General features: G+C 37.2%; 2 protein-coding genes across 2 annotated transcripts; both read left to right on the top strand.

The window, feature by feature from the left end:
* Positions 1 to 45,929: 45,929 nt before the first annotated feature.
* On the top strand, positions 45,930 to 57,729 carry LOC114476900 (serine/threonine-protein kinase pim-3-like). Its single transcript, XM_028468901.1, has 10 exons — positions 45,930 to 46,079; positions 46,124 to 46,193; positions 46,397 to 46,639; positions 46,933 to 47,027; positions 48,042 to 48,092; positions 48,182 to 48,397; positions 48,995 to 49,172; positions 49,279 to 49,448; positions 56,951 to 57,192; positions 57,696 to 57,729. Exons 1-10 carry the CDS (start codon positions 45,930 to 45,932, stop codon positions 57,727 to 57,729), a joined length of 1,449 nt encoding a protein of 482 aa, XP_028324702.1.
* A 3,733-nt stretch (positions 57,730 to 61,462) lies between these two features.
* LOC114476899 (serine/threonine-protein kinase pim-1-like) lies at positions 61,463 to 66,969 on the top strand. Its single transcript, XM_028468900.1, has 9 exons — positions 61,463 to 61,511; positions 62,310 to 62,552; positions 62,756 to 62,998; positions 63,292 to 63,386; positions 64,402 to 64,452; positions 64,542 to 64,757; positions 65,356 to 65,533; positions 65,640 to 65,810; positions 66,875 to 66,969. The coding sequence occupies exons 1-9, from the start codon at positions 61,463 to 61,465 to the stop codon at positions 66,967 to 66,969; spliced, it is 1,341 nt and encodes a 446-aa protein (XP_028324701.1).
* Positions 66,970 to 72,089: the final 5,120 nt, after the last annotated feature.

The raw sequence follows: 72,089 nt of genomic DNA, 5'->3' as shown, positions 1-72,089 counted from the left end.
TGCAATCTTTTTTTTGTTTTTTAAAAAAGAAACCAGGACGTTGTTTTCTAGGGTAAACACGTCCAAATATAGCACAACATGCAGACAAATATCTTGATGATGTTCTGCTTAAATTTAGCCTTGAATGTGTCAACGTGTTACCTAAACAGAGTGCTTACCATGACCGTCCTTTAATGAACGACTTTATTAAGTGATAACGCCCCAAGTCACAAATCTCACACCATCTCAACCTCGTTTATTAATCATAAGGGTGTGTGAATTGGATGCTAATGTTCTCCACAGCTACAGTAGATCCATGTTTTTTATCTACTGTCCAATGTGAGAAATCAAGGTTGATCTGAAGACGTGAGAATTTCATAATTTTTCTGCAATATTCTGATGTAGAAAGATGTCAAACCTTAAAGGGATCCTTCTCTGAGAAAATTGGACACGCCTCCAACAGGGGCAGTCGCTGACAGAGCAAGAAATTGTGCCGTTAACTCATTATTGTTTGTCATTTTGTCAAACAAAGGAAGTTTCACAGAAATACTTTAATATGAATTTTTCGTAATCAGAATGACATGTGTTTGACACACTGTGACGTCGTGATTTCTCAACATTAACGTAACTCACACTGGTTTGATGAATATAAAGGCCTCCGATGGTTGCCATGGTAGCGTAGACTTCCTGTGTCAAGTATTTACTGTAACTGTTATCCCAATTATCCCAGTGGCTATGTTTACATTAAAATGTCTAATTCAGAATAAAAAATGTGATCCTGAATAAAAAGATTAAAACTGACCTTGTAAACACAGAATTCTGAATGAAAACGGCCATTCATGGTTTATTTTTATTTTAAATCTGAATGAAATAATTCCTCGATCTTGTATACATTATGGGCATTCTCGTCCTGTTGCGATGACGCACATATTCTGCGCTGGTGAGCACATCACACTTCCCAACCCGCAAACCTAATGCAGAATTTAATAAAGGCGATTAAATGTGTTTTCCATGTAAACCTCAATTCGGAATTACTTTTTCATGTAAACGTGAAGCGAAATACTTTAATTCCAAATAGTTTTTTTTAAAATTCTGAATAATTTGAAATAAAATAAAACACCATATAACCATGGCCATTGAGTTAAATTACACGTTCTGACACATCATAGAACATTTTCAGCCTCCATGGGTCTGTAAAGTCCTTCTTTGCTTCATAGCTCTATCTCATCAAGCTGTTACTGTTGATGACGTGTGAAACGACACTGAAGGTCATTCAGTGACCATCGTGAACCACGCTGTGCTCAGCTTTACTACGTAGCATCTATCTACGGAGCCTCTTTAGCGCTCACACATCATTGCATCCATCACACACCTGAGAAACAACGTGATTCATCATCATGTAACCAGCTTTTCCAAGGACTTCACCAACAATGTTTGACTCCACATGCTGCAGTGACCCCATGTGGTCAGAGCCCTTAGCCCCGCTATCAACGGAACGCTGTATTATTCCTTTTAACTGAGATTAATAGGAGCACTGATGGAACCGCTGGGCACTCTGCACACACACACACGCGCGCACACACACATACACTTAACATTCAGCAGCAGCTCGGAGCGCGGGCCCTCAACTCCAACGTGCAATCACTTATCTGATCCTCCACTTCAAGAGGATTCCAATTCAAATGCAGAGGTTGGAGGGTTTTCATTTAAAAGTTACTTCATGCTCAAAGGCAGCAGCACATGGTTAAACTGGACGCACTGATCAATGGCCAACAAAACTGTAGCAGAGGTTTAGCACATGTTTAAAAAAGGTTCTAGATATATTTTTTTTTGTTTCTCTATAATTGAGGATTAATATCATATTTTCGCCTGTGTCAAAATAACTAAAATTTAAAATTTAACCAAAAATAAACCTTACACCATGGAAGATTCAATAACATTTTGGATAGAATCTGTCTCAATATACTTATTCTGAAAAAAACCTCAAAAAATGGAAAAAATCCCTCAGGAAAAAGCCTCTCACCATTAGTGAAAATTAAAGAATTCATATCTCGTTTCATAATTGACTGATTTTTGTGAAATTTGACGCAGTTATTTTGGATTGTTTTCTCAATTATCCCACCAACTTTCATCTGGATCCGATCAAGATTCTGCATTTCACAGATAAATGACATAAAAAAGCAGATTCTACCAGTTAAAATTGTCCCTTCAACCAAATTTTAACCAAAAATAAACCTTAAACCTTGGAAGATTCCATTACATTTTGTAGAGATTCAGGCTCAATATACTTATTCTGAAAGAATGTCAAAAATCAAAAACATCTCTCAAAAAAACCCTCTCACCATTACCGAAAATTCAAAAATTAATATCTCGCTTTGTAATCTTTTCCAACAAAAAATTACAGTGTCCATACATTTGAACCTACTGTATGGTTAATAACATTTAATATATTGTATTTTCACAGAGAAATAACATAAATAAATTTTGCCAGTGAAGATTTGCAATCATCACACTATTTCACTATTTTATTAAACCCATAAAAAATGCTGCGGGATTCATAAAAATAGACTAAATACAATAAACTCGACCAAAATATGATTATACAGTGATAAACAGGGTTTGTTGCAGCCGTTTGTATGAATGTGCTTATATAGATCCTGAAAGGCGACCGGACCATGTGTTAGAGATGTTATCATATCAACACAAGGTAACAAAGCTGAAGGATCAGAATGAAGGTCAGAGTGAAGGTCGAGACCTTGTGGACGTTTGGCATCTAAAAAAAGCTGCGTTGCTGTAAAACTGTTTTCTAGGATTCATTTTTAATAATCTTTCTTTGATAATGAACCAAAGAAGCAAATATTCCACTTTCCATGTGCGTTTTATTTGCTGCTATGTAAAAAAAAAAAAAAAATCTAATCTATTTTATTCTCTTTTTTTGATGTCTCAATAAAACGCCAATCTAGCAAAGAACTGGTATTAGATTATTTTAAAACATTTATTCTATTGTTCTGCTCTTCTTCCTGCTTTTTTTTGTGCTAACTTAATGTTTTGGTTGAAAAGTGCATAATATTGGTTATTGAGGCTCATCAAAAGAAAATAATTCCCTTTTACCCTCTGCCTCTTGTTCTTTTATCTATTTCATCTTTCTTTAATATTGTGTGTGTGCGCGTGTGTGTGTGTTACAATGAATAATGCAGTGTGTGTTGTATAGAAAAAGATAAGGTGGCTACATGGGGTGTCTGGAGGGTTGAGGAGGTGATGTCACTACATCCACCTTCTCCCCTATCTCACACTGGGAGGATGATTGGAAAAGGAGATGATATAAACTCTAGGTTCCCAAGTTGGGGTACGGTACCCCCTGGGGTACATAAATTGTCATAGTGGGTATGTGAATAAAAACATTGGAAACTAGAATATAAATAGAGCAGCTAATGCTAATTATTGGTTAATGTTAGGCTAATGCAAATGCTAGGCTAAAGTTAATGCTAGGTGAATGCTAATGCTATGTTATTGCCATTGATAGTTAATGCTAGGTTAATGCTAATGTTAGGTTAATGCTATTGCTAGGCTAATACTAATGCTAGGTTAAAATTAGTGCTAGGTCATTGTTAATGCTAAGGTAATGCTATTGTCAGGCTAATATTAATGTTAATGCTAGGTTAATGTTAATGCTAGGTTAATGTTATTGCTAGGTTATTCCTATTGCTAGACAATGCTAATGCTAGGTTAAAGTTAATGCTCGGTCAATGTTAATGCTAAGCTAATGCTTTTGCCTGGCTAATATTATTTAGCCTGCGACGTGGTTCCAGAACCTGCATCCTCATTTGCATTTTCTTCAGGAAATGTGAATATTATAGTTATTACTCCTCAACGGGATAGGTGAAATTCAGGGACAAATAAACAGTAGGGCTACATTGTGTATGACATTACATTATTGTGTTTATTCAGTGTGCAGGAGTAGGGGGTACATGGCTTCACGTTAAATGTCTGAAGAGGTACGGGACTGTTTGGGAACCTCTGATATGAAGCAACAGAAACAGATTTTGCCAAACTCTTGCATGTTTTGCTCATATTTTTTGAGATTTCCATCAGTATTAGTCTCTCTGTTTGCCTGTTAATGTGGATGTTTGTTAGCTCTGAATGGATTTAAATACAGTTTGGTGAACTGATTAGCAATGTCAAAAGGAACAACAATTAGGATTTTGGAGATGTTTCAGAAGGTAAGGTAGATACAGTGTCCAGAACAGGTTTTTCAACAAGGATATTTCAAAAAGGTAGAAATCGATTTCAATGACATTTGGTGAGCTGAGAGACAATGTCAAAAGGAAGTGTCACGGCAAATTTGCGGTTGACCTCATTTGGAGACATGATTTATGCTCTGGTTGAATGATGATGTCCAGTCAACGCATGATTATTTTATAAAAAAGGATTTATTATAAACTAAATGAAAAAGAGTACAAAAAAAAGAGTGTCCCATCCTGTTGGAAGGAAAGGCGGCCAGCAACCAACTGGGAAAGTTCCACAGTTTAATCTTTACACAGATAGAGAAGAAAGTTCCACCCTGATGAGAGGAAAAGGAGGGGGTCAGATGCTCCCAACAGTAGAGACGTTGGAGAATGATGAAGAGGTGGATGTATTGGGGAAGGCTGGCCCCACTGATATCTGTCTTGATAGTATGTGTGCGTATCTGCATGTGAGTTTGCGTTTGGCCTTGAAGGTTCAGGCTGGTGTCTTATCTGTGTGCTAACATGACTCATCTGTTCAAAAGTGCAAAGAGTAATGCAGTCATCGTGTATTAAAACATGACTAATTGTACACATGAACACACATTTGATGATATGATGATTAATGTAATAATTGCCATAACAGAAGAAATACTTTGGAGATGATCCGACAGGTATTGTGATAGTAGTATCCAGAACAAATTTTGGAGCATAATGTGTTTATTTGGCTGGTTTGAACTGGTGACCCTCTAACTACAAGAACGCCTCTTTAACCGTTATTCCACCACCGCCCCAGTTTGACACATGAAGTCTTGATTGTTTGGCTAGTGTCATTTTGGGTGACTGATGCTGCAATCACAAAAACAAACATCTAATGATGAAGTTGGCCTTTTCCTGGTTTGGCACGGCACAGATTGCCAGTATGAGGGTTCTCTTAATGCCTTCAAGAACGTCTGATGCTTTACCTCTAACCTTAACAAGGGCTTTAATATGTTTGACTTGTCCATCCTTGTTATCAAATGGAAAGACCACATCCTTAGGGCAGAGGTACACCACCGTGTTGACTCTGGTGATAGTGTGTCATATATTTGATGAACAAAGGCAGAAACACCACTCCAAGTTGAAACATTAGAATCCTCGACTTTTAAAGCTAAGGAAAAGGAAATTCATTTTAGCCAGGGTACCATACTTGTTTTTAAAGTCCTTGCCCATTAAATGTTTTGCTCTAATCCATGTATTATTCATTGATTTTCTTGTGAAAATACTTGTTTATGGATTCAATCATCTTATGTGTTTCCAACATATCTGCTGTCACTTGGCCAGGTCGTCATTCCAAATCGCACCGCAGTGTATAGCATGATATTAATTCACAAACAAGCCACTACAAGCATTGAGCAGAAACAAATGTCAACAAACATCTTCAGCAGTAGTAAATGTCTCCACTTCAGCAGGCGGAACAATGGACCATGTTATCATCGACTCCATTAACTGCCCACTAATGTGTGCAGACGTTAGTGTGTGTGAGAAAACAGGTCCTATATGACTGCTGGCTCATTATCCTGAATGCCTAAATTATTCCCAGTATCTCTAGACTCAGTATAATGATGATGTATCAAGGGAGTAAACAGATGACGACAGATGGTATAAATGAGAGACGGAAGGTTTTCAAGCAAAACTATCTTCCCTAAAGTCCGGGTTTCCATAACTAAACTATACCTGGGAAACTGGGAGTACCTGGAGAAAACCCACACAGGCACAGCATGATCATACAAACACAGGAAGCTCTGTCTACACTGTAGAGGATTGATGGAAGTCAGACTCTATTGAAAAGTGTTTTTCCTTTTTCAACAAGTCAACACGGGGTTGAAAAACAGGGTTTTGTTTTTTTTTTTTTTACAATTTGAGCCCATTTTTGCTTATTTACAATATATATATGTGTATATATATATATATATATATATATATATACATATATATATTGCAACTACCCCAAAGTTGTCATACTACTTTCATTACTGTTTTTTGTCAAATGTTTCTCTTTTTATTGGGTATTTGCTACATTATTCCCATTTCTCCCACTTTACCATCAAATTTTAATGCCTTTTCGGCACATTTGTTCAACTTTCAAGACATTTTCAGCATTTATAAACCCTTTCCATCAGTTTTCCACCTAATGTTGCATATGTTGACCCATTATTGTCACTTTTAACCTCTTCACCAAATTTCATTATTTTTTTAAATTTAGTTTTGGCAATTAAACCACATTCACAATTTGTCATGCCCATTATTTGCCAGTTTAAACAATTTGCTCCTACTTTTTAAATTACAATACCAAAATCCCCAATTTCTGCCACTTTTAAGCCAATATTGAAACTTTGAACTCATTCTTTTTCACCACTCTTTGTCTGTTTTTGTCCACTCTAATTTGCAATTTTTAATCAATTTCTGTGGTTTTTAAAATCACATTTCACCACCTTTTCCACCACTTTTGGTCAATTTTACCCCATTTTCTTTCTCAAACAACAATGCATTTCCTGGATGACAGTGGATATTATTCAGATGAATAAATAAATGTGGTTATCACAGATTCATAGAACAATGGACCATCATTTTGCTGAATTTATGGATGGACCCCAAAAATCTCTCCCCTTTACGCCCCTTATAGATGGTCCTGTCTCCACATGACTGTTCTTCAATGTTCATGTCTGTGTTCAACCACCTACAGCTACAGTGGGGGTCTCTGCTCTCTGGAACCTTTATTTTGGAGTCGCAGGCTGAGAAGTTGGAGAACCACTGTTCTAAATGACTTCTGTATTCACCAAAAAAGAGACTTTGCTGTAGAAAATGTTGGCAGTAATTTCCCCCTGCGCAATCTCTTTAGGAAAGCTATTTAGTGCTATTTAAAGGTAATTTCTACAATCAGGTTTGTTTCTAATAATACCTTGAGGCGGCGGCTTTTTAATGAGATAAATACTTTTAGTCTCACCTCGTACACACAAGTATGCAAATAAAGGCGTTGCACGTTCAACGCACACTGTTAGCAAAGCTAAGTGTGCAGCTGAAAAGGGTGAAAAAGGGGCTTTCTGACACTGTGACTTCTTCAAACACACACACACAGAATCTCATTTACACAAATTCAACGTGGGCCTCACGTGCACAGTGGTGCATGCAATCACAGGGAGCAGAGGGTTGGCTGCTGAACTGTGGAGAGGTTTAATGATCTCTGCTCGGCGTCAGCGTTCGTTTCCTGCACGGCTCTCTGCCTTTTTCTGTCACATTTACACTTTCCCCCTGTGACAACTTCCTTCTCTTTTGTTGCTTTTACAGTCTGCATTCATGTCTCCAACTATAGCTCTTTATTCTGCCTGAACAACTGAATACATTTAAGTCAAAAGAGCACGTTATAATTAGAATAATTAACCCTTAATTGCACAAACCTGACGTTGGTGCTGCAAACATGAATCCTACAAAAATGCAGAAATGAAAAATTCAGTTGGAAGTTAATACATGCAATAAAAATTGATATTCTTAAAAAAGCCGCATCTAGAGTTGTCACGATACTAAAATTTTCAAATTAATACTCAGGAAAATATTTGGTCCTTGATACCATCTCTGATACCACAAGATTAAAAAAATGACCCTAAAATTTTATAGAAATATTTTTGCAAAAAGTAGCAGAAAATGAATGGATTATTATTAACAAGAAGAAAAAAATGCTAAAATATATCTATTACAACATAAATCACTTACCAGCACCACAGGTTAAATACTAATAATATAAAAGTTGTGCAAAAAGAAACTTCAACTATGTTAACAAGTTTCAAGTAATTTGAAGTAGTGCAAAAAATAAATTAAATAAATCAAACGACAACAACTACAACAATATTTTGAGATAGTGTGGGATCGAGCTTCAAAATAAAAGTCATCAGACTCAAGGGCCTTGGGCTGTAAAACACGACATGGCGTTTTATTTTGAAGGAACCAGAAGTACACACGACGATGCGTTGGAAAAAGTTGTTCTGTTCTTTTAAATTTTTTAAAGTTAAAATATATCGACGTATTGTTTGATTAATAAATACATAGTTAAATGAAACATTGATATATTTTAACCTTTTAAAATAAATAGGAAATAACAGCTTTCAACTTACTGTTGTTTCCGAAACATCACATATTGATGACATCACGTGTATTTGCGGCTTCTTCAAAATACAACAAGTCGCGGCCTGAGATGGTATTATTTGAGGTATTTTAGTCTGATGACTTTTATTTTGAAGCCTGAGGCTGTTTCTTCTTACGACGTTTGGTTTGTCATTTGTCAGACCATGAGATGTTTTACTGATAACAGATACCTCACTCTGAGACCTGAGGAAATCACAAACCAACTTCCTCACAATGAAAACAGCCCAGAATAGTGTGATGTCGTCTGCATACAGATATATAAAGTCGTGAGCTGCTAGTTGGTGTCCAGACGCCTGGGCACAGATCTGGTCCGACATCTTGTGCAGAAATGCATCCCTGTCTTATACTCCACTGTTGATGTTGATGGAGAACCAGGCAGGGTTCTTGTTATTGACGCATTTACAACTTTAAAGCATCGATGTAAAGCATTTAGAAGACTTATTTGACAGATATGTGGTCAACAGTTATGAAAGTAGCGTTCAGATCGAGCAAGGAAATGTAAAAGTGACTTCAAACCACCTGTTTGTTTAAGATTTACTCAACATGTGCAGTAATATTTATCCACCTCTTAAAAGGTCAAATATTTAATAATATTTGTGCAATCCTCCTGATTCTGTTCCTCTTCAAGTTATTGGTAGTTAAGTGGGTCGAAGTGTCGTGACTGAGAAAGCCAATTATCCCCCCCTTCCTCCGAGACCTGTGTTTAATTATCAACTTTTTATAACTCTTAATGATATTGCCGTTGGTGTCTGAGTCCCTGTCTGCCTCCCTCTGCTCCCACGGCTTGTTTTTCTGTCTCATGTGATAACTCAGTTTTCTGAGGTTGTGGGTCTAATTCTAACACTCTAACCTTATTTTACCAGGGTTTTTCAACACGCCGCACTGGTTCCATTCCTCTCCGACAGTATTTAAAGAAATGGGCTGCTTCTAAAAACTACAAAATGTGGTTTTTCACCCAGTTTTCCAATTTGGGTCTCAAACAAAATATTCTGTGGGTTTTTAAAAATCTGTCAAAATGCTCTAAAATGGCTAGCAGTGAGGGGGGTAGCCGTTCTGAAAATGGCTGGCAGTGAATGAGTTAACAACCATTGTTGGGGGGTTGGGGTATTGCGAACTTGTGGAGTGATGTAAATGTGCAGTCTTTGTTTAAACCCCCTGCGCTGTGGTGACAAAAACTTCTGAATCTTTGACGGCCATAACTTAGTTAAGTATTATTTCATTTATGTGTGTGTGACACTATCGGAGAGTTTAGAATCTACATTTTCAGAATGGGCACTGCCGCCTCTTGCCCCTGCGTAGACCCGGCCCCGGTCTGGAGTATATCAGATTGATAAATCCTGAAAAGTATACAACCAACACTAATAGAGGAGATGGGAACTGGTGGGAATTGATTATTTTTAACAGACATTGCCACAAAATTAGGTTAGCCCTCATTGAAATAGGAATACAACTAAAAGTAGACGTGTGCGATAAAAGAAAATTAAAAAGTCTTTGTGCTCTGACTTGAAGTCACTTAGAGAAAACGTAACGAGCATCTCTTCTTTAACGGCCGCGCTGCAAACTGCTGAGACTTCATTAACGTTGGCACACACAAGTGGCTCTGCAATCAAAACACACTCAGACATCTGGCCTTTGTGCAACAGTCAGATAGCAACACATGGCAGGGAGTCGCCCATCGAGGGCGGATCGGCCATTGAGAGCTGCTGATGATCACCTGACATTGTTTTACAGATCTCAGATATCTCAAATGTCATTCTGCCTTCCACTTTTATTCTACCTCCTCAAAATGACATTTAAAATATCTCATATAATGTACCCCAGAGACATGAATGGGAAAATATGACGTAGATTCACATCGGGAGAATAAAGTTTTCAGATATCTGCATGTGAATTTTGTGTTTAGAATTTTTTTATTTCATCTTCCGAGCTTCATAATGTGAGATACAACTTCAGCATCAATTCAAACAGTTTGACCTGCACTTTTCTCCAAACTTCTTCAAGATTAAACATGAAAACATCAAGTTGGGCTGAGGCGTGTGCGCACGAGCAGAAAAATTATTCCAAGAGGGACATCCTTTGGATTTATTGATTATACCGTGATTAATAATTAATTTAGAAAAAATCTACCTCATTCGACTTCGTAGTATGATTATGGTTTGTTTGGTTAAAATCTAAAAAGATGCTGGACTGATTTGTTTATAAAAGCCTTTTGTCAGATTATTCACAATTATTTGACAAATATGTTCTTTGTTCAATTGATTCATTGAACAAAAAGTAAGACAAACTGGAAACAGAGGTACACTGTCTGATATGATAACCTAAGGTATTATCTGTAAAGATGATTATTCACTGCTCTTTAGATTCCAAACCCTACATTTCCCATTACCACTAGTGTCATTTCCAACATGAACATTCATTGAGTTGCTCTTTGGCCCTATTTCGTAACTTTACAAATGAACATGTGTCACTCCTACTCTCCAGCACCCCCAAAAAGTGACCAAGAGAATATTTATTTCTGTGTAATGACAGCACAACAGCTCCAGCGCCAAAGGCTGTTGATGGCCTGCCAGAAAGAACAGTTTGCATCTGCGTGTGTTGATGGTAGTTTAGTGAGCAGAAGGACTGTCTGAAAGACTTGGCTGCATCTACGCCTCCACTTGAACTTAATGTGGAGCTCATTTAGACTCAACTTTCAGCAGAATGTCAACAACAGAGGGATGAAGAAGGATGAAATGTCAGATAACAGGCAAGGCTGAAGAAATGGTTTTTACTCAAACAGATAGAAAATCTCTGGGTTTTGTGATTTCTTCAGTTTGTTTGGTGGAGGAAGAATAGGATTGCACCTCTAGCCTGAAAAGACCTGTTAGAAATAGAGGGATATTTAAGCCATCTGTCTTTATCCTGTTTGGGTTTCCAGGACATTGAAGTCAATCCACTGGATTTAGAGGTTCTCATCAAGTCACCAATAAGTCGTTAATAAAACTGCTATTTTCTCTTTCTGTTCCCCAACCTTTAGTGTCCATAATGTCACCCCACCTTGTACTTACCCTGTAATCACGTTTTTGTGATTGTTATGGTTTCTTTCTCTTTTCTACAACCTTTGGTAAACCTATATTGTGACCATACCAGTCTGTCATTGACCGATCCCGTTATATCTCTGAAGCTAAGCAGGTCTGGGTCTGGTTAGTAGTTGGATGAGAGACCACTGAGAATTCCAGGTGCCACAGTGGGGGACAGTCACCTCAGTGGTATCTGTCATTGTGTCTTTGGGCAAGGCACTTCACCCACATTGCCTAGTATGAATGTCGCGTGTGAGTGAGTGTTGGTGGTGGTCGGAGGGGTTGATGACGCACTATGCCAGCCTCCCCTTCGTCAGTCTGCCCCAGGGCACCTGTGGCTACAACAGTAGCTTACCACCACTAAGTGTGGAGTGAAAGAATAATGCCTTAACTCTGTAAAGCAACTTTGAGTGTCTATGATAAAGCACTATATAAAATTGATGCATTGCATTATTATTTGTACATTATAAATGCAACTAACGGTTATTTTTCTCATCTACTCATCTATCCATTATTTTTTTCCACGAGTCGACTAGTCACAATATTTTTTTTTTCAGTTTTGAAGCATATATTTTTTTAGCGCACCTGCTTAAATCCTTCCGCCTGTGAACGTGTCCCTGTTGCACTGACAGCGTGTTTTACAGAATGAAAACAATGACATAAAACATGTATTTGTAGTGTACTTGTTATATTTAACACAAGTTTCACCACTTTGTTTTTCGGTGAAAAGTTCTGAAGCTTTAGAAACTTTTGGTCGTGTTAAGCTTCAGGTTTTTCCTCTTTCTGCCATTCTTCTTCTTCACTGTTTACTGCACAAGGTTTGTGGTGCGACACTGCCCCTAGCGGTCAATGTGAGGCACTGCAGTAGATAGAAAGAAGCAGGAAGAGGCTGCAGCCTGGATTTTATCATTCATTTACAAGATTAAATGATGCGTCGACGCTATAAAATCCACGTCAGTTATTTTTTGTAGTCGACTTAATTGATAATGTCAACTAATTATTGCACCCTTATTGTAAATATTTAATCTTTGTAAATATGTAAATCAATGTGTACTGGTGCATGTTATTGACATGTTTCCATGTGATGTTAATAGGTGGTGATATCAGATCATATTTTCAGGGGAGCTTTAATAGACTTGAGCGCACACACAAACCATTGGTTTTGCCAGTTTTTATGTGACGACTGAACAACTGGAGATCAACAAAAGTACAACAATTGTTAATGGTAGAGCTTTACTTTATCGTCATCCAAACAGCTGTAAGATCAGTGTACTACATAATTTACAACACTTTTCTTCTCAGTCCTGAAGTTCTGTGTGAAATTGTTTTCTGTTTGGACTTTTTGTTGTTGTTTGTGTGTTTGGTGTGATTTATGTGTATTTTTCTGTTGTTTTTTGTAATTTTGCTTTTATTGGTATTTTGTGTGTTTTTTGTTTTGTATTCTTTTGTGCCATTTTTTCTGTCATTTCATGTATTTTTGGAGTTATTTTATGTATTGTGTTAGGATTCATATTTCTTCCGTCTTCTTAAATTTGTTTTAAGGGACACATAAAACTAGACTCGCTGCATCAAACTACACATGCATACATTTATGCTCACAAATGACTTATTCTGCATAACCAAAAAGTAAATTAATGTATATATAATGTAAATTATAAATAAATATATAATGTAATATTTACTGGTATATAATCTGTAAAGTCTAAACCAGATTGAGCGATGTAAAGTAATTCTTTGGGGAGAAATGAAGCTTAAAGGACATCGTGTGTGTGTGTGTGTGTGTGTGTGTGTGTGTGTGTGTGTGTGTGTGTGTGTGTGTGTGTGTGTGTGTGTGTGTGTGTGTGTGTGTGTGTGTGTGCGTGTGTGCGTGTGCGTGTGCGTGTGCGTGTGCGTGTGCGTGTGCGTGTGCGTGTGCGTGTGCGTGTGCGTGTGTGTGTGTGTTTTTCTGTGTTCCAAAGTATTTTAGATGCCAGCGGGCGACCATCAATAACCCAGACATTTTAAGTCAGACTGAGGCCATCTATCAGACAAGTGCGCTGCCCAGGGCTCAGAGCGACACTCCTCCCATTTGTCTTCTCACGTTTTCCTTCTCTAACAATCTGACAGTCCCACTCTCACACACACACACACACACACACACACACACACACACGCGTCCAATCACTGACCTACAATCACCAGCATCCACCTGTTAAAACAATGACAGACAGGTCGTGGTTACGCGTTGCTAGACTTAAATTATAAATACGTAGGTGACTGTGCATGTTTTGCACCTTACACTGAAATAAAATAACAATACATCAGTAATACAATGACTTTAAGTCACTAATGGATGACTTAAATCAGGGTTGAAGGTTATAGAACAGGGGTGTCAGTCATTTTAGTTCACGGGCCACATACGAACACAGATTTTTTTGCAGTAAAACAAGTAATTTCAACATTAATGAGCCACAGTTTGCACTTCTTTGTATACATAAAATACAAAATATGTAAGAAACCAACCATATCCAAGCAATAAGTGACAGATATCAGTCCCAACAAGATATTCACTTTACATTTTCTAGATTTTTTGACCAATTTCTATTAATTAAAGGGAAATATTATCTCATATTTTGAGGAAAATTGAAGGATTTTATAAGAATTGTGAGTGTTTTCCAACAGTTTAACATTAAAAATGACTACAATCATGTGATATAAACATCAGGAAAACTGTGAGCACCTGCAAATATTGAGTTTCATTCACACAATGATTCATGTTTTCTCTGTCATTTTTACTTTCTCCTGCGGGCCGAATTGGATGCTCCAAAAAGCCGGATTTGGCCCCCGGGCCATGAGTTTGACACACGTGTTATAGAAGGGAGTGGTCCTCTGGTAGTGGTTTACAATTAGGACCTGGGAATTAGCGTCCAAGCCCTGTGCAAAACTACCAGAGATTAATGGGATCTTTGATGGTGTGGCGGATCAGGAGCGCGTTTTGGCTGCGTTCACACTGCAGGTTTACACATTAAATGCATCTTCTATCAGTTTGGAGTATGAGCGGAATGTGACCCTGAAGTGACCCTCAAGCGTAAAATATGTCCTTAGGTTGCATTTTAATGGACGTAAAGGTCGGATAAAATGTGATATAGCAGTTTAGACAGCAGTCGCATTGCAAATATCACATATGTTTATATCCACATATAAAAGTGCCTACGTTAGATTTGAAAAAATCTGAATTCCACTGTTTACGCTGACATGTTTTTTCTCCCCCATATCTGATTTTGATGTTTAAATTGGCAAAAATAAGCATGAAATATGGTGAAAAGGTGACAGTAGGTGGAAAAGTGGTGGAAAGCGTTTATAAGTGCTGAAAATGTGCAGAAAAGACATTGAAATTTGATGAGGAAGTGTCAGAAATGGGAGTAATGTAGCAAAAATGCATTAAAAGGAGCAAAATATAGCAAGAAAAAGTGATGAAAATAGGTTCAAATATGGCAAGTTTGGTGTAATATTTCCCCAAGTTAATTTTGTCTTTTTTTTTTCAAATATATGCAGAAAAAATGGTAAAAATCCAGGACATTATTAATATTGGAGCCATAGTATATAATCATCCTAAAGATTTAAATCCTTGTTTTAATCAGAAATAAATTGACCAAAAATGGTGGAAAAAACACAGAAACTGGTAAAAACTTGCAAATTACAGTGGCCAAAAATGGACAGAAAAAGTGGTTAAAAAACGGGTTCAAAGTGTCAATATTGAAACAATTAGTTTAAACTGGCGAATAATGGGCATGACAAGTCGTGAATGTGGTTAAATTGGCAAAAATAAGCATGAAATATGGTGAAAAGAGGTTAAAAGTGACAATAATAGGTCAACATATGTGACATTAGGTGGTAAAGTGGGGGAAAGGGTTTAAACATGTCTTAAAAGTGGAAGAAATGTGCCGAAAAGACTTTGAAATTTCAGAAATGGAATAATGTAGCAAAAATGTGTTAAAGGGAGCAAAAATATGGCATGAAAAAGTGATTAAAATAAGTTAAAAATTGGCAAGTTGGTGTAGTTGCAGAAAAATGGTAAAAAATAAGCAAAAATGGGCTCAATTTGTTCATAAAATAGTTTTTTTTAAAGCATCTGACGACCCCCTCCCAGTGTCTCATGACCCCAAATGGGTGAATTACAACCTAAAGTATGACTTATAGAAAAAGTGATCCAGATTCCATGTATTGGTTCAGATCCCTTCCCACTGAGTGTTGAATCTCTTCTGTTTATCTCTATGTGACTCCACCACATGCATTCAAATGGTTTCAGTGATTTGCAGAAAGAACCTTGATAGATCCAAAAAGTCCCATCAGTCAAATGTGAGTGTAGAACAACATCTAATGTCGATAAGGTCAATGCCACAGGGTGATCAGTCAAACCCACTGTAGGGATGTGAATGTGTGGCTGTTCTGATTAGACAAACACAGATCAATGGATGGATCTGATTAGACAAACAGATCAATGTGTGGTGGAGGTGATGAAAGGCCTGCATGAAGATAAACGAGAGATGAAGTAGGGGGAGAAAGGTAGAAATAAGGAAAAAGGTGAAAGGTTAGATTTCTGCTCAAACAAACATTTAGATAAAGAAAAGTCTTCAAAAAGCTATTTTTACAGCTAATTCTCAATCAGTTTATTTTCATTTAAGTTTCCATAAAACACCAGGTTTAATGTCATAGATATTAAATGTTTGAGCATTTACTGAATTAAGCAAACTTGATCCCCCAAACAACATCTTGCATAGTGTCCCCATAAAGATAGAAACGCCTCTGTTAGCTACTCACTGCATTTGTTTTTTTTTAATGGATTTTATTATCATAAGCATATCTACCCAAAGGAAGTGAACAAAATGACAAAACAATAGAAGAACAGAAATACATACACAAACATCTGCATTACAAAAATGTACCAATGATATTTTTTCTGGTTTTGACAATAGTTATCTTACTAGTGCTTTATTTATAGATCTCATGAAAGTGTTTGATATGGTTGATCATTACTTGCTTTTAGACGAGCTTCATTCTATAGTCATTGATAGGTTCTCGCTTCTCTGGTTCAAACCCTTTCTTCATCATCGGCAGCAGTGCGTCTTTTACAAAGGTTGCTATTCTGAATGTTCGTATATAGAAAGGGGTGTGCCGCAAGATTCCTCTCATGGGTCCACTCTTATTTTCAATATTTATAATGACCTTCTCCTTGCATGTAAGGACGGTTATATCCCACTCTATGCTGATGACACTGTGCTTTATTTTTCTAAATCCAATATCACTGACATCCAGTACTCAATTCAGCTTGACTTCAATTCAGTTCAGGTACGGCTAGAATCTAACAAACTGTTGCTAAACAAATCAAAATCAAATTTTATGTTGTTTCAGAAGTCCGTCCTGTTTCTGCAAATGTGATCAAACTCACTTTTCTGATATGTCACCAGTGTTTTTGACCATATAGGTTGTGTATGTATATATGTGTATTTTTTATTTATGTGTGTATATAATATATGTATAAATATAGTGTGTGTGCATATTGTGTTTTGTTGTTTTTCCTTGTGTATTTTGCAATTATATATTGTCTGTTTTGCTGTATCTGTCATTTGTTGCAATCTGAGGACCCCTCGAAAATGAGATGTTTCAGCTCAAAGAACTTATCCCCTAATAATAACTACATTTGAAACATACATCCAAAAACACACAAAATTACTCAGAAAACACACAAATTAACAGAAAAACATACAATATTACTTAAAACCCACAAAATGACCAAAAAACAAACAATAAAGGACAACAAAAATACGCTAAATAACAGCAAACATACACAATATGAATAAAGAAAAACAAAAACACACAAAATGACTGCCAAAACTCATAAGACGACTACAAATATACATAAAAATAACATAAAAACAAATAAAATGAGAACAAGAATACAAAAATTGACTCCACAAAACATCACCCACACCCAATAAGACTACAATTATACACAAAAATAGAATAAACAATAGCAAACATACACAAAATGAGTTCAAAAACACAAAAAAGGGCAGAAAAACACACAAAGTGACTCAAAAAACACCCAAGTAATAAACAAAAATGCCCCAAAAATATACTAAATAACAAAAATAAACAGAAACCTTTTGTTCTTTGCTGTATTAATGCTCAGATTGGTCATTATTCTAATGCTGACATGAATGAGTGATAAAAGTCACCCATCTCTGCTCTAATTAATGACAGCACTATATTTTTTGTGCTTCTATTAACATAAAAAATGAGTTATCTTGTTTATTTTGCCCAAAAAACACGAGTAAAGGAACCTGTAGATCTTGAGTTTTCTGTAAATTTGCAATAATCTGAATAACTTGTTCTTAAATCATGTGAATGACGGCACACAAACATTTACTGTTGTTTCTTTATGGGCCAATGCTTCACTTTGTTTTCCTTCCTGTTCTCTGTTCTCTGTTGATCTATGGGCAATATTCTATGTTTTATGACTCTATTCATCACCTGTACTTCCACGTGTAGTATCTGGCCCGTGTTTAAAGAGAACACACAACTATAATCCCGTGTGTTTCTGTAACAAGGTGAAAAATGAGTGTAACATATGGAAAGAACTTTGTGTCTGTCATTAAGACTTTAACCTGCTGCTGGCTGAGGGGCCCTCACTGCTGACCCCAGCGCTTTACTGGCGTGTGTGTGTGTGTGTGTGGTTTGTGTTGGGGTTGGGGGGTTGGGTGTGTGTGTGTGTGTGTGTGTGTGTGTGTGTGTGTGTGTGTGTGTGTGTGTGTGTGTGTGCACGTGTGCGTGTGTGCGCGCTGTGAGGTATACCTCCATGTCGGATGAGGCCCTGCTGTTCTCTGACAGCCTCGTACATCATCCATCCGACGTTTTTCCAACATTTTTTAGCATTATTTTGCTCGGTTTTGTGAACACACATACACACTCACACGCACACACAGCGTCAGGAATCATGTGGTTTAATTAATTACCATGTAAAAGTGACCAAGGTCGGCCCTTGGCTGGACTGGAGAACGTCCCGGGGGTCGCAGACCCTCCATCTGACTCCTTTTTTTGAAGCTGTCAGCTGTGTGAGAAGGTGAGGAAAGATCACCTTAAAACAAGTGTACGAGGCCAACTGTTCACACCACAGCTTCAATAGAACGTTCCCTCACAGTTATAAAAAAAAAGTTCTGCACAAAAAAAAACTGCAAATATACAGAGAAGTCACACAAGGTTGAAGTAAAGGAGAGAATTAGCACTAATGCCATGATGGAGGAACATTACACACAGGAAAAAGATTTCTGTGATTACAGACAAAAACACAACCTTGTTCTTAGATCTCACAAGAAATGACAGAAAAACACACATAATAACTCCAAAAACACACAAAATAACTTCAAAAACAAAAAGAAATGACAGAAGAATATAAAAAAGGAAACACATATACAAACATATACAAAGTCATTCCAAAAACACACAAAATAAAAAACACAACACAAAATGAGTCTATTATCACAAGATATTTAACAAAAACATACACAAAATGTAACAAAGAAACATACAAAATGAGTCCATAAACACACAAAATAACAGAAAAAAGACGCAATATAACAAAAACCACACAAATTTAGTCCATAACACACAAAAAACTAAAAAGAAAAACACAGTATGTAACAAAAAACATAGAAAATGACTCCAAAAACTTACTTACTTACATAACAAAAGAACACAATATATAACAAAAAAACACACAAAATGACAGAAGAATATACAAAGGAAATACATATACAAAGTGAATCTAAACACACAAAACAATCAAAAAATACAAAAAATGACGCCAAAATACACCAAATAACAGCAAACATACAAAAAAGAGTCCATAAGACGACTATGAAAATAAGAGAAAACCACACATTTCTCCAAAAACACACAAAAAAACAGAAAAATTAAATTAAAAAAATCCATTAAACAATAACCAACATACAATATAACATTTCCTATGAGTTATAAAAAGTTCTGCAAATATACAGAGAAGTTACAAAAGGTTGATAACTATGATGGATTAACATTACACACAGGAAAGTGATCAGGTTTATGTGATTATAGAAATGTGATGTACATTTTTTCTGTCATTTTTGCATATTTTTGTTAATGTCTGTGTGTTTTTGTTGTTGTTTTGTGTATTTTTATTTATTTTTATTTATTTTTTGTCATTTTCCATGTTTATTGTGTTTCTGTAGTCAAATTGTTTCATTTTGGTGTCATTTTATGTGTGTAATGAGTCATTTGTCTTGTCATTTTGTGTATTTCTCTCGTCATTTTTTTAAAAAATACAACTTTTCTGTCATAGTTCAGTGTTTTTGTAGTCGTCTTTGTCACGTCGTCATTTTGTAGATTTTTCTTCATTTCTTTTGTCCTTTTGTGTATTTTTCTGTAATATTGTGTGATTTTGGAGCATTTTACATTAGTCGTCACTTTATGACGTCTAATTGTCTGAGAGGCGTGGAGGAGGACTAAAACTAAAAACTAAAATCTGATTCTGAGATCAGATTACATCACGGAATCCAATGTTGGTTTTAATCTGGATTAAACCCTCAATTTGTGTTGTTCAAAACTTTTTAGTAGAATTTGGATAATTCTGATTCAAAAAAATAGAGATTATTCTGATCCCAGCATGCATTGTGTTGGATTCAGGAACAACATGTTCTTTACCTTAAATTCTAACTGCTCAAATAAATGACATTTATCATGCAGTATATATATATATATATTATTATTAAATATATTTTTATGGCTTCTTCAAATAATTACCATTTGACCCCCATACCCCATATCTACCACACCTATACAGTAGTAACCTTCAGTGTTAAACACCTGGGATAAGATTAAGACGGATTACGTGATCCAGGATAGCAAAAAAGAGATTTTAAAAATCTGGATAGTTTTGATCCAGATTACACCTTTGAAACATCTGGACTCAGTCTGTGAAGGAGTCATGGTGCTGTCCATGGTGCTGATTCAGCACTTATTTAGCCTATGGTGGATGCTACGGGTCAGCTGACCATGTTTAACCTCTAGTATTAAACACTATTTACTTCTACTTCTACTCTACTCTTCACTGCGGCTGTTCTTTAATAAACCTTGTTCCTCCGTTAAAAAAAAACCATCATAGTGATTGTTTCATTTTTTTCAGTTCCATGTGAATAATTCCATCCCTGGATCCTTCTCCTACCTCTTCTTCACGTCACGCTCTGTGACTGCTCACAGTGCACAAAGCTCAGGTGTATTAATAATGAGCCCGGGGGGTCCCGCCCTGTCAGGTCTTTGTGGGACACTAAGTGGGAAGAAGCCATGATTAATTCTACCTGTTCTTTGTGCTGCTGTGACAGGTCAGCGTGGCTTTGGTCTGAATGAAGGGGTTCACGCTGGATGTCACAAAGACATCCACCTGTTCAAAGTCACTCACTCGTCCACTAACTCTGCTCAGGGTCTTACAGCAGGTCACCGCTCTGGGGGTAAAAAACTACTTTATCATATTTATTTCTCTTTCAAAATCCTTGTGTAACAGTCATACAAGGTTAAAAAGCAGTTACTGAGATGAGTTACAAGTCACAGAGTCCTGTTTAAAAATAAATAAAAGAATATGAATATGTAAGCGCATGTGTTTATATAATATTATATGTATTTATTCTAAATTTATGTCTAAAATGATGTTTTTTCTTCTTATAAACAGAAACAAAATGGAGAAATGAAACAAAATACTAGAGCAGGAACTCTATCATCATAGCGAGGCCACAAAAATGTGATTTTATCTGATCTGAGGGCCACATGATTAATATTTGTCAGCATTTAGAATAATTACGAATCTGAGCATAAATGTAGGAGGGAAAAAAGGTTTTGTCTTTGTGGTTTTGTCAGTTTTTACTCATTATGTGTGGTTTTGCAATTTTTTGTCATTTTTTTGTTGTCATTTTGTGTATTTTTCAGCATTTTTGGTGTGAATTTGTGTGTTTTAGGGGTCACTTTCTGTATTTTGGATGTTTTTTTTGCTGTATTTTACTGTCATTTTGTGTAATTTTGTAAAAAGGTTTGTGTGTCTTTGGAGCTATTCTGTAATGTGCTGATGTTTTTGTGTGTTTTTGGAGTCATTATGTTTGTTTAAGTGCTTATTATGTCTGTTTTTGTTGTCATTTTGTGTATTTTTGGTTTGTTTTTGTGTACTTTGTGCATTTTGCTGTTGATTTGTGTGTTTTGGGAGTTATTTGTTCTATTATGTTAGGCTTTATATTTCTTTTTGGGGATTTTTTTTGTGGGGGATGACTAAAATGTATCTGTTTTACTGTTACAGTATATTAGTTTCGTTATCATCTCTGTAAACACCCAAAATAAGTGTGAAATGATTGAATTTGTGACCTGATGACAGTGTTTGTGTTGTGGAATGACCTCAGGTTTTCCATCTGTGTGAGCAGCTGGTGATCCAGCAGGACAATGCTGACCCCCCAAGCAGCTTCAAACTTCACACCAGCCCCTTTCCCCCCCCCAAAAAAAACTCTCTTCACATGAGCAGCCCACCTACGGTGATTAGAAAGTGTCCTTGAGTTTAACAGGGGGGCTTTATTTAAAAATGTAAACCTGTCATCTTCACGCCTGGAAGCAAAAACAAAACCTCCACAAAAAGTCTTTATAGTGCTTTTTATTTCTTTTAATGTGACAAAAACAAGCCCAAAGCTTTAGCTGTTGTTTAATCAGCCCAGTGTTCACACAGCTTTGAAAAGCCGTGGCTTTCATTCTGCAGCCACAGAGATGCTCTCCTCAGGTTCAAAGGTTTCTCTTCAATGGAGGGGTGGTGTGTGTGTGTGTGGGGGGGGGGGGGGGTGTCACATGTGGCACCCAAAGGCAGCAAAACACACTCCACCTCTGATGTCACACACACACAACCTGTTAGAAGTGCAGCTACCACCAGGAAAACACACCTCCACCTCTTTTCAAAATGCCAACATTTGACTCTAATTAAAGGGAAACTCAAAGTACACTAACTCTTTTATGTAATTCACTCGTAGGAATGAGAGGTGATTTAGAAGCTGCAGATGCAATATAAAAAAAAAACACTTTAAACATGTTTGATAAACTGTGACATATTTATTACTCATGAAGTGCAACATTAACGTAGTTTAATGAGGTTAAAGACATGCAATGGTTGCCATGGTAGCTTAGACTTCCTGTTTTAAGGCGTTTTAAGTACTAGTGAGACAAATAATGTCACTAGTGGTCATGGTTGGGGTCAATTATTAATTATTATTGTAATCATGTAGTTGATAATTAATTACAGTTATGATGTAATTGTTTGGCGATTGAAGATGGAAAACTGCCAAATACATTGTTCTCATTGGAGTTCTTATTGTTTTTCTTCCGCAACTTCCTTTGCCCTAAAACTCCCCCAATACTATTAATGCTGCACTAATGACACGTATGTTATCTCATAGGGACAATGTCAAGGATATGCAGTCAACTCCTTTGGAGCCAAAATGTCAAAGTCAAGGTCAAGGTTGCGTCAAGTGTCAAAATCCATATCTCTATGTAAATTTATCATACACGTTTGATGCTTACATTTATAAAAAGCTCATCTCAAGTGGAGTATTTTATTTAAATACCGAAGCTGTACGACCTACCAGTAAAAAGATCAGTAGGGGTCAAAGTTTGTGACGTCACAAAAAAAAAAAAAATTCCCTATAACTTGGCCACAAATTGAGATCCAGTGCTCAGACTGGTACCATTGAACAACATTTCCTTTTAATGTGCGACCTTGACCTTTGCTCAAGGTCATAATTAAGGTCAAGGTCAGTCTACTGTTTTTTCTGATCCAGATCCAGATTTTTTTCAAATTGCCAAATACGTATTTGGATTGCGAATACAGGTCTTGCCTGATTATAATTATAATTAAAATGTGTTTAATATCAACCTTTTCCACTACTTGTCAGTTTTCTTGAGGATGATTTTACCATTTAAAAAAAAAAAACAGAAATCTATGGGTTTATTGACAGATAAAAGGTTCAGATGCCCACACCAAATATTAATATTTTCATTGATTAGGAAGCCTAACAACGTAACCAAGAGATGAGAAATAAATTACATGATAGATAATTTTTCAGTGTATTTTACAGCTGATTTAAGACATGAGTCACACTGACACGTTATCATAAAAGATGCTAACAGGAAGCTAACCCAACGCAGCACAAGTTGTTATTTTGACTGAAAAAGCTGCTAAATGGTCCTGAATGCTTCACCTCCTATAGAACTCAATGGACTAAAAGGGGAGATTAGCGTCATCAATGATGTCATTTCAGCATGGCAGCGCACAGGCTCTAAAACAGTAAACTAGTCCCATTTTTAAAAGTTAATAAAACAATTGTGGTGCAAAATAATGCGTTTAGTTAGGTATAGATCTACTAATAAAGACATTTCAAAGGTTTTAGGCCACATCTGTAAATTCAGTGGAGGATCCCTTTAATATCACTGAAACACACACCACTGTTACATATCTAATGTCTGTTTAGCACTGGCATGTTTTTTAAATGTAAACAGTATTTCCATGTCTCGCTGGTGCCACCATCACATCAAACACTATGACTGCTGATCAATAGCAGATCGAGATTTTTCCCTTTTCTTCTTCTTTTCTCTTTCTCAATGGAACAATAATGAGGAGTTGTGGTTCCTGCCGGGAGGAGGATTACGTAAGAATTCACCTCAGAGGGAATAAAGAGGCATCGCCCCAGGTTAGACCACTGATGGCTGAGGAGAGCTAGGTTACTGCTGTGTTGCCTCATTCAATCAGACTTTTACTCACAGTCTTCAACCATGTGTGCCTGAGGAAGAGGAAAGATGAGTCCAAATAATATTTAAATGTTTATATTTTTACATATAGGTCTCCAATTACTACGGTGGCTGGGAAGTGTCAAGCGAATGCATTTCCAGAAACAAACACAAATGGTTCACAACATAAATGCCAATGGGCCGCAACGGAAGTGTTTCCGATGGAGCGGTATTACAGACGGACACGTTCCTGATGATAAGTGTTAATGAGGAAGGAAGGAGGGTAGAGAGTTTTTGGATAATGATTGAATCTGAAGGAGTAGTTCTACCCCAGAGAGTATTATTGATAGGATACATGAGTTACCATGTACGCCACCCATTGGCTCATGAGTAGACCTAAACTAAGAGGACCAATCTAACTTGAAATTACAAAATAAAAATACCTAAAATCCCCCTTCTTCCTGCCACATTAACATTATCTGTCATAAACATGTCCGTCTGTAATACCGCTCCGTTGGAAATACTTCCGTTGCGGCCCGTTGGCACTCGTGTTGTGAACCGTTTGTGTTCGTTTCTGTAAATGCATTCACCTGACACTTCTCTGCCACCGTAAATTACAACTACTCCGGTTAGTATCCAAATAATCTAGTGGCTGACTATCGGCTGTGTTGATGGTGTGAGACAAACAATTGATGTTAGAAAAATGTATAATTACAGACTTTTACAAAAACTAATTCCGCAGCTTTTGTTAGAGCAGCAAAATAACATTGTTGATGTTTTGTTACTTAGAGCAACCAACAGCAGTCGTCAACACACACGGAAGTTGATCACAAGGAATGAGGATCACCAACAGATGCATAACACCAACTCTGATTTCCTTAATCAGATATGTTGAAATGTTTGTCGTAATCTCCAAGTTTAGGTTTTGATTTATTTAAGGGTCATTCCATGTAATTTCAACAAATGGTCCGCACACGAGTCTAAAAAAATTCTGTAATGTTCACCATTTGTTCTGTGATGATTTAATAGACACTCTGTAAATTTTAGGTTTGATTGGATGAATAATTTTTGAGATATGACCAATTTAGTGAGGGGACTGTTGTTCATCTAGAGTTTTCTTCCATTTTCAGCTTCTAATATCTCAGCAACTACATCACATAAAAAACTGTAATGTGGTATAGTTTTATAGCTCCACCCACTCTCTCAGAATATGTAAAAATAATCTGCTATACATCTTATCTGCTGGACATGCCAGCTCCTCAAAATTGGAAATAAAGTTTGTCATGAACATGTTTGGGTCTTCAGTAAACTACTTAGCATATGTCTCAGCTCCCTGTAATCTGATCATCTTAGAGCTATGAACATAGACTGTTCACATCACTACTGATTAGTCACAGATATGCATTGGTTCTAGGGTGATACGCTCTGGAAATCTGAAAAAAAAAAATGAAAAAAAACTTTTAACTATTTTCATCGGCCCGTAACTACATGTGGGAATGAAAGAAAAAATCACTGTTCAATCATAATTCATAGTATAAATATTACTCTTTCTTGGGACATAAAACATTTTTTCCTTATGTGACACTTTTATTTTATTTTGGACCCCAACTTTGGGTTATTTCATTATTAATTTTTCACTAGTAACAGTTTCCTACTGTATGTGATGTAGTTCATGAGATATTGGAAGCTGAAAATGGAAGAAAAATAAGGACGCACAAAAATGAACACATACCCCCCCCTCACTTAATTGTCCATATCTCAAAAAGTATTCATCCAATCAAACTAAAATGTACAGTGTGCAAATTTAATTATTAAGGAACAATTGGTAAACATTCCAGAAATTTTTTTTTTTTTTTTTTCACACCAAAATGCATGGGCCATTTTTTGAAATAGAATGACCATTTTAATTCCCCAGTACAGCGCCTCCTACTGGCCAGGGAATAGTTCCACGACACAATCCATCCGGATTCGTCCAGTCGTGATCCGGGAACATTAAATCCTACTCTGCTTTGTGTGCTTCGGGCTTTAAACTGATTATTTTAAAGAAAACATGTACATAGTTAATGTATTGGAGGACAAATGAAAAGCCAAGGACCTTTTACCAGTAATATTATTGACAGACATCTAATAATCACTTTTTCTAACTGCTGGCATGAGGCAATGTATCAAAACTAATCAAAGCACCTCAACAGCAACTTTAACCAATTACAATTGTTCTGATGTGATTAAAAATCTGTGCTTTTAAGGATTTTAATAGGTTTTGACTTAAGCCCATTACTTTTAGAAACACGTCCACTGATCAGAGTTCTTCGTGGTAACAGCCATAATGCATACATACATACATACAGTGTGTTTTGTTTTAAAGGATAAAACCCATAATGTTCTCTTCTTTGATGCATTAACATTTGTCCTTGTTCCGCCTCCACTTTACTTGTGCCGAGTAACTAGTGTTTAATAGAGCGAAACGCAAACAGGGACATTGGATTCCTGTGGGACGGTGGATCAGGTCACTGTGTGAGTGCGCTGGCGTAAGTACTGAAGAGCACTGGTGAAACTCTGCGGCTGTACATCCGCAAAAAGGTCATTCAACATGCATGGCTTTGTGAGATCAGTGCTGGGTCAGTGTGTGTTTGTGTGTGTGTTTGTGTTGTGTGTAAATGTGGTCAGGGTGAAGCTGACAGGTTGTTCTCTGTGGGAAGGTTAGACACCGGGAAAAAAATGGAGGGATGTATGGATGGATGAATAGAAAAATGCAGAAAGATGCTGAGTGGAAGAAAATGGTGTGTGTGACCTCGCCCACGGAGAGGAAAAACTTGAAAGGCTGAGGTCGGTAATGACGAGATGCCATGTTGTGTTACATCAACCAAAGAACAAACATGTAAACACACATTACTTCATCCAAATAACACTTTTTACTGAGCTTGTTTTTTTTAAAAACTAAGGGGTGAAGTCACTAAGATCTGAAATAAAGGGTGGTAAACCAGTTGCGTCCCTAAATCCTTTGGTGACGCAGTTTCCTCACCTGCTGCGAGGAATTCACTAAGAATGCAGCAATGATTAGTACACGTGCAGAAGTGGTGCAGACCGCCTTACCTAAATGAGCGTTTTGCTCTTTCAATGTGGAGATGTGAGTGCACAGAAGCACACAACGACATTTGAGGAAGTTAAAACACTCCTCCCGAGTGACTGAGCTTCTCACCCTATCTCGAAGGGTGTGCCCAGCCACCCTGCGAAAAAAACTCATTTCGGCCACCTGTATCCGCGATCTTGTCCTTTCGGTCATTACCCAAATCTCATGACCATAGATGAGGGTAGGAATGTAGATCGATCGGTAAATCGAGAGCTTTGCCCCCCGACTCAGCTCCCTCTTCACCACAACAGTCCGATACAGCGACCGCATCACTGCTGATGCCGCACCGATCCGTCTATCGATCTCACGCTCCATCCGACCCTCACTCGTGAACATGACCCCAAGAGATACTTGAACTCCTCCACTTGAGGCAAGGAGTCAGGGAAGGGAAGCCACCTTTTTCCGGTGGACAACCATGGCCTCAGATTTGGAGGTGCTGATCCTCATCCCGGCTGCTTCACACTCGGCTACAAACTGCCCCAGTGCACGCTGAAGGTCCTGATTTGAGGAAGCCAACAGAACACAATCATCTGCAAACAGCAGAGATTAAATCCTTAGGTTCCCAAATTGGAGCCCCTCTGGTCCATGGCTGCACCTAGAAATTCTGTCCATAAAAGTAATGAACAGAACCGGTGACAAAGGGCAGCCCTGGCGGAGACCAACATGCACTGGGAACAGGTCTGACTTACTGCCGGCAATCCGCACCAGACGTTCCCAACAGACCCTCACCACACGTTTGGGCCTGCCAGGTCTGACCGGCTTCCTCCCCTGCCAGCGGATCCAGCTCACCACCAGGTGGTGATCGGTTGACAGCTCAGCCCCTCTCTTCACCCGAGTGTCCGCGACACGCGGCCAGATATTCGATGATACAACTACAAAGTCGATCATTGACCTCCTGCCTAGAGTGTCCTAGTGCCACGTGCACTTATGGACACCCTTGTGCTCGAACATGGTGTTCGTTATGGACAAACTGTAACTGGCACAGAAGTCCAATAACAAAACACCACTCGGGTTCAGATCGGGGAGGCCGTTCTTCCCAATCACCCCTGTCCAGGTCTCACTGTCGCTGCCCACGTGGGCATTGAAGTCCCCCAGTAGAACAATGGAGTCCCCAGTCGGGACACCATCTAGTATCCTTCCCAGGGACTCCAAGAAGGTCGGGTACTCTGCGCCGATGTTGGGCCCGTAGGCCGAGACAACTGTGAGAGACCTGTCCCCAACCCGAAGGCGTAGGAACGCGACCCTCTCGTTCACTGGGGTAAACTCCAACACGTGGCGGCTGAGCTGGGGGGCATCAAGCAAGCCCACCCCAGCCCGCCGCCTCTCCCCGTGGGCAACGCCAGAGAAGTGGAGCGTCCAGCCTCTCTCCAGGAGTTGGGATCCAGAGCCCAAGCTGTGCGTGGAAGTGAGCCCGACTATATCTAGCCGGTACCTCTAAACCTCCCACACAAGCTCAGGCTCCTTCCCCCCAGCGAGGTGACGTTCCATGTCCCAACAGCCAGAAGCTGTGGACGCGGACCGGGCCGCCGAGGCACCCTCCTCGACCGCCACCCAGTCCTCTCTGCACCCGACCCCTACGGATCCCTCTGTGGGTGGTGGGTCCACAGGAGTACTGTGGACAAGCAAAACAACAACAGAAATACACATAAAAATACTCCAAAAAAACCCCAGCAAAATGACAAAAACACAAAAGGACAACAGAAATGCACAAAATGTTTCACAACGAGCAAGACAACAACAACATAAACAGAATGATAGAAAAACACACAGAATGACTATAGAAACTCTTTGTTCTTTCCTGTATTAATCCTCAGATCGCACTTTATTCTAAATGTTGACATGAATGTTGATCATGTGACCCTCAGATCAAACAAACACATTTTCCCAGCCCTGCTGTGATAATAGTTGCCTACCTCTGCTGTATGGGGACATTTTTTGTGTGCACGATGGGCACATTAGTCATACTCAACCGTCCCATGATGCATTGCGAGCAGAATGTAAAATGGTCCTGGGATCGGCTGATTAAATTCTCGGGAACGTGGTACTTGCTTTTCGGCACGGAGACGTTCCGCCGACCCGGCCGTCGTTCATCAGAACTTGTTTTTTCCTCAAATCCTGCCCAACTTTCTTTAAATCAGGACTCATTGATCAACTACTCAAGGCTTTTGCATGTAGTAACTTCAACATGTTGTGTTACTGTAGTGTGCGTGTGTGTGTGTGCGTCCCTTAGGCGTCTATCCATCACATCTACAAAGAAGGCACCTTCTGAAGGTCATTTCCTGTCACACGCACAACCATTCTTGTGTGTGTGTGTGTGTGTGTGTGTGTACGTCCATGTAAACACTGTTAAATGAGTGACATTATTGATTGTGTGTTAATACAGTGTAGCAGAGGCTCGTGTTGTCCCTCTACAGTAAACAGGCCTGTCTGCATTAAACACTGTGATTGGTGAAATTAATTAGAATTATTCAATCACGCCCATATTTCGCCGACACTGCACTTCTGCGGCGCTCCGTGCCCTTTTAGTCAGAGACGGGGATACACAACAGTTAATGCACACAAGCTGGTGACCTTTTGTTTATAGAGCAGACAATACACAGCTTGCCCTCATCCACGTAACGGAAATATGCGTTTATAGTTGATAATTAGCACGAGATGAAGCTCACAAAACCTAAAATAAACATAATTTTATGATTAAAAAAAGAGTGCATGAAAAAAGTGACAAGAACAATCATCATTGGACTCTTTGGATTTGAAGTCACTAATAATAATAATAATAATAATAATAATAAGTATAAATATATATATATACTAAAATAAATAATAAAATAATAAGAAACAAATTTGAAATTAATCAAATCAAATTAAAATAAAGATCAATTTTGAAATTAAAAAAGAATAGTTTAAAAGATGAAAATGTAAATTTCATAAATATATACATATAAATATTAAGAATATTAAAATAAAATGATGAAACAGTTGTAAAATTATTAGGATACCTGTACTAGTCATGAATACAACATGTTTTTATGTAATTACTGTAAACAATACGTGCACAATGTTATTTGGGTTTTTTTGAACAGCATAAAAGTGATTTTAGTTTAATTTTTATTAACGATTTTCCTGCTTCCGGCCTTTAATATCAATTTCATTTTTAAATGGACAATATAAAGATGTGTGTTGGAGCTACTTTCCCCACTTCACTAAATTTATATTTGTGCCAAATAAAAAAATAAATGCTGTAAGAAGAAAGAATCCTCTGCTGTATTGCAGGGGAGCAGTTATTTCAGCTAAACGTAAGTATTGATCTGATAAACACCAAGATTACACACTTAGAAATAGTTTTATTCTCCAATAAAACTCTTCATTTTATGAGTAGGTGAAAAAATAAATCAATTGACCTTCAGACATCAGCCAAGTGTTACAATTTAAATTCACACCTAATATTTGGATTCTTTTACACATAGATAGCTTGGATTAATCCAACATTTTAAGCCCAATAATATTCAATTTAAAACAGCTCGAAAGCATTTCATTTAACGCCCCAGTCACCAAAGGCAAGGCAAGGCAAATTTATTTGTATAGCGCATTTCATACTCAAGGCAACTCAATGTGCTTTACATGATAAAACATTCAATTGTTTAAAATCAATAAGAACATTTAAAATCATCAGTAAAATCAATTAAAATCATCAGTAAAATCAATTAAAATCATCAGTAAAATCATCAACATCAACAACATGACTAAAAATCTCTCTCTCAATCATATGCAGTAGAGAAAAAAGTTCCTTTAACTTTGATTTAAAATGTTCACATGTGATGCTGACTTCAGCTCTGCTGCAGTTTGTTCCACTTCTTTGCAGCATAACAACTAAAAGCAGCATCACCATGGTTACTGTGAGCTCTGGGCTCCACTATCTGATCTGTGTCCATAGATCTGAGAGACCTGCTGGGTTCATACCTGACTAACATGTCACTGATGTATTCTGGACCAAACCCATTCACAGATTTATACACCAGCAGCAGAACTTTAAAGTCTATTCTGAGGCTGACTGAGCCAGTGTAAAACTTTAAAACTGGAGTAATGTGTTCTGACCTCTTTGTTCTGGTTCAGACCTGAGCTGCAGCGTTCTGAACCAGCTGTAGATGTTTGATGCTCTTTTGGGGGATTCCTGTCAGAAGACCATTACAATAGTCCAGTCTGCTGGAGATAAAAGCATGGACCAGTTTCTCCTGATCTTTCTGAGCCATTAAACCTTTCACTCTGGAGATGTTCTTTAGGTGGTAGAAGCTGTTTTTGTGATAGATTTGATCTGATGCTGAATGTCAGATCTGTGTCAATCAGAACACCAAGGTTTTTGACTTGGTCTTTATCTTTTAAACATCGAGACTCAAGATACTTGCTGACAGCAGTCCTCTTTTCCTTGTTACCAAAGACAATCACCTCCGTCTTGTCATGGTTTAGTTGAAGGAAGTTTTCACTCATCCAGCAGTTTACTTTTTCTAAACAGTCACACAACACCTCAATGGGACCATAGTCATCTGGATTCAGTGATAGATATAGTTGTGTGTCATCTGCGTAGCTCTGATAATCAACCTTACAGTTGTGTAAAATTTGTCCTAGAGGAAGCATGTAAAGGCTAAACAGAAGGGGTCCAAGAACAGAGCCCTGAGGAACCCCACAGGACATTGGTAATCTGTCAGATTCAAAGTTTCCAATGCTTACAAAATAGCTTCGCTCCTCCAAGTATGACTTAAACCATTGCATTACTTTTCCATTTAGTCCAACCCATGTTTGCAATCTGTGCAACAAAATTGTATGATCTACAGTGTCAAATGCAGCACTTAGATCCAACAGAATGAGAACAGATACTTTTCCTGAATCAGTGTTCAACCTTATGTCATTGATCACTTTGATAAGAGCAGTTTCAGTGCTGTGATGAGAAAGAAAACCTGACTGAAATTTATCAAATATTTTGTTGAATGTTAAAAATTGACTCAGTTGGATGAAGACCACCTTCTCAATGATCTTGGCCATGAATGGAAGGTTGCTGATTGGTCTATAGTTAGCCAGTATAGAGGCATCCAGTGTTCTCTTTTTTAACAGCGGTTTCACAGCAGCTACTTTCAGGGATTTTGGTACGGTGCCTGATTGGAATGATCAGTTAATTATCTGACACTAATCAGTGACAATTGACTTTACAACAGTTTTAAAGAAGTTTGAGGGTTTTGTGTCAAGGCAACACGTTGATGGATTCAGCTGCTGAACAGCCTCCTCTATTGTTTTTGGGTTCACTGTAATAAACTCTAACATTGTAGTTGACTCATCCCTCAGTGGTTGAAGCTGTTCAAGCTTTTTGTGATTTTGCTGGTTTGTTCTGATGTTGGACCTTATTGATTGTATTTGACTTTAGCTTTTTTGTGTGAGTAGATATAAAAGTGTGTTTTTCTGTAAATGTGGCTCCAAGTTATCACAAAGGAAGCAGTTTTCCTCTGTTTACCTGCCTGAATATTCAACACACACAAACACACACACACACACACACAGTAGGGAGAAGAAAAGCAGGAAAACTAAGCTGTTTGAGGCTACGTTTACTTTGTTTGGATCAGCGTCCTTTGATGAAAGCCACGTCCCCTTTTTGTGTTGATATCAACCTGTGCCTTCAGCTAATGTCCAGTATCCATGTGTCTTTCCTAGTTTTAATTATTCTCTTTCTTCTACAAACAAATCCAGACCAAAGCATACCTGTCAAGTATCCCGTTTTGGCCGGGAAACTCCCGTATTTTACCCCTTTTTCCTGCCATCTTCCCGTATTAGTTTTTTCCCATAAATATCCCGTATTTTAATGTAATAATAATTAAACGATGCCTTACTAAACTGAACGCCATCACTAGCCAGCGAGAACTTCCACCTGAAATGGCCTGAGTGTCAGTCCTCGCGAGATTAGTGACGACAGCGACAACAAACCCAGAAACATCTCAGAAAAGAGATGATGAATGAAGACGTTCTGGTGAAAAAAAACAAAGAACTGGTGTAAATACGTTGTAAAATGTGACAGAGAGTTTATCTTCATCAGGATGGGACACAGTTACACGTTCTGTTAGATTAATAACTGATATTTTAACGTCTACCGCAGCGGAAGGAACCACGTAAGTCACCATGAAAAATCATCCAATCACAAGCTCCATAAATATACACTGTTTATAAAGTGTTAATCAATGTAAAGTCTGTAATAAATGTGTCTAATAAGTCATTAGTGAATATCAGAGAACCACATGAGTGAGCATGAGATTATTTTCTGATAATTATATATTTATCAGAAAATATGTAATGAAAATAAAATGTTAATGTCTAACTTAAAGACAAGCAATGTGAAATTAACAGTAAATATACAACGTGTTGACTTGTATATAAACTGTAAGTATATTCAATAAACACATGTGCTTCATATACACATTTATGTTTTTATTTAGGCTGTAATATTTCATATGTCATGAAACAAAATCCTAGTTTTAGGAGTTGCTGCTGTTACTTCTCAGAACAACATGTAAAGCTCAGTTTGATGGATTTTTGTTAATAAATCTTCCTGTGTGGCATTTAGTATCAGCAAATTAAACCCAGAATTGTTTTTCTGGTCAGACTTTATTTAATAAAATTATCTAGATTTATATCATATTTCACCATTTTGATAAAATATATTGAGATATGAGTTTTGGTTCATATCACCAGCCCTAGTAGGAACGTTCACAGCATTTTAATGTTAATAAAGGTCGACCTACCAGATTCTAATCACATAATTGTATTTAGTAAGTGGTTGATAAGTGAGTACTTTAGATTTATTGTACAGCTATCTTAAATATAAGGGATACTGGAGCTTGGTTGGGCGGGTGGGATGGCTCGTAGCGGGCGCCAGAAAATTTACCTTACTTTCAAATCCAAAACTTGACAGGTATGAACCAAAGCAATGGAGAACTTTTTGCAGCAGATTTTAGAGAAGGGTCTAGCTGCAGCTGCAGCCTCTACAAACCACGCTCCGTACTAACCAAACAAATTATCCTAAAGAATTCTGACAAATGACTTTGCAAATTTCCAGAAAATTTGTTGCAAAGTCGAGGAATTTTGGCCAATTGCTTAATATTCAAGATTTTGTTTGAATTTGTGCTTTTTTCTCTCACAAAAGCAAAAAAAAAAAAAAATTGGTCTTGCCCATTTGAGGTCAGACTACATGGTATATGGTCCTGATTTAATGGATTAGGAATTTACCTATTTGTATGTTTTCTTACCTTATTACCAACCTCCAGGTAGGTGGATGCCTATCAGTCAGTCGTCACTTTGTACCATTTTGTCGTATAACCTTCTCTTTTGTACATTGGCTAGACTTTTGCTGCTTTTTCATTTAGGCACTGGAACCATCTTTTCCTCAGTTCTGAAGAAAACTTCCAACGTTAAGAATACCAAGCCCTAGTCCATTAGTTCCATCCTGATTTCATGAGTATATCTCCCGTGCCCTGCTAGGCTAGGCCTAGCCTAGCGCTACCAGTGACTGCTGTTGCCCAGTCTCTACAGTTTGTTTTTTATCTGAGACTTACTGTAGTCATGTCTCGCTCTAAAACATTCAACCAATCAACTGTTGTTGTTGTTGTTCTAACACTACAGTGTTGTCTTCATCACCTCTCACTGGATGTAACGGAACTCCAGGATGTTTTGCGGATGTACTCACTGCACCAGTGCTGAATGGGAGTGTTTCTTCACACCTTGTTGGGGAAAGAATTACTGTCTGAGATTTGTGGTTTGTGTACTCTAACACCTAAAGGTTTACTTTTCCCTTCCAATCAAGAAAAAAATAACAAAAAGGGAAACAGGAAACAGGAGAGAGACGTGTGAAGGAGAGCTATCCAGGGTAGGTGAAGTGTTAAAACATCCTCATTCTGGAGATGGAAAAAGTTATTTTCACAGAAGTAACCAGTTTGCATGGCTGAAGGTGACTGAGACAGTTTTAGCCTTGGGCTGTCATTGGCCGACGCTCTGTGTGTGTGTGTGCGTGTGCGTGCCAACGCAAATTATTATTTTATTTCACTCTGGATTTATTTCATTAAAACAATAAAACATTATGGTACATCAAACTTTCAGTGTGATTGATTGGTTTTTATTAACAACAAAAAGACAATAAAGGGTAAATAAAGGCTCAATATCTCATTGTTTTCTTTTTATATGTTTAAATTGTGAAGATTGATGTCAGATGAACAAATTACAGTAAAACTTTGGTATCTTCTCAGAAAATCACCTTTGTGAAAGGCAAATAATGGACATGACAAATTGTGAATGTGGTTAAATTAGGCAAAAATAAGTTTGAAATATGGTGAAAAGATGTTAAAAGTGGCAATAATGGGTCAATATACGTGACATTAGGTGGAAAAGTGGTGGAAAAGGGTTTATAAGTACTAAAAATGTCTTGAAAGTGGAAAAAATGTCCAGAAAATGCGATGAAATTTGAGAAGTGGCAGAAATGGGAGTAATGTAGGAAAAATGCATTAATAGAAGCAAAAATATGGCAAGAAAAAGTGATGAAAATAGGTTGAAATATGGCAAGTTGCAGAAAAAGGGTAAAAATAAGCAAAAATGGCCTCACATTGTTCAAAAAATTATTCTTCATTTCTCAAAGGCATCTGGTGACCCCCTCCCAGTGTCTCACGACCCCAAATGGGGTCCTGACCTTAAGGTTGAGAATTTCTGGAAAAGAGCGGATTTGGCACAAGTTTCAGCTCTCTTTGTGCTCTTGTTTATCAATTTATTTGTAGTTTTTCAAATTTTCCTGAGGACAAACCAGGATTAAAAAGGGCCTACACTTTCCTTACTTGAATTTTTATAGGTTTAATCCCCAAGAGGTGACTTCATAGCACTTTTCAAAAAGGTACACCATTGGACTGACACACACACACACACATGCGCGCGTGCACGTGGCCACAGCTGTGTTTTGTCCCACTTTTGAGTGAAACAGTGACGTCACTCCTCAGTAAATTGGTCCCACTGCCTCCTGGAGCACATTCAGCATCTCCCACAGTGATTTTTATACCAGCACGCAAATAAAACACAAGTGGAGAGAATAGTTGATTACAAACACAAAGGTACACACTTCATCTACTGTACTTACATTATTTGTTTGTGTTGTATATTCATGCAGACTCCACGGGCAGCATCCGTCCACAGAAGCTGATAATTACGTGTTTCTCTGTTGTATTGGTAGTTGCCCATTGTCTTCCTCTCTCTCTCCACCATTATAATCATTTCCACTACAATGATTGGACCAGTTGATTAAAAAGGGGCTTGTGGGAGTCATTTCCTGGTTAATAGCGTCTCCTTTATGAAACAACAAGCTGTATGAACAGCGGCAGGCACACACTTTACTGTGGATACACACCAGAGACCAACGCAAACACACAAACATTTGCTGACTAATTGCAATTGGAGTTGTACTAAACAGCTTCAATGTCAATCCAAGGCCACTTTCACTTGAGTTCAACTTGTTCTAACTGTTGTCTTTGTGTATTTGCCTACTGCACAAGTTGTGTTAGCATCAGTCGTGTAAAGCTATCTGGTTTCATGATGGTGGGGGAGTGGCAAAAGCACTCTGGTGAATTCAGCTTGACAATGATAGGAAGAGTCGACATCAAAGGAGGAAAATATGAGATTTCGGCAAGATCTACCGGTAAATGTCCTGTACGCACACACCCACGCACCAGCATTCGTCCACCCCCACCAAAAAATGCTGATTGAAAGTATTCAGTGGCTAGATGGTGGTGGCATAATGGTTAAGGAAGCCGACTTGTAATCACAGGGTCACCAGTTTAAAATCCAACCTGGTTCATCATTGTGGGATGTTGATCAAGTCCCTTAACTCTGTTTGTATTGTGCTTCGCCTGGGATAAAAGTGTCTGCTAAATGCAATTTTAATCTTGTAATTATAATATAAAGTTGGAGACAAGTGGTTTAGTCCATTTGAGATCTTAGGGTGCGTTCACACCAACGGATCCAAGAGCGTTTGAAGCTGCTCAGGCTAGTTCCTTGACATGGAAACAACTTGAAATGCCCGAAGACTCGGTGGAGGATGTGTTGTTTCCCTGATATACTTTCAAAACTTCTACTAAGGGTGCTTTCACACCAGTTTAGTCCTGGACTCAGTCCAATGGATGGAGGACAGCTGATAATTTGATCACCTTGGTTTGGCTCGGTTTGCATTCAGAGTGCAACTTCTGATCCGCTCCAAACAGCCTCTGGTGTAGTTGCATTAGTGAACTGCTTGAGGGTACTGTTAATGGAGTAGAGACTTCTAGAGACTACTAGAGCATTTAAAACGCTCTAGGGCCCGCTTGCTCTGATATTCCTCCATGTTGGTCTGTGTGAACACGCAAACAAAGTCTAGAGCGGATCAAACAGATGAATGCTAGAAGGATTGTTTCTGCCGGTCTCTGAGTATTTCCAATCAAAGTCTAGAGAGATTAGGAGCGCCGTGAACACAACCACTCTCGGAGTGGATCAAACACAGGAAGTATTGGAGATGACGTAGAGCACCCAACATTGAAGGTGGTCAGGAAGAAAAAACAGGGCTTTAAACCTTTAAACTTTAAGCACAGCAACTTGTTTCTCTGCACTCTTTAACGCTCGCTTTGAGCCTCTTCTCCTGGTTTTTGTTTCTCTGTCTCGAGGAGTCTCTACTCAACTGGTTAGCTCATGGAACTGCACCAGATGCTGTTTGAAACAGATCAGAAGTTGTTCTCTGAATGCAAACAGAACCAAACCAACCATTCAGACCGAGTCTGTGTCTAAACCGGTGTGAAAGTTCCCTTAGTAACATTTTGAAAGTACATCAGGGCACCAACACATCCTCCACTGTATCCTCGAGCATCCCAAAATATTTCCAGGACAAAAAAAATAGCCCAAGGATTTTATAAATTTGAAGAGATTATCTGTTACAAACCCCACACATTAAGATCAAAACCAGGAATTGAACAGTTTTGATCGTACTGTGTGTTAAAGCAGAACTTAACATCCTTACAGCGTTACTACGGCTGTACAGCTGGTGTGCTTCAGAAAGTCAATGTGATGGATGTCATGCAAATTACAGAGACTAAATATTGATCACTGATCTCACTCCCCTGGTTAATCAGTGTGTGTGTTTGTGTTTATCATACAGTCTCATTAGCATTCATGAATAATGCTGACGCCGCAGTAAACCCGACCACACCAGCTCCACAATCACATGTCAAACACCAGGAGACGAGCTGCTGCTACGACTACTTTTATGAACCCACATTTAAACTCTGAGTGGAGTCTAAGCGGACCGTGATGCAAGAGAGTGTAATTCATGGAACACTGTGTTTGCTGCAGCATTTTGAATCTGTAATTAAGGCTGGTAATCAGCCACAGGGGGAGGAAGAAAGGCTGAAGACAAGCACATCGGAATGCATTTTCATCTTATAGATCCAGGCAGTTTAGTTAGTGATTGATTCAAGAAGTGTTGGAGTGCTGGAGTAGCACTCATCTATCAACGCTTTGGTTTTTCTAGTGAACAATAAAACTGTGCCTGTAGATACTAAAAAGAGAACATGAGGCACTCAAACTTCTGAACCATGTCTCTGAGCTGAGAGGTCTACAATCTCACTAAAACTTTAAGGAATCTTCAACTCGAATGACAAAGACATCTCCACTCAAAGACTTATTGTGATACGTAACCTTTACGAGTGGGAATAAAAGGCGATTTTAAAAGCTGCGTATGCATCAAATAACCACTTAAGAAGTGCCTCTCTTCTTTGAATAGTGACTTAACCCCCAAAAACGATTTTTTTTTCTGCTGAAAGCAATGGTTTGAAGTAGCGTTGATTGATTCTTGTCCAACTCTTGTCATTTTGGTCAAAGTATTTAAATTTACTTTATATATTTAACAAGAAATATATCATTCTTGTTACAACTCTAAACAAAGAGGCGTCTCTGTCCTTTTCAACAAAAGGTTACTCTTTAACATCATCAATTCCACCATAGACTTAGAGGATAGATATTATTATCAAAGTGGTAATAAATGTTTTACATTTCTAAATCTTTATCCCTCTAATAATGACAACCCTTTGCTGTGTTATCAGACCTTTCTGCTGACTCATCGTTAATCATCGGAAGGGACTTAAATCTGGTGCCAAAATTTGGCGTATTTTGTTGTAAAAACGTAACAGTGACTGCTCTCTATGGGTCAAAACTCCGATATTAAAATGAAAAAGAACTGAGATTTGTGATGTATTGGGAGCTTCTCACGTCACTGTTGGCCCCACCCCCTCTATAAAAACTAGCACCTGTGGACTTTGCAATCTGTGGCGAATAGGCCGATTGTAATGTTACGCATGTTAAAACAAAACTTTTTGCAACATTAAGCAACAAACCACGTTTAAAAATGTGATTTTTATTTTACTTTTGACCAGATTTACAGCAGTATTTTTGAATTTGTGATAATTCTCGTACAAATATAATGTCAATGTTAAATTGAAATGTTAAATCTAAAATCTAAATCAAAATGTTACATTTAAATATCAGTGTTAAATCTAAATGCTAAATTTTAATTCCAAATGTTGAATGTAAATGTGATATCTAAATGTTAAATCTAAATGTTATATCTAAATGTTAAATCTATATGTTAATTCTAAATATCATAGGTGAAACTACATATTTAGCTAATATGCAAATTCACCATTTAGATTTAGCCTTTAACATCTATATTTAGATTTAACATTTACCATTTAGATTTAACATTTAGATTCAGATTTAACAATCAGATTTACCATTTTGATTTCGATTTAACATTTAGATTTTGATTTAACATTTAGGATTTATATTTAACATCTAACTAAAAAGCAAGGGACGTCTGTCTGTGTGTGTGTGCGTGCGTTTGTGGAGCAAATATCTCCCCGACGCGGTGCGAGTTCAACCTGAAACTCGGTCAACGGGTTCCAAATACCCCAAGTGTGTGTATCTGTTATTTTGGAGTAATTTGGTGACGCAAAACGGTCCAAACATTGATTTTATAATTACAGCTCCCTCGGTTAGAGCGTGCTACTTCCGGTTCCGGGTTCATGACGTCACCATGTCGCAGGTTGTTTGGGTTAAAAAAAAAAGAACACGTCTCTACATTGATTATTGTTTGTTCTGCACAAGGGTAAGTGTTCATATATTATTCTATGTGCTAAGAAAGGATGCTAGCAGCTACAATGTAAACACACGCACGCACACACACACGGCTGATGCGGAGCACACACAGCCGTTTAGAGAGAGTTGTGACTGTGGTGTTGTGGTACTTCTGTGTCTCTTAGCAAGACGCGTGTGTGTGTAAAGATAACGCACAGAGGAGATGGATGTACACACACACACACACACACACAGTATTTGTAATAAAAACATACTAAATGAGTAAAATAAAACAAAAAACTAAACGATATTAATACAAAAATGACTCTAGAATAACACTACAATGGCAACAACAACAAAAAATTAAACAAAAAATGCACAAAAACACAACAGAAAGATACAAAAATGCACATGACTACAAAAAACATACAGTACAAAAAAATACACCAAACAAAAAAATATAAAAGTGAGTAAAAAACAAACAACAAACACATTTATCATGCACATGTCCCATAGAATTAAACCAGGAAAATTTCACCCACATTTTGCACCCACAATTATACACCTTATGCTCCCACATGAATGTATACTTCCAACGGGCACTGTACTAGTAATATTAAAAATAAATGTTTTCACTGCTGATTTTAAATGTTTTCAATGCTGATTTTAAATGTTTTTATTGGTTTTGAAACGTTTACAAATATCGAATAATTATTTATGAATAATAATCTAATTATCTAATTATTTACAAATTTGCAGCCCCCCCACTCCCCCGACCCCCCCAACACAGTAGCTCACAATCACAAGTCTCAACAGCCAATCAGGAGACCAGTTAATACTGAGAAATAGAACAGTTTGTTTACCTTTGGTTGCTATGACAACTATAGAAGCATTTGAGCTTTCATCTTTGACTGCATAACTTCATAGTCATTTTAACTACATTATCCAGAAAGTAAGTGTTATTTAAAGCCTCATCAGAATTCATGGATTTCCGAGGAAAGTTTCCCGGGCATGTACAGAACCTGACCAAAGGTTAGTGTTTACAACTCAGTTTTTCTGTGTAATTTAGATTTTTTTACTGGGAACACTTCTCTCAGAGAGGAGTGTATATTTGACCTTTTAGCTTTAAATCAGTGATAAATGTGTATTTATTTGCTGTAAATTAGTCAAAAATGTCAAGGGTTTTATATATAATATATAATTATATATATATATATATATATATATTATATATATATATATACAGTATATATATAACAGCCTTGTCTCTCATCTATTTGTTTTGGTTATGTTCTCAATTACTAAAGTTCAATCAATTGCAATTAATCACAATTACTGAGCCTGAAATAAATGACCTAATAAACATTAGCATTTCTTAAAATAACAGGTTCTAAATCAGCTGTAAAATACAATAGGTTTTTTCTGTCAATATACCCCTTGATTTCAATGTTTTTTTTTAAATGTTTGTTCCTACCCTAGACTAGGGACGTAACATGAGTAAAATAAACAAAAAACTAAACAATATTAGTACAAAAATGACTCTAGAATAACACTACAAATGCAACAAAAAACAATAATTTTACAAAAAATGCACAAAAACACAACAGAAAGATACAAAAATGCACGACTCCAAAAAACATACAGTACAGAAAAATACACAAACAAAAAAATATAAAAGTGAGTAAAAAACAAACAACAAACACATTTATCATGCACATGTCCCATAGAATTAAACCAGGAAAATTTCACCCACATTTTGCACCCACAATTATACCCCTTATGCTCCCACATAAATGTATACTTCCGACGGGCACTGTACTAGTAATATTAAAAATAAATGTTTTCACTGCTGATTTGCTGATTTTAAATGTTTTCAATGCTGATTTTAAATGTTTTTATTGGTTTTGAAACTTTTACAAATATCGAATAATTATTTATGAATAATAATCTAATTATCTAATTATTTACAATTTTAGAGCCCCCCCACTCCCCCGACCCCCCCAACACAGTAGCTCACAATCACAAGTCTCAACAGCCAATCAGGAGACCAGTTAAAACTGAGAAATAGAACCTCAACAGTTTGTTTACCTTTGGTTGCTATGACAACTATAGAAGCATTTGAGCTTTCATCTTTTGACTGCATAACTTCATAGTCATTTTAACTACATTATCCAGAAAGTAAGTGTTATTTGAAGCCACATCAGAATTCATGGATTTCCTAGGAAAGTTTCCCGGGCATGTACAGAACCTGACCAAAGGTTAGTGTTTACAACTCAGTTTTTCTGTGTAATTTAGATTTTTTTACTGGGAACACTTCTCTCAGAGAGGAGTGTATATTTGACCTTTTAGCTTTAATCAGTGATATATGTGTATTTATTTGCTGTAAATTAGTCAAAAATGTCAAGGGTTTTATATATATATATATATATATATATATATACAATATATATAACAGCCTTGTCTCTCATCTATTTGTTTTGGTTATGTTCTCAATTACTAAAGTTCAATCAATTACAATTAATCACAATTACTGAGCCTGAAATAAATGACCTAAAAACATTAGCATCTCTTAAAATAACAGGTTCTAAATCAGCTGTAAAATACAATTTGTTTTTTTCTGTCAATATACCCCTTGATTTCAATGTTTTTTTTAAATGTGTTGTTCCTACCCTAGACTAGGGACGTAACATGAGTAAAATAAAACAAAAAACTAAACAATATTAATACAAAAATGACTCTAGAATAACACTACAAATGCAACAAAAAACAATAATTTTACAAAAAATGCACAAAAACACAACAGAAAGATACAAAAATGCACGACTCAAAAAAACATACAGTACAGAAAAATACACCAAACAAAAAAATATAAAAGTGAGTAAAAAACAAACAAACACATTTATCATGCACATGTCCCATAGAATTAAACCAGGAAAATTTCACCCACATTTTGCACCCACAATTATACCCCTTATGCTCCCACATGAATGTATACTTCCGACGGGCACTGTACTAATAATATTAAAAATAAATGTTTTCACTGCTGATTTTAAATGTTTTCAATGCTGATTTTAAATGTTTTTATTGGTTTTGAAACTTTTACAAATATCGAATAATTATTTATAAATAATAATCTAAGTATCTAATTATTTACAATTTTGAGCCCCCCCACTCCCCCGACCCCCCCAACACAGTAGCTCACAATCACAAGTCTCAACAGCCAATCAGGAGACCAGTTAAAACTGAGAAATAGAACATCAACAGTTTGTTTACCTTTGGTTGCTATGACAACCATAGAAGCATTTGAGCTTTCATCTTTGACTGCATAACTTCATAGTCATTTTAACTACTTTATTTAGAAAGTAAGTGTTATTTGAAGCCTCATCAGAATTCATGGATTTTCTAGGAAAGTTTCCCGGGCATGTACAGAACCTGACCAAAGGTTAGTGTTTACAACTCAGTTTTTCTGTGTAATTTAGATTTTTTTACTGGGAACACTTCTCTCAGAGAGGAGTGTATATTTGACCTTTTAGCTTTAAATCAGTGATAAATGTGTATTTATTTGCTGTAAATTAGTCAAAAATGTCAAGGGTTATATATATATATATATATATAACAGCCTTGTCTCTCATCTATTTGTTTTGGTTATGTTCTCAATTACTAAAGTTCAATCAATTGCAATTAATCACAATTACTGAGCCTGAAATAAATGACCTAATAAACATTAGCATCTCTTAAAATAACAGGTTCTAAATCAGCTGTAAAATACAATTTGTTTTTTTCTGTCAATATACCCCTTGATTTCAATGTTTTTTTGAAATGTTTGTTCCTACCCTAGACTAGGGACGTAACATGAGTAAAATAAAACAAAAAACTAAACAATATTAGTACAAAAAATGACTCTAGAATAACACTACAAATGCAACAAAAAACAATAATTTTACAAAAAATGCACAAAAACACAACAGAAAGATACAAAAATGCACGACTCCAAAAAACATACAGTACAGAAAAAAACACCAAACAAAAAATATAAAAGTGAGTAAAAACAAACAACAAACACATTTATCATGCACATGTCCCATAGAATTAAACCAGGAAAATTTCACCCACATTTTGCACCCACAATTATACCCCTTATGCTCCCACATAAATGTATACTTCCGACGGGCACTGTACTAGTAATATTAAAAATAAATGTTTTCACTGCTGATTTGCTGATTTTAAATGTTTTCAATGCTGATTTTAAATGTTTTTATTGGTTTTGAAACTTTTACAAATATCGAATAATTATTTATGAATAATAATCTAATTATCTAATTATTTACAATTTTAGAGCCCCCCCACTCCCCCGACCCCCCCAACACAGTAGCTCACAATCACAAGTCTCAACAGCCAATCAGGAGACCAGTTAAAACTGAGAAATAGAACCATCAACAGTTTGTTTACTTTGGTTGCTATGACAACCATAGAAGCATTTGAGCTTTCATCTTTGACTGCATAACTTCATAGTCATTTTAACTACATTATCCAGAAAGTAAGTGTTTTTGAAGCCTCATCAGAATTCATGGATTCCTAGGAAGTTTCCCGGGCATGTACAGAACCTGACCAAAGGCGTGTTACAACTCAGTTTTTCTGTGTAATTTAGATTTTTTATAAGATAGTTTTTTACTGGGAAGACTTACTGGGAGTGTATATTTGACCTTTTAGCTTTAAATCGTGATAAATGTGTATTTATTTGCTGTAAATTAGTCAAAAAATGTCAAGGGTTTTATATATTATATATATATATATATAACAGCCTTGTCTCTCATCTATTTGTTTTGGTTATGTTCTCAATTACTAAAGTTCAATCAATTACAATTAATCACAATTACTGAGCCTGAAATAAATGACCTAATAAACGTTAGGATCTCTTAAAATAACAGGTTCTAAATCAGCTGTAAAATACAATTTGTTTTTTTCTGTCAATATACCCCTTGATTTCAATGTTTTTTTTTAAATGGTAAAATGCTGGAAAGCTTGATATCAAACTAATTTTAATCACTGATGATTAACTACATATGTGCAGAACAGTCCATAGAACTGTAACATGGTTCCCCAGTTTTAATAATTAACAATTTTTATAATATTTTCAGGGTAGTTACAATTACAAAGTGAATCATCTGAAATCAATTACAATTCAATTATGATCACGACAACAACAGATATTTAAAGTTACAACTACGCTATAATTGTAATTAATTATCAATTATAATTGACCCCAACCCTGGAAAAAGGACAGATTGTTGTGTTTTTCTGTTAGAAGTGAACACTAAGCGGTGCTAACATTGGCTTCTAATCATTGAAATATACAAGAAATGTGGAGGACACACTAACATGCTGATGTTCTTCTTTTCAGAAGGACCCATCCCACGACACTTTGAGGGCCCACTCAAGGATGAGGACGGGCTGCTCACAACGGGAAGGGGCCGGAAAAGAAAGGCTGACAAAGACAATGTTTTACTGTCAAACAGCAAGAAACCGAAGGTTGTGGAGGGGTTTCAGGAGCTACCATCTTGATTCTCTTGGAGGACTATTCTCAGGTTTACCCTGACTCACCATGTTTAAATGAAACAGAGAAAGACTGTATCCGAAAAAGAGGTAAGATGAACAAAGCTAAACAAGCCTTATCTGTAGTGGTGATTATCGCAGGCACTCATTGTACTTCTAATAATGTTTACCCCTTCAGTCTGTATTAGAACTGGGCCATGTATCAAGATTCAAGATATATTGCGCTTTGTATTTTGGCAATATAGAAAATTACAATATTGCCTTTATCGATTTATATAATTTCTTCTTTTCAGAAGGACCCATCCCACGACACTTTGAGGGCCCACTCAAGGATGAGGACCGGCTGCTCACAACGGGAAGGGGCCGGAAAAGAAAGGCTGAGGAAGACAATGTTCAACTGTCAAACAGCAAGAAACCAAAGGTTGTGGAGGGGTTTCAGGAGCTTCCATCTTGCATTCTCTTGGAGGACAATTCTCAGGTTTACCCTGACTCACCATGTTTAGATGAAACAGAGAAAGACTGGATCCGAAAAAGAGGTAAGATGAACAAAGCTAAACAATATAAAATACACTATTATCGAGTGTAGAACCCGTATTTTCAAGGTAAATACTGCAGACAATCAGGTTAATTTAATTATGGCAACCAAAATTGAAATATGATCAATTGTGCAGCCCAAGGTAATATGCATTAAAATTCAGGATTTTTGATGAATGATTGATCTTTGATGGTTCATGAAGTCATTTTAGAAGTTACAGTTGTGTGTGCGTTTCTGTCCGAACGTCTAAATTGTTGCATTTTCAAACCAATGTGTCTGTTTGTGTGTTTGCAGAGGATTTTGAGTATTTATACAAGGAGCAGTTTCTGCTCGGTAAAGGTGGTTTTGGGAGCGTCTACGCCGGTATTAACCTGTCTGATGGCAAATCTGTAAGTTTATACACACAATTTACACACAGTTTTAGTGTTTTCAGCCTTTAAAAATGACATTTACGTCTTCATTTATCCATGTTCACTTACAACTCAATTACGATTACAGCGACCAACATTTTTTCCGATTACTATTAAAATTGAAATTATTATTTTTCCCCTAAAGGTAAATTACAATTTTGTTCTCAATTACTAAAGTTCAATTACAATCAACCACAATTACTGTGCCTTTAATAAATCACCCCATTAACTCTGACCCTTCTTTTGTGTTAGCATCTCTTTTCAGTTTTGAACCATGTCTTAAATCAGCTGTAAGATACACTAAAAAATATTATCTATCACCTAATTTGTTTCACGTCTCTTGGTTTCCTTGTTAGGCTTCTTTATCCAGGAAAATATAGGTTTTAATATTTTCGGTGTGGGAGTCTGAGCCTTATTTTCTGTCAGTATATCCCTAGATTTCATTTTTCCAAAAAATGTCAAAATGATCCTTAAGAGAACCAACAGGTAAACGTGATATGAAACATATTTTAATAATAATAATTATTTATTTTATTTAAAAGTTTACAATAAAAACAGAATAATAAAACAGTAATAAATGTTAACTATGTGTGTGTAAGCCATAGAACAGTAACCCTGTTCCCCATGTTTGCGTTTAATTAAACGTAAATGACAGTTTTTATAGAATTGACATGACAATTACAATTACCATGTTCAATTCAATTACAGTAACAACAGCAACACATATTTCCAATTACAATTATAGGTACGTCATAATTGTAATTTATTATCAATTACACAATTATAATTATAATTGACTCCAACCCTGGCCCAGTGTCATAATCAGTCGGTGAACAGATTAGTTCAGATTTCAGTTTTGATACGACAGTGAAAAATGTTACAAAAATACTCTGAAAAACCCAAAAGTGTATCACATTTTACACACATTCCCACTGATTTTAGTGTTTAAAAACCATGAACGTTGTGATTAAATGCTTGATTTTTGTCCTGCAGATAGCCCTAAAACATATTCCAAAGGCCAAGGTGAAATACTGTCAAGTGGATGTAAGTATTTTTCTCATCAATGATTGCAGAAATTCTCAGATTTGGGGCTCGTTTTTGAAACATGGGCTGTTTGTTTTCTAAACTTCCAGAATGGGGAGATGAAGGTTTTGGAGACGCTGCTGTTGATGAAAGCGGCCGGTAACCTCGGTGAAAGGTGCAAATATAACCCCGGAATCATTGAGTTGGTGGATATTGTTGATCTTAAAGATGAGGTGGTCATAGTTATGGAACTTCCTGACAATGCCATGGATCTGCATAACTACTGCAAAATGAAGAATGGAGAGATGCAGGAACAGGAAGTGAAGGTAAGCACGACTTTAATCACTGTGTCTCCAAACTCCTCCCCTCACTGCCCCATAACCTAAGGCTGCTCGATTATAGAAAACAATAATAATCACCATTATTTTAGTCAGAATTGAAATCTTGATTATTTGTCAACCAAATACGTTATTCAGTTTTAGTACAAAACAATGTAAAATGTATTCCTTGATCATAAATAAAATCCTTCAAACACTAAAATCAAGTATGTTCACATTTGCACAAAACAAAACACTTCATCATCAAACCCAAAATGTTCTCAGATAAGAGAATTGACTTGCCTTGCTTTTTTACCGAGTGTTTTTTGCTGCGTTTCTCCTGCGATGTTTCAAGACCGCTAGCAAACACTTTCCTCGCGTTAGCCTGCAGGCTAGCTTTAGCTTTGAGAGTAATGGGGCTTAGGAGCTAGCATGTGCATGCATTAAACAACTCAAAGTTAGTATTAATAATCGTTTTTTTTCCCGTGTGTGCCAAGTTTTATTCTTTGCAGATATCCTAAATTGTGGAAGTTTGTTTAATTTAGCAAATAAAACATATGTATAAAGACAGTCTTACCCTAACCCTTCTGTCTCTTTCTGTTACAGGTTATCATTCAGCAAATCCTCAAAGCAGCTTTCATAATGCATGAAAATGGGGTGTTCCACAGGGACATTAAAGCAGAAAACGTCCTGATTTCCAACACCAATGGAACCCCATCCGTAAAGATCATTGACTTTGGCTGTGGTGATTGGGTCAAAGACGTGCCCTATGAGCAATTTGCTGGTTGGTGTTTAATTCTTTTCTTGGTTGCACATCTTAGATTCCACAAAATTTCCTCTTTGACTCTCGTTGTAACTGCTTTTTATGTTCCATTTGTTTTTGATTCTAGGTACACGTTTTTTTGCCCCACCGGAGTTTCTCCGCCATAAGAAGTACCAGGCTGAACAAACCACGGTGTGGCAGATCGGGCTCCTCCTTCATAACCTGTACACGCACAAACCCTATGGCACAAAAGAACACATGAAAGGAGAAACACTGTTCATAAACAGTCTCTCTTTTGTAAGTCATGCAAACACAAACACTTGACTATACTGTCCAGCAGGGGTGTCAAAGTGGTTCAAACCAGTATAATAATGGCATAATAAGCACTAATAATGACGATTGAAAACGTTTTACCTTCGTTGTTGTGCCAATAAATGAAAGTACATTCTGATTAGTGCTTGTCAATAGATTAATAATTATGTGCGATTAATTAATCATGCTTAAATTTGCTGAGAAATTGCCCTCAACTTAAGGTGTTTTCATTTAAATGACATTAATGTGGCAGATTGAAAACATAATGTATAACAAATTGGGCTTTATAAAGTGATTTATTGTTTTTAACAGACATTTCCAGTCTTCATTGCTTTTTCTCTCCTTCAGATTATATATAATAAATAAAACAGACCCATCAATCACAGTACTGTAAATTAGCACATCAAAAATAACATTAACAACTCATGGATTTATTCATTTGGGCGCTGAACCCTGTCATCTTGTCCAGTGTGGACTGGCCACTCGGTCTACTGTAGTGTCCGAAGGACCGCTGTCCTGCTAGCTGCTACATAGTTAGCATTGATGTGCTAGCTGCTACATAGTTAGCATTGAGGTGGTAGAGCTCCGCTGGAAGGCTGGAGGCTAGCAGAGCTCCACTGATCCACACACTGTTTCTTGCACACAACTGGGCTTTAGTTTTCCATCTGATGTGTTTTTTTTTTTGTTTAACTAAATTCAAGCGCACAAAAACTTCTTCTCAGGTTCTACTGTTGTAGCCGATGCATTAGTATTGAGTATAATAGGAACGCGCGTAATGAGAAGAAAAAAAATTAAGCGATTAATGGCGTTAATTTTTTTCTGTAATTAATTGATCGCAATTAACGCGTTAAAGTGACAGCCCTAATTCTGATGTTATTAAAACTGTGGCATGATAGGAAAATAAGTGCACGTGCACCAATAACAGTCTTATATACTATGGTGAGACCCTTTTGGTCAAATTAGAAATAGCAGCTTCTTTTTGAATCTTTGACACTCCTGATTTATAGACAATCTGTTCTAAAATCTTCCTTTCATTTTACTCTCCAGGGGTAAACGTCTTTGCCATGCAGTGCCTGACAAAAGATCCTAACTGTCGAGACGGGTTAAAGAAACTGCTGGATCACAAGTGGTTCAAAGTTTGAAAAAAACTCCATGAATTTCCACACCGGTGTATGTGTACAAATATACAATTAAACTGTAAATATCTAAATAAAGTGCAAATATATTCTCAGTCAAATCACTGTTCTCTGAGTCTGGTGAAGAAACACAAGAAATCATGGTAAGAATGAAGTAAAAACAATTCGATGCATCTGTCTATGGGACTCCACATCCCACAATGCATTGTGAAAACTTTTCTGACAATGTCAATCAAATGAATGTTTACAGTGGAGATCAAAACAAACTTTTAAACAAACAGCAATTTCAAACGTGACCTATGAAGCCTAAACTATAGATTAAACTGATTTTGTCTCCAGGCAGCTTTAATTATTGTAATTATAAACAGTAAATTGTCACCATGAGGCAATCTGGCATTGGACTGGACCTTTGTGCAAAATTTGGTGATTTTTGGCATTTGGGAAATAGGATTTCCTCCCCGGAACAAGAAGAAGAACAAGAACACAGGATATAATTTACAATAGAATCTTGGCAGTTGAGGCTGTGCCCAGACCTCGAATAACAGAACAATATTCAATATTGTTTGAACAATATTCAAATGAATAAGTGCATCCGCAATTTTGTAGTAATTTGGTCATTCCAAAACCAACCACACTATGGAACTCCTGTTAATGTCAATATGAATACATACCTCCGATGGGCCCTGTACTAGTGATATTTAATATTTAGATTTAGCATTCAGATTTAATTCTAAATGTCATAGGTGAAACTACATATTTAGCTAATATGCAAATTCACCGTTCAGATTCAGCCTTTAACAGCTATATTTAGATTTAACATTTACAATTTAGATTTAACATATACCATTTAGATTTAACATTTAGATTCAGATTTAACAATTAGATTTTCCATTTTGATTTCGATTTAACATTTAGATTTCGATTTAACATTTTGGATTTATATTTAACATCTATCTAAAAGCAAGGGACGTCTGTGTGTGTGTGTGTGCGTGCGCGTGTGGAGCAAATATTTTATTTATTTTATTTATTTATTCAGTTTATTTCCGACATGGTTACATTCACTTTTTTTTTTTTTTTTTTTTTTTTACATTTTTTGTACATGCCGAAAAAGGAGACGAGAGAAGCAGTTTGCTTATCCGGGTCCCGTCCCCTGTTTTACCATCGCAGATTTACATGGGTTTACATGTCTCTCTGGTCAAAACATTCTTGATTTCTTCTTTTTTGTGTTATTCTCATCTGTTGGCCTTGTTCCCTGCCAGACGTTTGTTAGCATTCCTCCAGTTCAAGAATAGTTCCTCTTTCGAAGGTGTTTGGAAGATTCTTCCCTTTTCATCCACAATGTCACCTTGTTTTGTCTCTACATCAAGGGTAATCCAGCTGTTGTTAGTTCTATTGGCAGTGTTGTATTTTCCACTGTCTGATGATGGGATCAGATCCAACTTGTATAAACACATCACTACATCCCAGTTCACAAGCAAAGTAGTATTTTAATGTAATATATCTTAGTTCATAAGCGTGTTCTAACTGCTGTTGTTAGTTTTATTGGCAGTGTTGTATTTTCCACTGTTAGATTTAACTTGTATAAACACATTATTATATCTTAGTTCAAGGCAGTAATTTCATTGTATATAAAAAAAAAATCGTGTTTCTAACTGCACATATGACAATAAACACTTTGAATTTAAATTTAATGTAATCCTTACTCACCCCACCACCTAGCAATTAAAATGAATAAATGACAGACCTTTTTTACTCTTGGTTTCCACATTTAATTCGGTCTCCGTAAAATAATCACAGTCTGAGTTTGTTTCCAGTGTTTATATAGATCTGGGTCCATATCCATGATTACCATCAGTAATGTTGTTTGTTTAGGGTGGATCCTCGTATTTTCCCAAGTTGTCCATCGTCTTGATAAGAACTGGTTTTCCGTCCTCTTCTTCCAGGATGTAAATCCTGCAGTTTTTGACCACGTCTTCAAAATCTTTCCTTCTTTTTTTATTTGGCGTGCTTTCCATGCAATGCTTGCATTTTGTTTCGTCAGGTTTTCATTGATGTACACCTTCGTTCCCTTGAGTTTGTTTCGTTGCTTGATTATTTCTCCTTTGAATTTTATATTCGTGAAGGTTATTTTTACAGCTCTGGTATCATTTCTCTTTGGCAGGAGATGGCAGGAGTTGACTGTTGTCAGGGTTCAGGACAATGTCCTTCGACTTCAGGAAGTCAATGACCTGTTGTTCAATCGATTTTGTTTCTTCGTCACTCCTGGGTTTTATCTTTAGGCCTGTGATGATGACATCTTTCTCTCTTTCCTTTTGTTCCAGCTGTTCAACCCTCGCGTTTCAACAATTTATCTCTTCAGCATTTCTTTCATTCTTTTCTTTCAGTACCTTTGTTTCGCTTTGTAGTCTTTCCAGTGAGTTTTCCAGCGTCTCTTTCCAACGACTTTATCTCAGCAGATAGGTTTTGTAGACCCTCGCGTATCATCTCCTTGACCTCTTCCAAACCCGAATTGGGTTCTGAAGGGCCTCCCTGCGGTTTTTTTCACCATTTTCCTTCAGTCTTGGGCCCAGTTTTTCAGGCTGTTCAGGCCTATCTCCCCGACGCGGTGCGAGTTCAACCTGAAACTTGGTCAACGGGTTCCAAATACCCCAAGTGTGTGTATCTGTTTATTTTGGAGTGATTTAGTCTTTTCAAAATGTTTATTTTAATTTTATTTCACTTCTGGACGGCCCCGAAATGAAACCTATTCAACTTTTGACCTCAGGGTGTGAGGGGGCGCTAGCGCACCATCTGTTGAGAGACGACTTCCGGTATCCATTTTGAAGGTGAAACAGATGAACTGTGAATCAGCTGCTATTCATCCATGTTCCAAATACCCCGAGTGTGTGAATCTGTTATTTTGGAGTCATTTGGTGACGCAAAAACGGTCCAAACATTAATTTTATAATTACAGCCTCCCTCGGTTTAGAGCGCGCTACTTCCGGTTCTGGGTTCATGAGGTCACCATGTCGCAGGTTGTTTGGGTTAAAAAAAAAAAAAGAACACGTCTCTACATTGATTATTGTTTGTTCTGCGCCAGGGTAGTGTTCATATATTATTCTATGTGCCAAGAAAGGATGCTAGCAGCTACAATGTAAACACACGCACGCACACACACGGCTGATGCGGAGCACACAGAGCCGTTTAGAGAGAGTTGTGACTGTGGTGTTGTGGTACTTCTGTGTCTCTCTTAGCAATATGCACGTGTGTAAAGATAACGCACAGAGGATATGGATGTACACACACACACACACACACAGTATTTATAATAAAAATATACTAAACAAGTAAAATAAAACCAAAAAACTCAAAAATATTATACAAAAAGTACACAAAAGACAGAAAATACATCAAACAAAAAAAAATTAAAATGAGTATAAAAAAAAACAACAAACACATTCATCATGCACATGTCCCATAAAATTAACCATTTGCTAAACGTTTATTTTTCATGGTGCTTCCGTGTCTCTCTTAGGAAACGCGTGTGTGTAAAGATAACGCAGGAGGAGATTATTTATTGTTTAGGCCTTGGTTCACCCTGACGTTTATGCTTCTGTTTTTGTGTTTAATTGTTTGGCAATAAATGACCTTTGCCCTTATTCAATTCTCTGTGTTTTTTGAATGTGTTTGTTCCTACCCTAGACTAGGGAACGTAACATATTTTTGGGGGCTTTTTTTGAATTGTTTAAGTGTAATTTTTTATTGTAGTCAGGTATAGAGCTTTTCATATTGTTGGCTGACTGATTTTTTCTCTTCTCCAGATTGTGATGGAGGAGTTTAAAATGGAAGCCCCCATTAGATAAATTGGATAGGTGTAGCAACGATGAATTGATGTCAATTTTTGTGACATTCTTCTTTCGTTACATGGCACTAAGACAGAAATTAAGAGTTGTTTGACAAAGCAACTGATTGAAAAGGGTGTGTGTGAAGACGCCGTCTCAGTTGACCAGCGCTTGGGCGTAGAGGAGGAAGTGGGAACAGACACTGACACGTCAGCCTAACCGGCTGTCAGCGCTCGGGGTGTGGCCGGAGCAGAGGCTCCAGAGCGGGCGGCCCTGCCACACACAGACCCGATCGCGCTGATCCAGGCAGGTGTGGACACGGAGGACTTAAAGTTGGCCCTCCACATACGTGAAGTGAAGTTGGAGACGAAAATAATTATGAGGTTGAGCGCATTCGTCTCCGCCTGAGGATGATGGAGCTGGAAGTTCCTGTCCTGCGCACACCGCTGTTGGTAACACGCCCCCCTTCTCTGCTGATCAATTCAACGTAAGTTGTCAAATCACCTTAGTGCCACAGTTCAGAGAGAGTGAGGTGGACAGTATTTTAACGCGTTTGAGCGTATAACAGCCACTTTGAACTGGCCGAGGGATGTGTGGTGTTTATTGCTCCAGCATAAATTGGTAGGAAAAGCACAGGAAGTTTGTTCAGCCCTATCAATAGAGGAAAGTTTATCTTATGACGTGGTGAAAGCCACAGTGCTACGCGCATATGAGTTAGTGCCAGAAGCTTATAGGCAAAAGTTTAGCAAGCCAAACATATGTAGAGTTCGCCAGGGAAAAATCTATTTTGTTCGATAAATGGTGCACAGCAAGCAAAGTTACAACGTTTGACCCTGTTAGAGGAGTTTAAATCGTGTTTGCCTGAAAAACTTGTGGTTTATTTAAATGAACAAAAGGTGGGAACGTTAGCAAACGCTGCTGTATTAGCAGATGAATTTGTTTTAACACATCCAGTTTCTTTTCCGTTGGTTCACCGTGAGCGTGTCACCTGCGCTGAGGTTAAAACTCCAAAGTGTAAGCACAGAGGCCCGCTGCGCTCCAACACCGCTCCTGTCAGCAGCAGCAGCTATACTGACCGTGTGTGTTTTTATTGTCATGACGCTGGACATATGATCGTTAACTGCCCCGTTATTTTTACGCAGAGAGCAATCAAAGAGCCCAAAAAAATCAAGTCCAAAAAGCGTTGGTTTTGTGCGTCCTGCTCCATTGCAAGCTACTGACACGTCATGCGTTAGTGACGCACGGCTGAACGTGAGTTATGATCCGTTCATAATAAGGGGAGCTGTTTCTCTAACGGGTATAGGGGAAGATGATGTGCTGATCACTATTCTCCGTGATACTGGAGCTTCTCAGTCATTAATTGTACAGAGCGCTTTACCCTTTTCTGACAGCTCATACTGTGGCTCAGACGCGCTGGTGTGGGGGGTGCAAATGAGCACTTTGCGCGCCTTGCTCCATTCAATATGTTTGCATTCCTCTCTAGTGTCTGGACGAGTGCGTGTAGGAGTGCGGGAACGATTACCAGTCCAGGGGGTGTCCATGATATTGGGGAATGATCTGGCGGGTGAACGTGTGTTTCCTGCTGTGGAAGTGATTAATAAACCCGGAGTTGGTTTGATAACCGCAGGAAAAATAACGTGTTTCCTGTTTGTGCTGTAACCCGTGCACAAGCTAGAAAATGTAAAGGTATAGATTTGTCTGATTCATTTCTGTCAAATGATCATCAGGACCAGATGAGTGAAAAATCTGACTCTGCTGATAAGCCAGCAGAACTTAATGACAGTCTGATACCCAGTGAAGCAGATTTGAAGTTTGAGGTGGATCAAAGTTCTTTTGTAGCCGCTCAAAACACAGACCCAACCCTGTCTGCTTGTTTAGAAGCTGCAGTCACCACTCAAACCAATTCTGAAAATGTGTACAGTTTGGAGAACGGTGTCCTTATGCGCCGTTGGTTCCTCCTGCAACTGGTAATTTAGAGTGGAATGTGGTGATGAAACAAGTGGTGTTGTCCACAACCATTCCATTACCAGGTGCTTAGTTTAGCTCACGATGGTCTTGCTGGACATTTAGGAATTAAGAAAACCTATTACAGAGTCCTTCGCTGTTTTTTTTGGCCTGAACTAAAATCTGATGTGGGAAAATTCTGTCGCTCATGTCACGTGTGTCAATTAAGTGGAAAACCTAATCAGACAATTCCTCCAGCACCATTGCATCCAATCCCAGCTTTAGGTGAACCTTTTGAAAATGTCGTATTAGACTGTGTGGGTCCCCTCCCAAAAACAAAGTGTGGTAACCAATACATGGTAACTCTAATGTGTAGTGCAACTCGTTACCCAGAAGCCATCCCTCTACGCACCATAAAAGCTAGGACTGTGATTAAAAGCACTGCTAAAATTCTTCTCAACCTTTGGGCTTCACGGTCTGTACAAACAGACCAGGGAAGTAATTTACTTCCAAAGTGTTCTCCCAGGTCCTTGCTTCATTGTCAATTAAGCATGTTAAATCTAGCGCTTTCCACCCTCAATCCCAGGGGGCGCTGGAGCAGTTCCACCAGACGTTAAAGTCTATGCTGCGAAAATACTGTCTGGAGCAGCGTAGAGATTGGGATGAAGGTTGCCTTTCCTCCTCATGGCTGTGCGTGAGAGTGTTCAGGAGTCAACTGGTTTTAGCCCAGCTGACTAAGTGTTTGGTCACACCGTGCGTGGACCACTACAGAAAAAGTTCTGGAGGAGTTCATCGTCCTATGTGTAATGTGCTGGATTTCGTTCTAAGGTAAGGGAGAGATTGCACAATGCTTGTCAGATTGCAAGTAGTTCGTTGGCTGCATCCCAACAGGGGATGAAGCGTAGATATGATTGTAAGGCTGTTGAAAGACAGTTTAGTGCTGGTGATAAAGTTTCTGGTTCTGCTTCCGATTCCTAGTTCTGCACTTCAGGCCAAATTTTGTAGGCCCTTATAATGTGAGAAACAGTTAAGTGAGACGGACTATGTGATTGGCACCCCTTTCATCATGTAAACATGATAAAAAAAATATGTCCCGAGAAGTGATCTTTCAAAACCACCTGCTGTGGCCGTGATAGTCTCTGTGCCGACTTCGCGAGAGACAGAGGGTAGTGAGAATTGTACCGATTTTCCTTTAAAAGATTCACCCAGTTCATCTCCTTTGGAGAACTCTGCAACCATGAGTGACATGCAAATGTATCTAAGTCATTTAGAGGGCACTTTTCAGACAGATGTTATAAATTTCACTCTGGATAATCCCACGTTGTTTTCAGACACTCCAACCCGTACCACTGTGTTGTCACATGACATAGACACTGGTAAAAGTCCCCCCATTAAACAGGCGTCTTACCGTGTAAACCCAACCAAACGTGCTCTGATGAAAGAGGAGATGAAATATCTGTTGGAGAATAACCTTGCTGTTTGAAGTTGTAGTGCTTGTTTGTTGGTTCCCAAACCGGATGGAACTAATAGATTCTGTACTGACTACCGGAAAGTTAACAATGTCACCAAAGCTGATTGGTTTCCCCTACCCCGGATCAATGATTGTGTAGACTGAGTTGGATCTGCAAAATTTGTGACAAAACTTCATTTATTGAAAGGATACTGGCAAGTTCCTTTGACCTCCCATGCTTCTGAAGTTTCTGCTTTTGTTACCCCAGATGGTTTTTTCCAGTATACAGTGATGCCCTTTGGTCTTCGAAATGCTCCTGCCACGTTTCAGCGGCTGATGAATATGGTGCTTGCTGAGGTAAGCAACTGCAAAGTGTATATAGATGATGTTGTTGTGTATTCTGACACCTGGACTGAGCATTTACACACATTGAGACTGGTTTTTAGCAAACTAAAGGAGGTCAATCTGACCTTAAACTTAGCAAAGTGTGAGTTTGGTAAAGCGACTATCACCTATCTAGGTAAGATTGGGACAGGTGCGGCCTATAACCGCTAAGATTCAGGTTATCATTGAGTACCCTGCGCCTCAGACCAGGCGAGAACTCCGTCGATTTTTAGGAATGGCTGGTTACTATCGCAGCTTTTGTAAAAACTTTGCTGAAGTGGTTGCCCCTCTAACGAGTTTAACCAGTGTAAAAAAAGATTTAATTTGGAGTGAAGAGTGCCAACATGCTTTTACTGCTTGTAAAGCACTTCTGTGTAGTAGCCCTGTTCTGTCTGCCCCTGAAGTGTTACGCCCATTTCAGCTGGAGGTGGATGCAAGTGCAAATGGTGCTGGAGCAGTTTTATTTCAGGAGGATGGGGATGGAGTTAATCACCCGGTGTGCTATTTTTCAAAGACGTTCAGTGGAGCTCAGGTAAACTATAGCACAATAGAGAAAGAAGCCCTTAGCCTTCTTCTAGCTCTGCAGTTTTTTGAAGTTTACGTCGGGTCCTCAGTCATTCCAATAAAAGTATACACTGATCACAATCCACTTGTTTTCCTACATCAGATGTGAAACTCAAATCAAAGATTAATGCGATGGTCACTACTCATTCAAGATTTTAATTTGGAAATAAAACACAAGAAGGGAAGTGAAAATATTTTTGCGGATGCATTGTCCCGAGCTTAATTTTGCATTATGTTAAATCAAACTTGAGAAGTTTGTTTTCTTTGGTTGGGGAATGTTACGGCTGGTGACTTATTGTGTTGGTGGAGGAGTGAGAGCTCTTCCACAATTTAATATCTTTCCCAATGAGCAGGACAGCAGGGAGTGGCCATCACCAAGGATGCTGATTGGTTCTCCCCAGGGTGTGGCCCTACATAAGGACTGTCTACCCCAGAAGCTGGTGGAGAGCAGTAGTGGCTGTGTGACTCTCCCTTGCTTGCTGTCCACCAAGTGTGTATCTGGCTGTGTGAAGTGTGTGTGTGTGTGTACTCAGTGTTCCTGGTTTAACCAGCGTTTTGAGTTTGAACCACACCTGGAATTATTGTTTGTATTTTGTAAAGAAGCTGTAGGGGTGAGCTGCCATTTCATTTCCTGTTTTCTAGTGTTTTTGTGTACAGACTTTTATATTGTTTTGGCCTTGGTTCACCCTGATGTTTATGCTTCTGTTTTTGTGTTTAATTGTTTGGCAATAAATGACCTTTGCCTTATTCAATTCTCTGTGTTTTTTTGAAATGTGTTTGTTCCTACCCTAGACTAGGGACGTAACATGAGTAAAAGAAAACTAAACAATATTAATACAAAAATGACTCTAGAATAACACTACAAATGCAACAAAAAACAATAATTTTACAAAAAATGCACAAAAACACAACAGAAAGATACAAAAATGCACGACTCCAAAAAACATACAGTACAGAAAAATACACAAAACAAAAAAATATAAAAGAGGGTAAAAAACAAACAACAAACACATTTATCATGCACATGTCCCATAGAATTAAACCAGGAAAATTTCACCCACATTTTGCACCCACAATTATACCCCTTATGCTCCACCATGAATGTATACTTCCAACGGGCACTGTACTAGTAATATTAAAAATAAATGTTTTCACTGCTGATTTGCTGATTTTAAATGTTTTTATTGGTTTTTAAACTTATACAAATATTGAATAATTATTTATGAATAATAATCTAAGTATCTAATTATTTACAATTTTGCAGCCCCCCCACTCCCCCGACCCCCCCAACACAGTAGCTCACAATCACAAGTCTCAACAGCCAATCAGGAGACCAGTTAATACTCAGAAATAGAACATCAACAGTTTGTTTACCTTTGGTTGCTATGACAACCATAGAAGCATTTGAGCTTTCATCTTTGACTGCATAACTTCATAGTCATTTTAACTACATTATCCAGAAAGTAAGTGTTATTTGAAGCCACATCAGAATTCATGGATTTTCTAGGAAAGTTTCCCGGGCATGTACAGAACCTGACCAAAGGTTAGTGTTTACAACTCAGTTTTTCTGTGTAATTTAGATTTTTTTACTGGGAACACTTCTCTCAGAGAGGAGTGTATATTTGACCTTTTAGCTTTAAATCAGTGATAAATGTGTATTTATTTGCTGTAAATTAGTCAAAAATGTCAAGGGTTTTATATATATATATATATATAGAGTATATATATATATATATATATATATATATATATAACAGCCTTGTCTCTCGTCTATTTGTTTCGGTTATGTTCTCAATTACTAAAGTTCAATCAATTGCAATTAATCACAATTACTGAGCCTGAAATAAATGACCTAATAAACATTAGCATCTCTTAAAATAACAGGTTCTAAATAAGCTGTAAAATACAATTTGTTTTTTTCTGTCAATATACCCCTTGATTTCAATGTTTTTTTTAAATGTTTGTTCCTACCCTAGACTAGGGACGTAACATGAGTAAAATAAAACAAAAAACTAAACAATATTAATACAAAAAATGACTCTAGAATAACGCAACAAAAAACAATAATTTTACAAAAAATGCACAAAAACACAACAGAAAGATACAAAAATGCACGACTCCAAAAAACATACAGTACAGAAAAATACACCAAACAAAAAAATATAAAAGTGAGTTAAAAACAAACAACAAACACATTTATCATGCACATGTCCCATAGAATTAAACCAGGAAAATTTCACCCACATTTTGCACCCACAATTATACCCCTTATGCTCCCACATAAATGTATACTTCCAACGGGCACTGTACTAGTAATATTAAAAATAAATGTTTTCAATGCTGATTTGCTGATTTTAAATGTTTTCAATGCTGATTTTAAATGTTTTTATTGGTTTTGAAACTTTTACAAATATCGAATAATTATTTATGAATAATAATCTAATTATCTAATTATTTACAATTTTAGAGCCCCCCCACTCCCCCGACCCCCCCAACACAGTAGCTCACAATCACAAGTCTCAACAGCCAATCAGGAGACCAGTTAAAACTGAGAAATAGAACCTCAACAGTTTGTTTACCTTTGGTTGCTATGACAACTATAGAAGCATTTGAGCTTTCATCTTTGACTGCATAACTTCATAGTCATTTTAACTACTTTACTTTAGAAAGTAAGTGTTATTTGAAGCCTCATCAGAATTCATGGATTTCCGAGGAATGTTTCCCGGGCATGTACAGAACCTGACCAAAGGTTAGTGTTTACAACTCAGTTTTTCTGTGTAATTTAGATTTTTTATAAGATAGATTTTTTTTACTGGGAAGACTTACTGGGAGTGTATATTTGACCTTTTAGCTTTAAATCAGTGATAAATGTGTATTTATTTGCTGTAAATTAGTCAAAAATGTCAAGGGTTTTATATATATATATATATATATATATATATAACAGCCTTGTCTCTCATCTATTTGTTTTGGTTATGTTCTCAATTACTAAAGTTCAATCAATTGCAATTAATCACAATTACTGAGCCTGAAATAAATGACCTAATAAATGTTAGCATCTCTTAAAATAACAGGTTCTAAATCAGCTGTAAAATACAATTTTTTTTTTTCTGTCAATATACCCCTTGATTTCAATGTTTTTTTTTAAATGGTAAAATGCTGGAAAGCTTGATATCAAACTAATTTTAATCACTGATTATTAACTACATATGTGCAGAACAGTCCATAGAACTGTAACATGGTTCCCCAGTTTTAATAATTAACAATTTTTATAATATTTTCAGGGTAGTTACAATTACAAAGTGAATCATCTGAAATCAATTACAATTCAATTATGATCACGACAACAACAGATATTTAAAGTTACAACTACGCTATAATTGTAATTAATTATCAATTATAATTGACCCCAACCCTGGAAAAAGGACAGATTGTTGTGTTTTTCTGTTAGAAGTGAACACTAAGCGGTGCTAACATTGGCTTCTAATCATTGAAATATACAAGAAATGTGGAGGACACACTAACATGCTGATGTTCTTCTTTTCAGAAGGACCCATCCCACGACACTTTGAGGGCCCACTCAAGGATGAGGACGGGCTGCTCACAACGGGAAGGGGCCGGAAAAGAAAGGCTGACAAAGACAATGTTTTACTGTCAAACAGCAAGAAACCAAAGGTTGTGGAGGGGTTTCAGGAGCTACCATCTTGTATTCTCTTGGAGGACTATTCTCAGGTTTACCCTGACTCACCATGTTTAAATGAAACAGAGAAAGACTGTATCCGAAAAAGAGGTAAGATGAACAAAGCTAAACAAGCCTTATCTGTAGTGGTGATTATCGCAGGCACTCATTGTACTTCTAATAATGTTTACCCCTTCAGTCTGTATTAGAACTGGGCCATGTATCAAGATTCAAGATATATTGCGCTTTGTATTTTGGCAATATAGAAAATTACAATATTGCCTTTATCGATTTATATAATTTCTTCTTTTCAGAAGGACCCATCCCACGACACTTTGAGGGCCCACTCAAGGATGAGGACCGGCTGCTCACAACGGGAAGGGGCCGGAAAAGAAAGGCTGAGGAAGACAATGTTCAACTGTCAAACAGCAAGAAACCAAAGGTTGTGGAGGGGTTTCAGGAGCTTCCATCTTGCATTCTCTTGGAGGACAATTCTCAGGTTTACCCTGACTCACCATGTTTAGATGAAACAGAGAAAGACTGGATCCGAAAAAGAGGTAAGATGAACAAAGCTAAACAATATAAAATACACTATTATCGAGTGTAGAACCCGTATTTTCAAGGTAAATATTGCAAACAATCAGGTTAATTTAATTATGGCAACCAAAATTAAAATATGATCAATTGTGCAGCCCAAGGTAATATGCATTAAAATTCAGGATTTTTGATGAATGATTGATCTTTGATGGTTCATGAAGTCATTTTAGAAGTTACAGTTGTGTGTGCGTTTCTGTCCGAACGTCTAAATTGTTGCATTTTCAAACCAATGTGTCTGTTTGTGTGTTTGCAGAGGATTTTGAGTATTTATACAAGGAGCAGTTTCTGCTCGGTAAAGGTGGTTTTGGGAGCGTCTACGCCGGTATTAACCTGTCTGATGGCAAATCTGTAAGTTTATACACACAATTTGCACACAGTTTTAGTGTTTTCAGCCTTTAAAAATTACATTTACGTCTTCATTTATCCATGTTCACTTACAACTCAATTACGATTACAGCGACCAACATTTTTTCCGATTACTATTAAAATTGAAATGATTATTTTTCCCCTAAAGGTAAATTACAATTTTGTTCTCAATTACTAAAGTTCAATTACAATCAACCACAATTACTGTGCCTTTAATAAATCACCCCATTAACTGTGACCCTTCTTTTGTGTTAGCATCTCTTTTCAGTTTTAAACCATGTCTTAAATCAGCTGTAAGATACACTAAAAAATATTATCTATCACCTAATTTGTTTCACGTCTCTTGGTTTCCTTGTTAGGCTTCTTTATCCAGGAAAATATAAGTTTTAATATTTTCGGTGTGGGAGTCTGAGCCTTATTTTCTGTCAGTATATCCCTAGATTTCAATTTTCCAAAAAATGGTAAAATGATCCTTAAGAGAACCAACAGGTAAACGTGATATGAAACATATTTTAATAATAATAATTATTTATTTTATTTAAAAGTTTACAATAAAAACAGAATAATAAAACAGTAATAAATGTTAACTATGTGTGTGTAAGCCATAGAACAGTAACCCTGTTCCCCATGTTTGCATTTAATTAAACGTAAATGACAGTTTTTATAGAATTGACATGACAATTACAATTACCATGTTCAATTCAATTACAGTAACAACAGCAACACATATTTCCAATTACAATTATAGGTACGTCATAATTGTAATTTATTATCAATTACACAATTATAATTATAATTGACTCCAACCCTGGCCCAGTGTCATAATCAGTCGGTTGAACAGATTAGTTCAGATTTCAGTTTTGATACGACAGTGAAAAATGTTACAAAAATACTCTGAAAAACCCAAAAGTGTATCACATTTTACACACATTCCCACTGATTTTAGTGTTTAAAAACCATGAACGTTGTGATTAAATGCTTGATTTTTGTCCTGCAGATAGCCCTAAAACATATTCCAAAGGCCAAGGTGAAATACTGTCAAGTGGCTGTAAGTATTTTTCTCATCAATGATTGCAGAAATTCTCAGATTTGGGGCTCGTTTTTGAAACATGGGTTGTTTGTTTTCTAAACTTCCAGAATGGGGAGATGAAGGTTTTGGAGACGCTGCTGTTGATGAAAGCGGCCGGTAACCTCGGTGAAAGGTGCAAATATAACCCCGGAATCATTGAGTTGGTGGATATTGTTGATCTTAAAGATGAGGTGGTCATAGTTATGGAACTTCCTGACAATGCCATGGATCTGCATAACTACTGCAAAATGAAGAATGGAGAGATGCAGGAACAGGAAGTGAAGGTAAGCACGACTTTAATCACTGTGTCTCCAAACTCCTCCCCTCACTGCCCCATAACCTAAGGCTGCTCGATTATAGAAAACAATAATAATCAACATTATTTTAGTCAGAATTGAAATCTTGATTATTTGTCAACCAAATTCGTTATTCAGTTTTAGTACAAAACAATGTAAAATGTATTCCTTAATCATAAATAAAATCCTTCAAACACTAAAATCAAGTATGTTCACATTTGTACAAAACAAAACACTTCATCATCAAACCCAAAATGTTCTCAGATAAGAGAATTTGACTTGCCTTGCTTTTTTACCGAGTTTTTTTTGCTGCGTTTCTCCTGCGATGTTTCAAGACCGCTAGCAACAACTTTCCTCGCGTTAGCCTGCAGGCTAGCTTTAGCTTTGAGAGTAATGGGGCTTAGGAGCTAGCATGTGCATGCATTAAACAACTCAAAGTTAGTATTAATAATCGTTTTTTTTCCCGTGTGTGCCAAGTTTTATTCTTTGCAGATATCCTAAATTGTGGAAGTTTGTTTAATTTAGCAAATAAAACATATGTATAAAGACAGTCTTACCCTAACCCTTCTGTCTCTTTCTGTTACAGGTTATCATTCAGCAAATCCTCAAAGCAGCTTTCATAATGCATGAAAATGGGGTGTTCCACAGGGACATTAAAGCAGAAAACGTCCTGATTTCCAACACCAATGGAACCCCATCCGTAAAGATCATTGACTTTGGCTGTGGTGATTGGGTCAAAGACGTGCCCTATGAGCGATTTGCTGGTTGGTGTTTAATTCTTTTCTTGGTTGCACATCTTAGATTCCACAAAATTTCCTCTTTGACTCTCGTTGTAACTGCTTTTTATGTTCCATTTGTTTTTGATTCTAGGTACACGTTTTTTTGCCCCACCGGAGTTTCTCCGCCATAAGAAGTACCAGGCTGAACAAACCACGGTGTGGCAGATCGGGCTCCTCCTTCATAACCTGTACACGCACAAACCCTATGGCACAAAAGAACACATGAAAGGAGAAACACTGTTCATAAACAGTCTCTCTTTTTGTAAGTCATGCAAACACAAACACTTGACTATACTGTCCAGCAGGGGTGTCAAAGTGGTTCAAACCAGTATAATAATGGCATAATAAGCACTAAATAATGACGATTGAAAACGTTTTACCTTCGTTGTTGTGCCAATAAATGAAAGTACATTCTGATTAGTGCTGTCAATAGATTAAAAATATTGTGCTTTTAATTAATCATGCTTAAATTTGCTGAGAAATGCCCTCAACTTAAGGTGTTTTCATTTAAATGACATTAATGTGGCAGATTGAAAACATAATGTATAACAAATTGGGCTTTATAAAGTGATTTATTGTTTTTAACAGACATTTCCAGTCTTCATTGCTTTTTCTCTCCTTCAGATTATATATAATAAATAAAACAGACCCATCAATCACAGTACTGTAAATTAGCACATCAAAAATAACATTAACAACTCATGGATTTATTCATTTTGGCGCTGAACCCTGTCATCTTGTCCAGTGTGGACTGGCCACTCGGTCTACTGTAGTGTCCGAAGGACCGCTGTCCGTGCTAGCTGCTACATAGTTAGCATTGATGTGCTAGCTGCTACATAGTTAGCATTGAGGTGGTAGAGCTCCGCTGGAAGCCTGGAGGCTAGCAGAGCTCCACTGATCCACACACTGTTTCTTGCACACAACTGGGCTTTAGTTTTCCATCTGATGTGTTTTTTTTTTTTTTTTAACTAAAATTCAAGCGCACAAAAACTTCTTCTCAGGTTCTACTGTTGTAGCCGATGCATTAGTATTGAGTATAATAGGAACGCGCGTAATGAGAAGAAAAAAAATTAAGCGATTAATGGCGTTAATTTTTTTCTGTAATTAATTGATCGCAATTAACGCGTTAAAGTGACAGCCCTAATTCTGATATTATTAAAACTGTGGCATGATAGGAAAATAAGTGCACGTGCACCAATAACAGTCTTATATACTATGGTGAGACCCTTTTGGTCAAATTAGAAATAGCAGCTTCTTTTTGAATCTTTGACACTCCTGATTTATAGACAATCTGTTCTAAAATCTTCCTTTCATTTTACTCTCCAGGGGGAAACATCTTTGCCATGCAGTGCCTGACAAAAGATCCTGCCTGTCGAGACGGGTTAAAGAAACTGCTGGATCACAAGTGGTTCAAAGTTTGAAAAAAACTCCATGAATTTCCACACCGGTGTATGTGTACAAATATACAATTAAACTGTAAATATCTAAATAAAGTGCAAATATATTCTCAGTCAAATCACTGTTCTCTGAGTCTGGTGAAGAAACACAAGAAATCATGGTAAGAATGAAGTAAAAACAATTCGATGCATCTGTCTATGGGACTCCACATCCCACAATGCATTGTGAAAACTTTTCTGACAATGTCAATCAAATGAATGTTTACAGTGGAGATCAAAACAAACTTTTAAACAAACAGCAATTTCAAACGTGACCTATGAAGCCTAAAAGAGAGAGATAGTACCTACAATCACTCAAACTTTTGACAGGTGTGACGTCACGACCTTTGTCCCGCCCCCAACCGGAAGTCCCGCCTTCCCAAACCGGAAGTCCCGCCTTAGAGTCAAAAAAAAAAAAAAAAAAAAAAAAAAAATTCTTGCACACGCACGCACACGCACACACACACACACACACACACACATAATTCACCAGCCCCTCACTGAACTGTTTTAAAGAAAAAGAAAGGTATAAATGCACAATGTTTCTCACCAAATAAAAGAAAAGCACACACACACACACACACAACCATGAAATGCTTTGTAGAAGGGTTTAGTTTGTTAAACCTTTCAAACTAAACGGTAGCTATTCTATTTTTTCCAATATCATACTTACTTAATTCACCAACCCCTCAACAAACCCACACTTTGTTTTTCTTTGAAAAGAAGATGCAAAAAAAAAAAAAAAAGCTTTCCACATCAGACTTACCTCTGAACTTTAAACACACGCACACAGAGAGAGAGGGTTTCAATCACCTTTCTGCTCCAAAACTATTCATGCATTTAAGAAAATGTACAAGTTAAATATTATAGAACACTTGAATGAAACATTAGAAAAGAAGTTGATCGAGGATGCTTAATATAATTTTGATTGTTTAAGTTTTGTGCTTACATCGTTGGTATGAGAGAAATTGTGTCATCTTTGGACAGACAGTAGTGTTTCAGTTGTAAAAGGGGTTAGGCAAAATAAGTCTAGACTTCAGCTTAAACCCCTTTCGGTCAGGCATCATTTAGAGGTTGACATTCTTAATGTATACATATTTTTTTTCTTTCTTTCTTTTTCCTGTCGTGTAATGTGTGTGATCTTTTGAATGACCTTAGATGTTCACAATGACCGAAGAAAGTTTGTAAGCTCTGAAGAGATAAGAGTCAGGGCAGAAAGTGAGCCGCACCCTGGGTGGGGTGAAACAGACATGTTTTGCAAACACACATTCTTCTAGTGTGCATCTAACAGATAATAACGTGACAGTTAGTTAAAACAAGTGTGTATCAGATAATAACGTGACAGTTAGTTAAAACAAGTGACTGCACAAGCTGAAGCATATCTTACAAAAAGCTTTCCAAATCTTACCATTCATAGCAGCAATATGACCATGTCTGACCATCACTATGCATAAGAACGCTCTGAACATCAGACTTACCTCTGAACTTTTCACATACACACACACACACACACACACACACACACACACACAATTTCAACCATCCCACCAACAAAAAAAAACAAAAAAAAAAAAAAAAAAAGCAGTCTTGGTGCGCCAGCTATGACTTGTTTTTAAAGTTTAATTGTCTGTTTTGAATGGGACATATTCAAAGAAGGTAAATGTCATAAAACTTATAACACCGGCGGGTTAATTATTTGTTTTGTACTTATATTACTAGTTATTTGTATTTATTCTTATTTCAACTTTATTATTTTTCTTTAATATATTCATAATACAAAAAATTACTATAATATTATTTCTTATATTCATCATTTTTATTGCCTTGAAGGCAACGTAACTTTGTTTAATTTGTTTTTAATTTGTTTAAACAGTTGAATGAGAGAGAGACAACGTTTGTCTCTTTAAGGGGTGATTGACGCTGAGCATTTGCTGGTTACTGATATAAAGAAAATGAGTCTCTATGGGACTTTGACGGAGTTGAAAAAGTAAATAAAGATATCTCCAAAACCCTCATACAAATAAAGCAAAATTCAAGGGTTGTGTGAGCTTTTTAGAATATACTTTTACGCAGAATACGTACCTAATATGATGATAAATATGTTTTGATTATAATATCATGATTTATTCACGAATAACAATGTTTTTAAGACGGACCCGGTTTTGCACCGCCGACCACAGTTTTACCGCGCTGCAGCCGCTGTTTTTTTCCCCCTTGGATCCTCTGCAGCAGCCGTGGTTCCAAAGGGAGGGGGCAGTGCGTGTGTGTGTGTGTGGTTGCATGATTTTTTTTTTGGTTCAAGAGTTTTGCTCCGTTTGAATAGAAATAGTTTCTGAAATGATGGAGCACTGGATTGTATTTTTATAACGACGGGTTGTTTGAATTATTCTGTTTCTGTCTGATTAGCGGAGCGTTGAGGAGATAGGAACTAATAACCGGCAAATAAAGGCAATAAAACTCTAGAAACAATAACTAGGAATAAATAGTTGCTCTTTGGTAAACTTGGTGATATTAAACTCTACACAAACAGTATGGACACATTTACTCCGTTTGATGATGGCCTTTCGGTTAAGTCTGTTCTGTTTATAATTGCCGTGTGTCCGCGCAGAGGTCCGTGTGTTTAGATTTCCGTCCATTTATTCAATAAATCATTCTGCTACTAAACCAGGACCTGTGTGACGTAGCCGGCAAATCGCGCAACATCTATTAAACAGATGAATGATGCTCTAGCGTGATGTTTATTACAGACAAACAATTAGTTAAACACGTTCACATTGAGACAAACTCACTTCTTCTTCATCAACGCGTTACCTATTAAACTTTACATCAGTCACCAAACACTACAGGGTGTACAATAATGTTCCGTTACCCGTCTGCTCCAACGTCAAGACCCTTTAGCTGTCCGCAGCGATGCCTGAGCATAATTTGCGTAAAAACAATAGATGTGAACAGAAATAGCGGCACACATCCACTTGTTCTGGTAAAAACTCGCTTAGATAAAAACAAATCATGGTTTAGTGAAATTATAAATATTTCAGCCAGATGATGCACAATAATTGCATTTGATCTACATTTAAGTTAGAGTTAAATCAGACACGATAAGCATTACATAAACAATTAAATTAACAGGTTTATTTTCACTGAGACATCTGTCCCAGCAGTGTTTCATTAAAGATGCTGCAGATTTGGTGTTTAAGGCAATAAAATTAAATAAGAAGGTGGCGTTTACATAATTGTTACAATCCAAAAACACGGTAAAGAGCAGTTGATGGCAGGTATAGTGGGAACGCGATGACTCCCTGTTTATTTTCAAAAATAAAACAAAGTCTTCCCTCTAATTAAAGTAAAACTGGAAAATTGAAGCAGCGTGTATTAGCACTTTGAAGTAGCTCCTGTTTTAGAAAGGTTGGTGGTCTATGTCATATACTAAAAACATTTCCTTTAATGTAGCGTAACTGTTAACCTGAAAATGTATTGGTTACATGTAACTTGTCTTTATTTGCATCTTTGATTTGAAGAAATTCAAAAGCAATCGGTTAAAGTAAAATTAGAACAAATGATAAAGGTATGTTACTGTTAAACTCAAGGTCTCAAGGATCGCTTTAAGTTGATGTTCTATGAATTACTTTTTTTATGCTTATACTATGCCATTACCCGCGTGTATTTTGCTTTAAAAATGTACACTCAAAATATGCTCAATAAACATTTTTATTGATGAAAGACAATAAAATGTGTTCTGCATCACAGTTATTTAAGATGAAATGTTAATCCACGGCGATGATAAAGTATTTTGTTTTTCCCACAGTCCGTTCGGCAGCTAATTCTCTCTCGGGAGTAATCCATTTTGGGGATAGTAACGACTTTTTTCTTCTTTTTCCTTCGGGCGCTTCCCGGGGTGTTTCTCTTAAGCATTGTCCTTTCGTTTCTTGGGTGAGGCATGATACAGAGCCGCCAACAAGGGAGCGTTTCTTTTTATACGTGCCGACATGATGATGATTTACGTTTTGGGGGTGTAAACGGCCAGACGTTCGTGAGGCAGCACGCCGGTCCTTAGTCTGTATAGCTCTGGGCATATGGGTGTGAGGTCTACTATTAAATATCCGTGAACATCTTTGGTGGCGTCATCAAAGCTCTCTAAAAAAAATGCCTTTTGTGAAGGATAAATCTGATGAGCCAATATTTTAATTTGGAGTTTATCCCTGGGGTTTTTAAACATTACCAAATAATTACTGTTCAAACTTATAGTACGACTGTGTTTACCTTGATGAAACATATTTTGGGTTAACATCATGACACTCATATTTCTATGATGTCGAAATTGAGTAAAAATCTTTACAACTTCGGGGTGGTTTGAAGCCTGAAAAATAACATCATCCAGAATAATCAAATGTTTTTGATCCGGAGGAAACAGGTTTTCATCTTCAAAAGAATCAGGTAGACCTTTGACAAATTTTATATTTTTATTCATCTTTTGCATATCATTGTAGATGGGTTGAAAACATGTATAAATCCACACAATATTTTCAGGTACAATATTCATAACATGATTACAGTTGTTTAATACATTTTTTACAAAATAGGTCTTCCCACACCCGCTAGGACCAACGATTAAACATGAAAAAGGAAAAATAAATCTAGGTTCAAATTCTATTTCTTCCATAGTGTGTGAGTGACGAGTTTAATAACCAAATGGTAGAGTTGTTCCGTCTTCAAAAAGACGCCTTTTATCATAAACTACCCTGAATTTTTTGTTGAATGATAGATTTTTCAACACAAACCCCTTTTTATACCGTCTGATGGTGTGCTGCGGGATTTCGATCTCATCGCGAGAGTTGCGCATGTACCCCTCCACCAGATCTCTGATGCTGTCAAAGTTCACCTTTTCAGCAGACTCTTTGGTCTGTGTGATACCTTTTACTTTCATGACCACTTTTTTTTTGTTTCTCGTTTGGTACGCGTAACTTTTTGGACCTGCTGATACAAATTCCTGAATGCTGTCTCCTGCCAATTCATCGGTCAGATCGCCTAGATAGTTACCCAAAGCCAGGGGTGAGTCGCCCTCTTTTACTACATAGATCAAACTATCTGTGTCAATGTAAAAGACT

Source organism: Gouania willdenowi, chromosome 15 (genome assembly GCF_900634775.1).
Source record: "Gouania willdenowi chromosome 15, fGouWil2.1, whole genome shotgun sequence".
In the NCBI taxonomy this organism is placed as follows: Eukaryota; Metazoa; Chordata; class Actinopteri; order Blenniiformes; family Gobiesocidae; genus Gouania; species Gouania willdenowi.
This window is presented reverse-complemented; position numbering and strand designations above follow the sequence as displayed.

What these genes read in the sequence shown, in the direction of transcription:
- LOC114476900 (XM_028468901.1), top strand. Translation starts at nt 45,930, where the DNA reads ATGCTGATGTTCTTCTTTTCAGAAGGACCCATCCCACGACACTTTGAG. An exon ending in TGAAATACTGTCAAGTGGAT is followed by an intron (nt 48,093 to 48,181) that starts GTAAGTATTTTT and finishes CTAAACTTCCAG; the next exon opens with AATGGGGAGATGAAGGTTTT. An exon ending in GTGCTGGATTTCGTTCTAAG is followed by an intron (nt 57,193 to 57,695) that starts GTAAGGGAGAGA and finishes CGTTGTTTTCAG; the next exon opens with ACACTCCAACCCGTACCACT.
- LOC114476899 (XM_028468900.1), top strand. Translation starts at nt 61,463, where the DNA reads ATGGATTTCCGAGGAATGTTTCCCGGGCATGTACAGAACCTGACCAAA. An exon ending in TGTACAGAACCTGACCAAAG is followed by an intron (nt 61,512 to 62,309) that starts GTTAGTGTTTAC and finishes TCTTCTTTTCAG; the next exon opens with AAGGACCCATCCCACGACAC. An exon ending in TGAAATACTGTCAAGTGGCT is followed by an intron (nt 64,453 to 64,541) that starts GTAAGTATTTTT and finishes CTAAACTTCCAG; the next exon opens with AATGGGGAGATGAAGGTTTT.